A 72,089-nucleotide genomic window follows, 5' to 3' on the forward strand; every position below is an offset into this window, starting at 1 on the left:
CAGCTTGAAACATCACTGAAGACGGCAGAACAAAAAACCTTTGAAGCAAGGCGAGATATTTATAAAGAGAATCTTTTATATCTGCCACCCTCCCCTCCCCTCGCCACACCCCACCCCCGCCCCATGACGGCGCCGCCTCAGCGCGGCCGGAAGCGAGGGCAGGAGGAGAAGGGGGGCGGCGCCGTGCGGCGGTGGGGCCGCCGCCATTTTGTCAGCGCCGCCGGGCCGCGGGGCAGGGGCCGGGGCCGGGGCCGGGGCTCGGCTGGGCTCAGGCGGCTCCTCCCCTCCCCTGCCCTCCTTTGCCGGGGCGGAGCGGCGGGGCCGTGCCGGGTGAGGGGTGAGGGTGGTGGTGGTGGTGGTGGTGGTTCCCGGCATGTCGGCGTTCTCGGAGGCGGCGCTGGAGCGGAAGCTGTCGGAGCTGAGCAACTCTCAGCAGAGCGTGCAGACGCTGAGCCTCTGGCTCATCCACCACCGCAAGCACTCGGCGCTCATCGTCAGCGTGTGGGAGCGGGAGCTGCGCAAAGGTGAGCAATAAAATCCTCACGATTTTATTTTATTTTATTTTATTATTTTTTTTTTTTTTACCGGCTCCCCTCTGGGCCCTCGGTGAGGGGCTGGGGGCCTGGCGTGGCCCTCTCCGCTGTGGGAAGGGGAGGGAGGCAGCAAGCACGGGGTTTTTGTCTCTGATATTAATAAGGGTGGGCAGGGTTCCTCAGAGAGCTGCTTTTAGGCAGTGCCTCTCCTCTCGCCAGCTGTAGTGTTGGTGGCTGCTGCCTGGCATTGGCTTTGTCCATTTGTGCAGGCTGCTGAGGGTGGGCATGCTTCAGGGGATGAGCAATTAAACGCATCCCAAATGGTGTTTCCACAGTTCTTACCCAGTCACTAATACCAATAAGTCAGCACAATAAAGACTCATGTTCCTTCACCTGTCTTCAATATTTGATGTTGAGTGTGCATACTTAGATTCTTACGTGATTTTCCTTTTAACAGCACTGTTCTGGGGTTGAAAGGCAGAAATGGCCATGTGAAGGTTTATCTGACCTGACTGGAAAATAGCTTGATCACAAGTTGACACATTTAAGTATAAGTAAATAACCTGCTGGAGCTCCGCCTTGCTCTGGAACATATCACCAGAGCAGAGCTTCCAGTAGCTCCCTTTGGATCCCCATTACTATATGGTCCTTTAATGGGAAAAGTAGATAGGTTTCCAGGTGGAGAGGAAAAATAGAGCAGAGTCACTTCAGAACCTACAAAAGAGAAACCACAACTTTAGTTTTGAAGAACTGGAGTGGTTGACCTGCAGGAATGACATGTAGTAGAATGCAAAGGGTATGGCTGGATCATAATTACTTGTTTGGAGTGCATAAGTTCATAACAAACTGAACCACCCTTAAAATAAAAATCTTGTGTGTGAAACAATACTGAACTTTAGAGTATGTAATATGGAAATTGATTCCTATGTGCCCTGTAGCTTTTCAGCTGACTATTGTATTTGTATTTAAAATAGGCTTTTTGCACAAAATGATTTTTTTTTTATTTGCAGACCCAAGTTAAATGTTTTTTGTTCTCTAGAAGAAGGAATGTCATGTTAAGGGATATATTAATCCACAAATAGAATTATTTAAATCCGTTACAGATGAATTCCTCAAAAGGAATACATATTTGGTAGCATATTTGGTCTTACGAAATAAACTTTTTTCAGTATATGGTTGTTAGCAAGTTTTTTTGTTTTGTTTTTTTTTTTTTTTTTTCCCCAGTGTTCTGAGAGCATTGAATGTGTCTGCCATGTAAACCTCTGGTATTCCTGGGGGTTCAAGACAAACAGTTTGATGATCCGGGGTTCTGAATTATATCAGAAAGGTGTTTTAAACTAATTGGCACTCAGCTAGAGGTTTGGTTGCTTGTATTGATAACATGCACAATTCTCGTTCATAATAATCTATAATATCAGCTCTCAGTTCTGAACTTCTGAACTAGTATTGGCATAATTTGAATAATCGGAGAAATGAATTGCTCAAAACACGGGCTAAATGTTTGGAGGTGGCATTAAGAGACAGCGATAATGATCATCTTAAAGAAGAGCATTCCCATGAGTTCATTTCTCAGCTTTCAATGTCTGGCTTCCACTTTTACGCCTGTTCAGAGGCTTAAAAACTTAAAACTGAGGATGTAGTTCAGGAGCTGTAAATAAGCATAGATGCTGTAATTGTCTTTGTCTTCCATTTGTTGAACTGTCTTCCAGCTTTTGCTGCTTCAAGGTACAGTTTTTCTGGTGACCTCTTTGGAAGTCGGCCTTCAAGGGTGTGTGGAGAGCATGTGATAATCCAGCTCTGGTAGGAGAAAGTTAGCTGCTTTCAAGGTTCTGATGGGCTTTTGTGCTTTTAGGCCAGGTGCCTAAAGCATTTTTTTCATATGTTCCTCTACCACATCATCTGAAGCTGGCATGGCTAGGATACATGAAATATATTTTAATTTTCCACCTCTGACAGTAGCATCTAAGCTTCATAAATGTTAGCTTACACGTACCCAGTGCTAATCTTTGCAAATTGCAGCACAGAATTTTAAGAGTCTCAAGTCACTGTGTTTGTATGCTAAGCAGACGGCAGGTGGAAGGTGAGAAGGAAAACCAGCATGTTGTGCTGAAGTGACTTGCATGTAACACCACGAAGTAGAGTGCTGGCAGTGAGGCCGTAAGTAGACTAAGTTTAATGCTCTTGACTTGTCTATTCTGGGGAATACGGACAGAAAAATTTTTAGTTTTGTCCGCTGCTATTGCTACCGAGTGTTGTTCTGGAACTGTATGTTGCCTTTCTGGAGTTTTAGTTTGATCACCTTTTTTTGTTACTCCCTTCTCTGGACCTTCCTTTCAGGCTAGTGGAAGATTTTGCTGCCACATGACCTAGTTGACTGAGTTGAACAGAATACAGCATGATACTAAGTATTTCTGGATGCTTTCATTTTTGGTAAAAGTTCTCTTGTTTCAGATCAGATTGCAGGAACTTTCTAAGATGGCTTTAGATGTTGATGAAAACAAGCGCTAGGATCACAATTCTTTTGTTCCTAAGTGTATGGTTCTGATTCTTCCACTTTTAAAACAGTCATTGCCTTTATGTCATCTTGTATTAGAGACAAAGAAAGAGGTAGCGTACCTAAAGTGCACACGATACAGGCAACATAGATGTTGGGCAGTGTAAAATCATAATCCCCGTCTGTCTGCCTGGATAATGGGTTGCCTTCAGGTCCCGTGTTAGGATGTTTATCTTTACAGATCATCAGTTGTATGTGCCTTCACGTACAGGTTTCACACAGCTGAACTTAGAGTGATTCTCTTGGTAAAATCATGTACTTTGATGTAAACTCAGATTATGGGCAAAGCTTTCACATCTTTGGCGTAACTCAGAGGAGTTGGGGAACACTGGATTTGGGTAACTGAATTGCAGCGTTGCTCTGGTTGAGACAGTTGATGCAACTGATTGCTGAGTATGCATTACATGCATCTTCCCTGATACTGCTATAACTTTTATATGAAGTTCTTCTTTAAAATACTGGCAAGTATAATTCATAGGGTCATTCTTAAAAAATAAATAAATAAAGGAGTGATGTATTCTAGAATCAACTGTTTTGCCAAAATATTGAGAGCTCTGGATTGCTGAGAGACTCCTAGTAATCTTCACAAAAAAAAAAAAAAAGGGTAAGGAAGGGATATCATCATCAAATTACAGATTATAGAAATCATTTGCTTTTAGGGCCTGAGTGTAGAGAAGGGCATGCTGTTTAATGACTGACCTCAAATATGTGCTAATGAAAGATCTACTTAGGAACTGCACTGCTGAAGCTCAGTGCCTTTGCCTGAGATAATAAGTATTCCCAGCTCTACCTCTGTGCAAAACCACTCGGGTGTCACCCCAGGTACTCCATGTTTTGCTGTATGTAGTTGTGTTTGTTTGCTTTCATTTCTGCAAGGTACTGACTGTCTGTTGCTGTGATTAATGGAGAATAGATCCTGTAGTTCATCGATCTTTTGTTTGTTGTGGAATGATGATAAAAGATGCACCGAATGCATTTAACTTAAATTACTACTATAGTGATATAACAAAGATTTTTCCTGTTTTGACAGATTAGCAGAGGCCTTCAGTGACAAGAGAACAGCTTGTTTTCTGCTCTGATGGTGGTTAAATATTTGTTGCTTTTTTGCTGACAGTTTTGTGTGTGGTGCGAGTGCTGGAAATCTAACAAACCCAGTAATTAGTTTCTAAATAGATGCTTTCCCTGATGGAAAGCAGTGCTGGCGCAAAGGAGACTGAGGACAGTGTTGCAAGCTTAGGCCACTGCCTGTGTTAGTACTGGTGTATGCTGATCGTGAGTCTGCATTATTTTGAATTTCATAATTGATTTATGAAGTAAATATTTTGGTGAGGAGGATGCTCTTCCAGTACCGCATTTGTACTATGTCTTGCTAGCGTAATCTGTCATTGCAGGTTGAATTTCTGTTCTAGAAGAAGTGGGAGACTTTTTTTCTGGTACTTGGCAGTTGCGTGATTGTTTCACTGTAATGGGTGTGGGTTAACTTGAGTGATATTGTTGCCACATCATCTAATTATTTTTATGGAGACTATTTGATTAGGGGCTAGGGAGAATTTTGTAAAGGCTTGGAAGGTGTGTCCACTGAGGGAAAAGATCCTGCTTCAGCTGTATTTCAGATGAAATGTAACAGTTGAAGTAACATACTTAATTACTTAACTAATCAGTAAGCTTATAGCTTCTAAGTGGTACTAATTAATTAACCAAAATGTGAATACTACAGTCAATCTCAAAATGCAAATGGTGGGCCTGTTAAAACCTTTTCATGTTGTGTCCATAAAGAGATTGTCTTGCAGGGAGTTTCTTAACAAGGTAGTGCATTTATACAGTTGTTTTAAGCCTGCAGCAACTGAGTGGCTGCAAAAAACAAACAAACAAAACAAAAAAAAGAAACAACCACACCACACTTATGAACAACAAATAAGAGTCTCTTCTGAGATGGAGACTGACTTTTTTTGTATTTGCAAATTAGGTATGTTCTCTCGCATCCATCTGTTGCTCCTGGATTTCAGGATTCTTTGCACCTGCAGGTTTTGTTTTGTCTATTTTTGTGGTGTTTTATTTTTGGGCTTGTGGTTTTTTTTTTTTTTTTTTTTAATGAAAACGTCAATCCCAAAATTCAAAGCATCAGCCTTCCAGGAGGCTCCATCTGATACTCATTGTGATGGGTTTAAAATATGTTCTGTTTAAAGTGGGGGAAATTAAGCGTTTGATTTCTATGAACAGTAATATGGTGCTTTTTATTTCAGGCTCCAGTTAGTTGTACTTCGTACCTCTTTTACCTGTTAACTCTTTTTCTGTTAGGTTTTCCGTGTCCAGTTATCATTTGGAATTTACATGCTAGTGATTTCTTAATAGACCTGTCGTGTGGCGTCTTTAATTTCACATTCAGGTACCTGTTTCCTGAGAGCTTTACATAGCATCTTAGGGATAAATCAGTCTCAGAAACTGGTGCATAAACCCCATGTAAACACCTGATTTCTTGTTTTGGCTGTCACCTCTGTCACCACCTGTGTCACACCATTCTTTGTCTTCACTGCAAAGCTTACCCAGGTTTGCAGAGTCAGTGTATATCATCTTTGAGACAGCTACAATAATGTGAGTACACTTGTGCCAGTACATGGGGATATATTTTTAGCACTTGACTGCCATTTAACCTGCTGTTCCAGCTTACTCTGCTCAAAGCTCTTTTCTTGGTATGAGTTGAAGCCATTCAGTGGTAGAAGCAGCAAGTATTTTTGCTTATTTGTAATTTTTTGTTTTTCTGTTTGTCTGTAGTGTTTGGGCCCTCACTCGTTCTAGCTGTTGGCATTGATGCAGTGCATTTTTCTCATCCTTGTGGTTGTGGCAGTTGCTTGATGCTACAGAAAATCGTAAGATAAAAGATCTTGGTAGGCAGATTGAGAGGGCCTGGCGATACTGAAACTGCATTTGAAAGTTGTGCTGAATTGCTCAGAGTCAGCTGCTTTGGTGCCAGGCCACAGCCGAAAGTGATGGAAATACTTTGCCCTGCAGATGTGAAGTGTATTTCAGGAAACAGTTTGCTGATTTTAAAGTGGTTGTTTTCAGTAGTAGGTAGTGTAGTTTTTCTTCCAAGAGAGGGGATCTTTCACTACAGATGGTTTTAAGGTTGCTTTACCTAATGGTGGCATTGTATCAGTGGTTAATGTGGTAGACTTAAGAAAATAAATGGATTTTTGCTTTCTTTTATTAAAAAAAAAGAAAGATTTTTGATCATAGTGTACTGATTTTCACTGGTTAGTAGGTGATACTGAGGAGGTAAATAAGGTACTTAAGATGGTGTTGCTTGTGGGAATCCAAATGAAGCTTCCCTTTGCAAAAAGGTTCAGAGATCAACCAGAAGCAAATGTTCAAGATGAATACAGGTTGTTGAATTAGAAAATTATATTTGTAACATGTGCTTTATAAGATGGCCTGTGTTCGTGAGCAACAGGTTGCCAATGTAAGAAGCTTTTGCACATTTGGATGTGTAATACAACCTGTATTACTAATTAATAATTACTAATGTAAGTGTCTGTATGCTGTGTTCCCTTCCACTGATAGCTTCCAAACCCAAAGTCAGGGTGCCTGGACCATCAAACCTTGAGCATATTGTGTAAGGTAATCTCCTTGCCCTCTTTGATAAAGAAGCACAGGAGTTCTCAAACCTTGGTAAAATTCAACAGGAGAATTAGGTTATTGTGCGATGTTGAATACATGACCTAACTTTTCCATGACAGAAGGTTAATGAATTTTCGGATTGTACTTTTATGGGAAATCTTATCTCTGAATTGTCTTTGGATGATAGCCTCAAGTTACTTTTTACAGATGTGCTTGCAGTCATGTCACCAGAAATCACGCACCTAATCAGCTTGCATAAATGCTTGGTTAGTGTGAAGGGTCAGATGTAATGCACTTAAGTTTCAGTGCTGCTTTGCTTAGATAACACTGGGATTTGTAACGAAAAGCTTGAAAGCTTGCCAGGTTTGTACAAGATGTCACGTAACTTACAGGTATGAAGCATGTTACGGCACAGGAGGTATCTCATGGGTTTTGGGAGAAGTGCTGACGCTCATACTCTGCTCTTTGTAGACTAACGTAATTCCAAAAAAAACCTGAATCAAATTCTTACCTAAATCCATATTAGGGAACTTAACTTAAAAAACCACCACCACCAACAACAAAAAAAAACAGAGCTGGTAACCAATGCAGGGTTTTAAGCTATTGATGCTCATTTTCACAAAACCTCTTGTTCAGTGTTACTTGTGTTTGAGGTCTGTTGATGCAGCAGAGCCAGCCTGTAGATATTTAAAGCCTGACTTGATGTTTTTCAGGTGTGTCAATGGTCTATTCACTTGTAGCGGGATGTAAGTGAAATCCCTTGTTGCCTGCCTGTTTTCTGAAGTTTCTTGCAAATAGTCATGGATGCACTGGAAAGAGTCCAATGGAGGGCCACCAAGATGATCACAGGACTGGACCAGCTCTCCTGTGAGGAAAGGCTGAGAGAGGTGAGACTGCTCAGCCTGGAGAAGAGGAGGCTCAGAGAGGATTGTGTCAGTGTGCACACGTTCCTGAAATGCTGCCAAGAAGACAGAGTCAGGCTAGGCTTCCTTCAGTGGTGCCCACAAAATGCAGTGGGCACAAACTGGAACACAGGAGGTTCATTTTGAGTATCAGGAAGCTCTTCTGTACTGAGCAGTGTTACAGGTAGCCGAGAGGCTGTGGAGTCTCCTTCTCTGGAGATACTCAAAAGCCACTTGCACACAGTCCTAAGCAGTCTGCTTTAGGAGGCCCTGCTTGAGCAGGGGGTTGGACCAGACGGCCTCCAGAGCTCACTGCCAACCTCAGCCATTCTGTGTGTGTGTGAAACATCCATCACTCCTGGGGAAGAGGTGTGCAACTGCATGACACTAAAAGGCCTGTTTCTGGTAACCTCCATGGGAGCTCAGTTTCTGGTGCCAAGGTAACTTGGAGAAGAAGAACCTGGGTGATGATGCTTGCCAGAGTTAACCTCAGTGAAATAACAAGCTTCCTGCATTACCAAGAAGTCCTTCCCAGGCTGCTAGAGTTTCTTGCACTAAAGTGGTGGTGACTCTTGGGCATTAGAGTTCTCTAAGTACTGTGAACTCAAGCACGCAATTTCAGGGTATCTGTGTTGGACTGGAAGAGAACCAGCAATACCCAGGTCAGGTTAAAATGTGCTTGCAAGAGGCATAAATTTCCGAAAGCTGCAACTTGGTAGTGAGGATGCTAAGTTGGGTACAGTAGATGCCTGACTGTCCTAGCTGCAGGTGAAATACCATGAATAACTGCGAAGTATTCAGAGCAATTGAAATGTCAGATGCATTTGTGGAACAGACTTGGTTTCAGTTTGTCAGGTGCTGACCCCAGTTAGTGTCATTATGGATGCTTTAAGGGGAATCTTCTTATTATGGCCCTTAGACCAGCCAGCGCTGTGGACCTGGTAAAACGTTTCAGAATCCGGTGTTTCTGGGAGCTGCTTTGGCGACTGTGGAAGCAGATTAATGATAAATTTGAGACAAGCAGAAAAGTTGTGTGAGCACTGCACAGAGCTTTCGAAAACCTGAGTTAGTCCAACAGGGATACTGAGCAATTTCATGTTTGCAGCCTGCACTGTTAGTGTACCGGTGACGCTACCAGCTAGCTACTTCTAACAGCGCTCTGGCAGTACCTGCACCTTTCAGATCCTCCTTTAGCCTAAGATCAGACATACTTTGCTTTCAGTTTCTTTTGATGGTGCGTTTCTAATAACCTTGCCCAGCACTGAGGACACTTCTTTTTGCTTAATTTGTCTGACTGCCGTGTGATCCATCTTGGTGTTCTGACGTGTATCAAAGCCCAGGGCTGGAAAGTTAGTGCCACTGCTGCTAGAGACAGATGCTTGAAACAGAATTTTTCAGAACAGGTCTGGAATTGAGCTTTGTATTTCAGGTTCAGTAGTTAATTTGCAGTTCTAGTGGCAGTAGGACACCTTAGGATTCTTTGTCAGTTCAGAGTTGCCAGCCTCATTTGCTAAAGGTTACGTTGCTCTGGAGGCTTATGCGTAAGGTGGGATGGTAGGAGGCCAGTGTGTGACTCCTGAAGACTTGTGAAGTGGAAAGGAACGCTTCTTGAAGGTAGGCAGAATATTTAACTTCTGAATTTTGTGCAGAGCATTCTTAAAGCAGGAAGAATTTAAATGTACCTTGCAATATTTTTATGAACATAAAGGCAGTATGTTAGTTGAATTTCTTACCAAAGCCAGAGATGACTGAAGTGCTTTAAGGATTTTTTTTGTTCATTAAATGCATCTTCAGTACTGTTAAGTAGCAGAAGGAGGCTGAAAAGGTAATGTTAGTGGAAACAAGGTCAAAAGTGACTGAGTTTTAGCATGCTTTTTCTAAATGTTATTTGTTGATCTCTTTATTGTAGTGAACAGACAAAAATCTGGGCTTTGTGGGAATTGCTATCACCTGACTTGGTGGCACTGCATACGTCTCCAGATTTTGTGACTCAGTTGATTCGTTTCGTTGCTGGAAGCATGAAAGTTGAGATCCATCACATTCACTGGAACTGGAGTCCTAATTTGGGGCTCCTTTGAGAAACTGGGGGCAGCGGGGTCAGGTCTGCTGAGAGGCCTGGTCTGGTTCATTTTGGTGCAGCCATAAGACAAACTGTTTTTTCAGATTGCCGTTCTTTAATAATTCAAACCTTTCTGTGTTAGAACTAAGTTACCTGAAGCATGGGTAGGAGATGTGTTGCTATATTAACAACCAGTTTTTAATACAGAAATAAGGTAGCATACATCTATAAAAATCTACATTTTTTACTTTAAGGAGATTTTGACCTAAATAAATTAATGTGCTGGGTGCTGATGTGTAGTGACTTGCCTGACTGGGGGAAACCTTTAATAGATCCACCTGTGTCTAGCACTTCCAAACTAGCTTCTCTTTGCCACTTGTTAGTTTCCTTCATTTCCGAAAGACGGGTGCATTTTTACTTTTAATACAGGTGTTTTTCACTTTGTTCAGACTTGTGTTAACTTCTTGGGTATGTCTGTCCAAGATGAATTCAGTATTCAAAGTAGAAGTTCTTTAGAGGATTTCTTCTGTAGCGCAAAATTCATATTCAGAAACACTACATTAGAGTGGAAATACCTCAACACTGAGTGTGTGTGTGTGTGTAAAGGGGGGTCACCCTCTGGCATGTTTAAGAGATGGGAGTGGAAGTGAACAAAATGAAATCATTTGGGGAACTGAGTACAAGTTTGGGATGATAATAATACAAATGCCTAGACTGGATTTACCACGGTACTCCTTTCTCTGAGAGGACAGAAAATAATAAGTCTTTTCATTCAAGAGGAACTTATTTTTCAAGTGAGAGCATACACACTGAGGCTGTGTGGCTGTTGCAGATACTGAAGATTTTTCTGGTATTAACGCAAGATTAGAAGAGTTACAATAAGAGCTGCAGCTCTGAAATTCATAGACTAATAAAGACTAGGTGAAGTGTGAATGGCAATTTAAAATTGCTGAGTAACAATGCGGGATACAATTTCAAAAATAACCTCTAAGGTGGAAACTTTAATTATATTGCAAATTGATGGGATTGGGGTAAAATGCTTAAGATGCTTGGAGAACTACAGCAGACAAAGTGATTTTTGAAAATGTGTTTCATGAGATGCCAGGTGCAGGCACATGAATGTTTTAGTGATTTGGCAATGAGGGGTGTAACAAATTGGTGTGGAGAGGTTGATTAGGAATTGACCATTTGGTTTGCTCAAATCTGAGGAGTTAGGTCAGAGTGAAATTCAAACCGAAAGAATGAGGTTCTTCATGTGAATGATAGCAGACCCGTGAAGCTCCTTGTTAGAGGACTTGGTGGGAGTAAAGAACTTTTGTAGACTCAAGGAGATGCTGAAATACTTGGAACAAATCCATGAAGGTTTCCAAATAAGTCAGTCACATCAGGCTCAGAAAAACACCTGAAAGTATGAAGAACATTTGGGGATATCATGTTTTTATATAATTGCTTTCAAAGATGGGGCTAGAGGGAACTTGTCAGCTTATGAAGGAGGAAGAATGTGAGCAAAGAGTTACAGCAGAAGAGAGGGAAAAGCCACTGTACAGCTTTAAATACAAAATTAAAACAAAATATAAGTGGTAATGAAAATAAGAAAAACATGTAATTTGTCTTTTGCATTTACCGTAGATATGGAAAACTGTGTTAGTTGGAAGAACTTACATTTCTAATTATTCTGGTTTGTTCTTTTTTATTAGCAAAACCAAATAGGAAGCTGACATTCCTGTACTTGGCCAATGATGTCATACAGAACAGCAAAAGGAAAGGACCAGAATTTACAAAAGACTTTGCTCCAGTAATAGTGGAGGCTTTTAAGCATGTTTCAAGGTACAGTAACTGTTACATGCAGTGTCCTTCATCACACTTGATTTGAGGGGGATTTAGAGCAGCCTTCAGCTCATCCCTTCTGGTGTGGCTAGTCCTTGTGAGCTAATTCTGTGTCTGAAGTCATGTTAATTTATTTAGTGTTCATCTGATCTTGGAGAGTGTCGTGGTTTAACCCGGCCGGCAGCTAAACACCACGCAGCCGTTCGCTCACCCTCCCCCCTCCCTCTCTGGGACGGGGGAGAGAGATGGAAAGTGAAGCCTGTGAGTTGAGATAAAGACAGTTTAATAAGACAGGAAAATAATAATAATAATAATACAATGATGATAATAGTACTCCTACTAATAATGTGTACAAACAAGTGATGCACAATGCAATTGCTCACCACCCGCTGACCGATGCCCAGCCTAACCCCGAGCAGTCCGGCCCCCTCCCCCGGCTAGCCACCCCTATATATTGTTTAGCATGACGTCAGATGGTATGGAATACCCCTCTGGCTAGTTTGGGTCACCTGTCCTGGGTCTGTCCCCTCCCAGCTCTTACTGCACCCCCCAGCCTGCCTGTTGGCAGGACAGAGCAAAAGGCTGAGATGTCCTTGGCTTGGTATAAGCACTGCTCTGCAACAATTAAAACATCGGGGTGTTATCAGCACTCTTCTCATCCCAAGCCAAAACACAGCATTCCACCAGCTACTAGGAAGAAAATTAACTCTGTTCTAACTGAAACCAGGACAGAGAGTCTTAATGCTATTAGATGAAGTTACGCTGTAAATTCATCTGTATTCAATCATTTTTGCCTTCAAGTGTTAGCCCTGCCTTAAATTAGGTCTTACTTTTCAGTCTGCATTTATATGCTACAGCAGTTTGATATGTCTCGTTACTAGTATTCATGATTTGTTTTTCCCCAGCAGATATCCCTCTTGTTGTATGACAAGGACGCCCAGGTCTTGATGCAGAATTGTTTTCATATAAAGCTTTAGAGCTGTTAAAGCAATGCAAAACTATTTACAGTGTTTATATAATAAGGGTACAGGCCTAGTATGGATTGAACAAACAAATAGAAGCAAGGGATTGGGAGCTGACTTTTTGCTTAGTTGTGCTTGCGAAGACATCTTGAACTGGTCTCTTCTCTGTAAAATGTAGTTCTGTTATTTTCTGAGGTTATTAAACTTCTCTTACTTTGATGTTGATAAAGTATGCCGACATCCTTCAGTGAAAGATAGTCATGCTGTAGTAGTCTGATTGTGCTGTATTTTTACTTGGTGCTGATTTCTGCTTTTTTCCTTGTAACAGTGAGTCTGATGAAAGTTGTAAAAAGCACCTTGGCCGAGTGCTGTCTATCTGGGAAGAAAGGTCTGTTTATGAAAACGATGTGTTAGAACAACTTAGGCAAGCATTGTGTAAGTATTTTGTGTGTGTATGAAAACTCAGCCTCTTGTTTGAGGAGCCAGAGAAATAACATTTCAGTTTGTTTTCATTTAGATGGAGACAGAAAGGTGAGGAAGCGTACATATGAACAGATAAAAGTTGATGAAAATAACTGTTCACCTCGAAGTTCTCCCACTGACCCTCCACAGGTAAAATAACATCTATAGAACTCTGTATTTGCAAATGTTTTGATACAAATTATTCAGCTGCTCTTGTTTTTCAGTGGGTCTCTGCTTTTCTTTTTAATTAGTTACTTTTTATGAGCAAAGGTGACTAGACCCCTTTCTTTAGTCCAAGTGACTGAACTTTGCCCCAGTAGGATGCAAGATTATCCCAGTATTGTGCTCAGTTATATTTTATGACCTGTATTAGCTTTGTAAGGAGAGACTGCTGTGCTTTTTTACCTGTCCCTACAACCTTCTCATACCAAGGTAAGATGAATCTTATTGGCTACATAAGTTTATTTCCTAAAGATACCTCATGCTGGGAATCTTCATTCTTCTATGAAAAGGTAGTTTAACATTACATTGATTTTTTTTTTCTGGACTACAAAGGATCTGTTGGCATTGCAACACTTTCTAGTTACAGTTTCTGAACAATAGTTAGAAAACTATCCTGTCATTTACTACCCGTTTGTGAGGTGTAATCCACCAAAGAGTTGTAGACAGTATTCATCTTCAGCCCTTGTCAAACTTTTCTTTGAAGTATTTCAGGCTAGAAGTTGGAGTTCAGACATTGAGCATGCTGTAGTAGTCAGTTTGACACTAAAGCAGAATATATGTACTGTATCTTGCTTTGTTTGTCTGTCTTTTAGCATTAGTTCTGATTGGTTCTCATTTTAGGTTGTCATTTGGTTTCCAGGGTGGGAACAAAGATAAGTAGAACTTCAATGAAAAGTCTATTTTAGGAAAGTGGTCTTTAAAACTAGGAAGACTGAAACATTCTTCTGAGAACTTGTATTTTTTTGTCTGAGAGGGGATAGATGTCAATATGATGCTGATGCCATAAATGTTTTTAAAAATGCCATCAGATTGATTCAATAAGCTTGTGATACACTGTTTTTTTACTAGAATTTGTTTACTTAAACTAGTTCTTGATCTTCCATGCTTTTTTCAGACCACAGATCTCATTAGAGCGTTACAAGAACTAGAAAATGCTGCCTCTGGGGATGCAGCAGTTCATCAGAGAATAGCCTCTTTGCCTCTAGAGGTCCAAGATGTGTCCCTATTAGACAGGATAACAGGTGAGGGTTGGGGATCTAGTAAATGAAATGCTGTTATGCAAACTCAACAACATAGAATGAAATCATGCTTTACCTCTTTCTCTCTGCTTGCTTTTTAGATAAGGAATCTGGAGAGCAACTTTCCAAAATGGTAGATGATGCATGTATGTTGCTGGCGGATTACAATGGCAGGTTGGCAGCTGAAATAGATGATAGAAAACAGCTAACTCGAATGTTGTCAGACTTCCTGCGATGTCAAAAAGAATTCCTTGCAGAGAAAGAACATAAGCTGGAAGTGCGTAATGTTTTGTTTTAGTCCATTCTTTGCTCTAGCTTGATCTTGCAAATGTTTTCAGTTTGCCTAAACAGCTTTTTTTCTCCAAAGGTAAATATTTAATTGCCAGTTAGGTCTTTGTATCCAGCATGTTATTAATGAGACTTATTTGGTTCTAGGATTCTAAATCTATTAAACCAGCTCAACTTTAGGTAATATTACCGCTTCAATCACTTCAGTGTTCGTCTTTTTGTGTTTTAGGATGTTTGGTCTGCGCAGTATGTAAAGGCTTAATTTTACTTGTGCAGGTAGAAAATCTTACCCTTAATGGTACAAACTTTACTCCATGCAGAATTAACTTTTTCTTGTTCTTTTTATTTATTGTTGTAAGTCTTAACTATGTATTACATGGTATAATATCCTTTGTGTGAAAGGGCTTGATCTTTCTGGTAGTCAAAGGTTTGTGAAGTCACGTAAAGGATAAGAATTCAATTACTGGCTTCTACATAACTTTTTAACCTGACTTGGGTATCTATTAATCTTAGTAAAACATAACTTTAGGTTCTTTAGCCTCTAATACAACTGATTACCAGCATTTTTAGCACTGGGACCAGTAGGATAGGACAAATTGTTGGTAAAAGAGGGAAGCCAAGTGAACAGCTCACTGTGAGTGGGTGATCTACTGAGTTACCCCATTCCTCACTATTACCAGTCACTTGTTTTGTTTTCCTATTGAGTAATACTGCCAAAACCCCTGGTGAACATTCTGCCTTTCTTAAACAGTTCTATAATTTCACATCCATTGCTTCCCAAATCCCTTCTCTAAACTATGAGACATAAATTCAAGCCCTGACTTGGGTAATAGAGCAATAAAATTGAAGCTGCCTTGTTTTGCAAGGGGGAAAATAGCTGTACATTTGCAGTGCCCTGTAACTGCAGCATATGTGCATAATCTTTATGTTCACGAATTAATTGCTTTTCAGGTTTCATGTAATACAGGCTTATCATGAAAACTTTTTTCACTTCGGTTTCTTTATGCTTTTGTAACCTCATAACTTGAGTTCAGTCAGGTCCTGTGTCCTGGCTTGGGAAAATGCTGTTCATGATGCATCTGAAGTTATGTTATTTCTAGGCTGCTCTTGTTTCCTGACTTCCTTTGCTCTGTGCCTCACAGAAAAGGAATTGATGAAGCTTTTTCCTGCTAACTTCACTGTATTTATCTTCACCCAAGGGGGAAGAATATCAACCAACTTCACATAAGATAGATGGCACTCATGGTAGCGTTGATCGCACTAGCAACTGATCCAACTGCACAAAGGAACCTGAAAGAACAGGAAACCTTAAATGATTACATTCTTAGTGAAACTGAGAGATGTTACCTACTGTTGACCTGGTTTAATAGGATTTGAATTTCCAGAGAATTCTTGGTGTCTTTAAACTCTAGACTGGAGCTTTAGACCTAAATTTGCAGGTCTCTTTTCTTGTGAGGAAAGTTTACAGGTGAGTGACTTGGAATAACCAATCTTTGCATTAGTACTTTTTTTTAATAGTTGTTGCTATAATAGTTATTTCTAAACAGAACTTAATGATTCCCACCAAAATCAAGGTAACATATGCATTAGCATTGAACCTTGACAGGAAATTTTGGCAACAGATAAATAATATGAGCTATTATGTCTACACCAGGAGCTAACCGTACTGCTTAGTAGGTGACTTTCATAACTCTGCTCTGGGTAAGTAGTGTCGTTTTTAACTCTTAAATTATGTTTTCTTTAACATCTGTCTAGCTTCTGTTGCAGGTGGTGGACATGGACCTATCTCCTAATGATGTCACCATCCATTAGTACACACATCCTGCTAAAAATAAATTTAAGAATCAAAATCTTGTATTGTCTGTTGTTTTTGAAAACTGAAGGGGAGGAATCCTGTAACTACTCATACTAGACCTCTGCTATTGTCATCTATCTTCTCACAAACATGACTGAATTTATGCCTGAGATGGATGAGCGTTTATCCAGTGCCATTCCTTTTTCTTCAAAAGTAAAACTTTCACGTGGTTGTTCTTAAAATTCACAAGTCCTTTTGGTTAAATCATTCCAAGATCCAAATGCAGGAATCTGGGTGTCACTTGCATTGAAGTTGCCATAACCAAAAGCAAAGAACTGTGAAAACAAGACTTTGTCAGACTTCAGCTATTTAACTTACACTGTAGTTAATGGGCTTATATGAACATCAGAAATGATGGGTGGTGGATGTAGAAGTTGTCCTTCACAAGTGCAGTAAAGAACTTTATTGAGGTAAATCTATGCAGGTAACAGAGGAGAGGTATATTTTATAATTGCTCTTATGCCCCTTCAGGAACCCCCTCAAATTTAGGATTGCCCTAAAGGGCATTTTCCCTTCACCTTTGTAAGTTTTAAAGAAGTATAAATATTTGAGATTTAGCGTACTGCAGTTGTATTTGGAAACTTATCTGGCATTTATAGCTAGGCATATTTCTGTCTTAGAGAAGACGGACACTTTTGCAGAAAGATTTTGTAGGAACATATTTTTTCCAGAACCTCGAGGATTAATATTTTCTATTTTCTACTTCGATTCATTCCTTTCTATCTGCCTCCTTGTTGCACCCCTGTCCTGCCCCTTTGCCCATTTTTTAGTTTTTGTTGGTTAATCTGTCGGTCTCACTGAAGGCTGGGGAAGAGATATTTATGTTGTGCAGGAACAGAGAACTAGCTATACACAAATCAAGGTGCCCTTATGTCTGTGTGATAAAGACCGTGCTGTAGGTTTTCTAGAATGAACATGACCTTAAAAATACAGGGATGGCATAAACAAGAGAAGTACTTGATTTACTATTGCTTTGCTTTTGCTACTTCCACAGTCTTATTGTAGGCTCTTACTAAATTTCAAGTAAAGGCTTTGGTAGTGTGGAATCTTACATGACTTACAAGCGTGGGCGGGAGGTAATACTACCTTTTTTTCCTAGAAAAATGCTTCAAGACAGCCTGCTCTCAACTGTGTTTGTTAGAAAAAACATAGCATTGCTACACTTAGCATATGCTGGGTGACTCAATTTCTTGCATAAGGTTTATAACTACTTACCACCTTAAATTTGGCAATATTATTCTCACAAAATCTGAGTTTTTATGGAGGAAATGCTATGCTAGGAGGCCTGCTGTGTTTCAGCAGCTTGCATTTAATTAAGATGTTTGATGTTTTCTTGCATTCCTTATTTTATACAGCTATATAAACAATATTCACATCCCTGCACTCTCACATCTGGTTATAATTGTGGTTTCTTAGCATGTTGAGAGAATAGAATATGTTCAATGCACTTTTATTTAATGGTTGAGCTTTATGGCTCAATATAACTTAACTTGTCTTCCTAAAAGTTTTAATTCTGTTGTTGAATTTTACGGGTAAACAGCAAGCAGTTTCTCATCCCAGCCTGCAGCCCTGGAGTTGAAGGCTCTTTGCTTTGTTCAGTTAGTTCCAGCTTAATGGTTTCAAATATGTGAAGGAAGTCAGGGGTGGTAGTGGTATATTATAACAGGCCTTTGATGTTCAGGTTTTGTTTCTTAGTGCAAGACTGGACTGATGCTACAGTCTACTGTTTTCATCATGGTCTTGGCTAACAGTAAAGGCATCACAGGTAGTTTAGTGCTTTCATTGCAGTTTTTTCTTTAGACCCCTTATACTCACCTAATACATTTTTGCCAGCTTGTTTCATGCAGTGCCACGTGAACTTAGGGTGATAGATTCAGTCATTAACTTCTTAAGTCCACTTGAAGTAATTGGAATTAATTTGTAACTTTGCAGCTGAACAGCTGAAGTCTTTTGCTGTGTTTTGCTCAAAGTTGAGGAAGATTAACTTGTAGTATGAATCCTACGCTGCTTTATGGTTTAGGATGGAGTTTGCTGTGCAGCATTGTAGGAGATCTGCAAATCCCTATGCGTGGCAGAACCACAGGTTAATCTTGAATTGGAACCAAGCTGTACTGTAACTGTTGTTAGCAGTGCAATGATGACAAAATGGTTAGTTGGGAAATAGCAGGGTGTTTTCAAGAAGGCTTATCCATGCTGGATCAGGACTGTTCTGGGGATTTAAGGTCCTCTGATACTATGTTGGCAATGGAAGTCTCTCTAAGTAAGGATACCAAATATTTGTTCTATACTGTGGTTTCTTTTGACGTTGTGAATCATCACATTTATTTCTATTCAGGATTAAAGCTGAGGGAATTGAATCTGGATCGAGAATGCTTTCAGTTCAGGGTAGTGTGACTTCTCCAGAAAGAGGTGGTCAATTCAGATACTCATGGGCTGAGGAGAGCATGAATTTGGATCACTAAAAGGAAAAAAAAGGAGGAGACGCTTCACTAGGACTCTCTTGTGGGCCAATGTCAAGTCATCTTCACTGTTTTTCTTTGAGAAATGTATGTTACTGTTATCCATCAGGAGAGGATTGTAGACTACGGATCTCTGGTGAATAGATTCACTTCACTGTAGTTACCATACCCTGTACAAAACGAAATAGGACTCAGAAACAGACCCCTGTGCTTAGAGATTGGTGTAGACCTGTTCAGAGCCCTTCCTCGTACTGACCACTTGAGATCTGTCATGTGGTGTAAATGTCTTGAGGCTCTATTCCTCTTGAGTTGCACAGCGCAAGTCCTTTACTGAATTTATAATCACTGAGGTTCAGTGATCTTCAAAAAAGATACAATATCAAGATCAGTGAGTTTGCATTATCTATCTGAAGGCGATTGGGCAGAATTCAGCCATCACAGCTGTACTCATCTCTTTTTAAGCTTTAATAGATTAGAAGTTAAAAGAACAGGAGGGAAACGATCTCTTATCTGCACTAGAATTAGGCTTGCTTAGCATGTTTACAGATTGATAATCTGTTTTTCAAATGTAGCTGTTCGTATGTTTCCTTTCTATAGGGAGAAATGGCAGGACATCCAGTTGTAAAGGTTAACTTTTGTAGAAGTAATTTGCTGGACTAGAATGGAGGACTGCAACTCTTATGTCAAATGCAGCAAAGTCAAGCCATCAGTGAATTTTGTCCTTCTGTGCTGTGCCTGTTTTATGAGAATAATATTTCTTAGCTCCATTTCTCATAACCACCTTACAACCCCTCTTCGCTTGACCAATAAAAAATGTTTTTATATTAACCAACGACTGGAGTCTGAGGTACCATGATGCATAGTTTGTCAATTTGTAGCCGAAAGTGTTAGGCTTCAGAGTTCTGTCACTCAGCACAACAGACATTTGCAGACTTCTACTTTTTAAATTGAATTACCAGTAATTTTGAGTATAAATCCTTGGCTTTTTTTTTTTTTAACAGATTGGACAGGTTGTAGGTTGTACTTTTGCTCATCCTTGTAAAATAAGAATAATCTTTTGATTATTAGGGTGGTTTTCTAGAACTTCACTCTTTAGCTTACATTTTATTTAAAACAAACAAAAACCAACCACCACCAACAAAAAAACAAGTACAGGTACTTATACTCTGAGGTGCTTCTTGAATTCCACACTATAAACATACAGGGGGAAGATAATGGTCATACCTAGGTAGGACTTGCTGTTTACAAGTCCTTTAGACAATGTTCCTGGCTGTTGTAAGCCAAAACCTTGATCCTGTTAACCAAAATGAATGGATCTATTTGTCATCTTCAGAAGAACAATTTTGCAGGTATGTAATGGATTCCTTTTTTTGTGCAAATAAACACCTGAGAGGATGGGAAAGTGAAAATGGAATAATCAGTGCAGTGTGTTCCAGCTAGAACTTCTCCTTCAGTGTCGAAGGACAGCTGGAGACTGGACAATTCTGGGTGCTTTCTTCAGCAGATGTTTTGTGTTAACCAGCTGCTTATTTGCTGGAAGAAAAAAAAAACAAAACAAAACAAAAACATTTAAAGATTGAAACTGTAGTGCATATTTCTTTCAGTGCTGGCCATGTAGTTCTTGTAGAAAACGTGTAGTCTTAACTACAAGTTTTAATTCCCCACAATAATACCGTTTAAACTAGATTTTTTCAGATGCTTTTCTCAATAGGGCTGAAACTTTTTTAGGAGCCATTTTTTTCTTTATTGTAAATATGAAGTGAACAGAACTATAAACCCTGCTTGCACACCCCTCCCCTCCCTGTCCCTGTCCTCAAGTGTCTATATGCTGCAGTTGAAAAGGAAGCACTGTACTCGAGTTGCTCTTGACTGTGACCTCATGTTTCACTGCACTTCTGATAAAGATCTGCTTGGCTGTAAGGGCTGATGAGAAGTGCTACTAGGTATCTCTGACAGAAGAAAGAAGATAAATGGCTAGAACATCAGCTTCCTTTCTCTGTCAGCCTTGCTGAGACAACATAAAGCAGATTTCGTTCCATCTTAGATCCAAACTTGAGATGTTTCCACTTAAAAGCAGTGTGGTGTTAGGTACAAAAAGTGTTTTGCCTAAAATCTGATGCAGAGCTTAACAGCACTCACGTTTGTGGACGGGGCTAGTAACTCTTTGAAGAATTGTGCCCAGCAAGGAAACAGTCTACAGTCTGTGCTTGAGATGGCATTTTAAAGAAAACTTGCATCCACTTTAGATCTTGGGCAGGGTGGTAATATTTATGTGTCTTCACATACACATAGAAGCAAATGGATTATTTTCCTGTGAGAGCCAGAGATGGCAAATAGCAAATATTTTCAAAGCCTATAATGAAATAGGGAATTACCTCATGTTATTGGGCACATCTCCATGTCTGCGTAATGGGAACTAATTGTGTTCTTGTTCTAGAATACTTCGTTATGTTGTGGTGTCAATGGACAATATAGTTTCCCTGTGTTGTTTTTTTTTTTTTGTTTTTTTTTAAATGCAGGGCATCAATTGAAATTAGTCTGTCACTCAGTCCATCAGTTATGTGCAAACTCACCAAAAATAAAAATTTCAAAGAGCTCATTTGAATCTTGCATGACAGAGATAAGGATCACATTTAATCTTAATAATTCTGATGTCAAATTATTTTGAACTCATGGTTGACCTGTTTTAATTGGGTACCAAAACTTTTGTTTTCCTGGTTCAAATTCATGACTAAACTACTGAACTAGTCATGAGGTTTCTTGTGACCATTTCATACATCTTTTATGGTCTGTATGTGCTTTTCAAATAGCTACTCATTTTCTGAATAACACCTTCAACTTTGCCATCACTAACTAAAAAACCTAACAGGTAGTTTAAGACATAATGGTACTGGGATCATCTTCTTAGACCAGTAGCTCTCCAGAGGGCTTTTGTTTAGGAACAAATTCCTCTGCTAATTCCTTTAGTAGCAGATTGTGGAAGTTAGTACCTTCTGTATCCTTTCAGCTGAAGTTCAACGTAGAGGGCAGAAATACTGTTTAGTAGGATTCAAAGTGACTTTTTATAAATAAAAACCATCACATTTACACCAATGGCTAAGTCACTGTTACCCCCGAGACATTTTACTTAAGTAAAACCCATGCGTGTAATAAAATAATCTCCTGGTGCTTAAGGAGAGTTCAAAGAATAGTGCTGATGAAGTGGGTCAGTTCATGAAGCAGTAGGCTGAGGGTGCCAGCTGTGAAGATGAGAACTGTTAGGGCATATGGTGGTTCCCCTAGCTGGGCTCTTGCTGATAAATCCAACTCTTAAAATCTGCTGTTATCTTTCTGTTAAAGCATGCAGATGAAATGGTTTTGAAGAATCTCTCTTTTCAGCTTGTTGGTAGCAACTGGAGTTTAAGACCGACCTGATTTTGAAAATCAAATTCCAAGAATGATAGTCTTTTTATCCTCTAGAAAAGTCCATCTGGAAGTCTTACCTTCTTACTGGAAGTGCACACGACATGTATTCTGAATCAATGCTGGAGGAGATGGCCTAGCGAGGAAGAGAACTGCAGGGCTTTCAGTGTTGCTGCAACTACCTGGACCAAATGTTCATTTTTGCCTTGATTGCAATTGGAAGCTGAGATTTTTATCATAATATGTATGTTTGTCCATACAAGCATTTTTTCCTAGCATCTTACTTCAAAACGTGTTCTTAGAAGGTGAATTATTTTCTCCATACCTTCGTTTGTATGGTTGGACTTGATGATCTAAGAGATCTTTTTCAACCTAAATGATTCTATGAGTTTCCTGATCAAGAGGAGGGTACCATACAGGAGGGAGAGTGGGGAGAACAACTTGGAGGCTATGAATTGAAATGTGGTTGAGGACAATTTAAAAATACCAGCACTCATTACTCTTGAATAGAGTAAAACTCCTACTCTACTCATTAGTTATCTCTTGAAGCTGTATGTATCTAGCGGATGTAATGAACAAGCAAGGCAATTTCAGCAGCAATGAGAAAGCAATATATTCCACAAGAACTCTTGCTAAGTTAGTTTCACAGCCTGGCTGCTTTGTAAAGGGAGATATTGGAGCCTTTTTTCATAGGAGTGCTCCCCATCACCTGGTAAGGGCATAAAACGGTCCTTAGGCTTGCCTTAAAATTTAATTTTCAACCAAAAGAAAGGCCAGAGTGCATTTGCTTCTGCTAAAACAGTTGCGATGTGTTTCAATTTTGCTAAAAGAAAGCTGACTTAGTCTAATTCTGAGTTGTTAAAGCTTTTCCACTGTCAGAATCTGGAATGCTGTGGACTAATGGTAGAATAGAATAAGGCAAAACAGAGTACAGGGAAACAACGCAGGATGACATACGAATTCTGTGCATTGTCTTGAGTTTTTTTCTGCTATATAGTATGAAGAAGTATTTCCCAGATAAAAAGTATGTGAAGTTGACTTGGTTAGAGAGTACAAAGCATTTTTCTAGCACATTCCAGCTGGTGTTGGCAGTGAATGGTGGACAAGGGAAGTGTGTACTGTTATTATAGTAGGCTTGTAAGTGGTGATTTCTCAGGAGACTAGACCAGAGCAGTCATGTGGACAGTCCATCAATTCTTCTTTCATTTGACAGGGAAACAAAAATAGTTTAGTTCCTTACGTTTGGCAAATTTAGTTTTGTGAGTAGTAGAGAGGCCCAAAGGAGTATCTCAGTAGCATTTCTCTCTTAGTTTCCTCTCCAGGCATTGTGTGTAGCTTGGAACCAGCTGTAGTCTCTGGTGCTTTTTGCCAAAACAATCCTTGTGGGATGTAGAAGACATCAAGAGGTTGGGTTGAGGAGGTTGGGTTGAGGATGGGGCACACTGGCTGGGAGTAACGGTGGGATGGAGAGCTGAGCTAACTTGTGTGGGATTAGGAGGGTTACCTGTTTGTTTATAGGAATCAAAAAACATCATCAGTCACTAAACATCCTTTTACCACTGTGCACTGTACACTTTTCATCTTGAAAAGGTAGTGCTATTGAGGGTGAAAGTGTTTGCATGCAATAGGATGGAAGCAGTATTCCTCTGACAACATTAGTCTGAAGAGATGGTGTTTTGAGCTGCTTTCTCCAACTTGGCTAGCTGCTTTCTCATGCCTGTTTTCAGTATTAGCTGAAATCTTGTTGTTGTTCTTGTTTTTGTTTAGTTTAGTCTTTATCTTAGTGTATTTTCACAAAAACACCTTTCTGATTAATTTTCATTGTGAAGTTGACCTCACAGCGTGCTCTCAGTGCTATGGTACTTTAGAAATACATCATGAATTCAAATCGACTTGGAGAAACTTTCAAACAGCTATCAAATCAATTCCACTGGTCTATCAAGAAAATGAAGGAAAATAAGTTGTAGCTTTTTCTAAATGAAGAAAAACTTCGTTATGTGAAGTGGGATAGTACATATTTAAATGGAAACATCCAGGGGACACTTGAATGTCTAAGTGTTACACAGGAGATTTTAATGACTTGGGTTTTGCACTTGTACACACAAACAAAAACCAACACGAACAACAAACAAAAAGAAAAGCACTTCTTAGGCCAGTGAGAAGGGTATTTTTGAGGTGCATAGGCAGAAGAAGAAGGTAATGTGACTTTTTAGACAGAAAATTACATTTTTGATAGCAGTCATAATAAGTACTCTGAAATATAAATGACTGTTTAGAAACATTATCTGGTTCCAGATTCGGAGTAGTTTCTTGGTTCAAAAGTGATCATCAGTTCTCTCTACGTAGCTGGGCATGCTTGCCACAGCATTTTTAATCTCATTTTTAAGTGGGGGTGAGGGGGGAAACAAAGAAAGCAGAAGAATGCACATACTTTTAAAAGAAATGTTAGAAGTTGCAGTAGATGCACGTTGGAGGGCTGGAATATTAATCAGTATCATTAGCACAAGTCCTGAAGTCTTGAAGGTAGTCCATGAGTCCTCGATTTAGATGTAGACAACTGATGACTAATAGAAATCATTGTAAAATTAAGCCTTTGATCTGCTGCAACTTGAATGTTTCCTCTTTTTTCTTTTCTTTTTCTTTTTTTTTTTTTTTCTTGTATTTTTATTTACATATATAAATAAAAGCTTGTGTTCAGCTCTATCTTCAAGGCCCTGCAAACTGCATGGGGAGACCTAGTTTTGCAAACAGCACATGCAGTGGTTTAAAGCTTTGCTGCACACAGAGTTTGAATGTGGGAGATGTGTAGTGGCTGCTTCATCAGTTATTACATGGCAAGGGGATGTTCAGCTGTCAACGATGCAGAGCTGAAAGTTTGGTAGGAAATGTTTGAGCTTTGAGTTCACCACTCAAAATACTTCTATTTTGAAGTCGCTTCTGAAAATAACACATTAACAGCATGTCAAAAATAGCAGTAGAACAAAATGAAGAAGGTTGGAGAAGAAAGATGGTTGGAGAAACAAGATTTACATCTAACTACAGTCTTAGGGGTCAAGTAGATGCTTCCTTTGCTCTAGTTCCTCAAATGGTAGGCACTTATTATCCCTTTTCACTCGTAATAACATTTTTTATTTCACCCTTTGTTTCTCTTAAGTCAATAGTATTCAGATAAGGTTCATTTTATTCCAGCCCAAATACTTATAGAGAGCATGAGACAGCAAAGGAGGTAGAAGGCTAATGGATTTGGGGGTTCAAGAGTTCTGCCTGTAAATGAGTTCCTTAATTCTGTGTGCAGTGTTGAGCTAATTGCACCTTCTTTAAAATGAGCCTTTGAGCTGTCCTGATCTGAGTAAACGTAAGCTCTTCTGATTACGAGGACAGCAGAACTGCAAGATTAACGCTTTGTAATGTTTCAAACACAACATTTTAATGTAACTTATATCTAGGTTGCTAGTGACTACCGGAGCAGGAGGAATGATTCTGCGAGGGCAGAAGATAGGAATTCAGTTGTTTTCTGCATCACATCCTAATTCACTATTTGTAATTTGTACCATTGTGATATTTTTCTTCTATCACTTATTCTGCTTTTTCCTCGTGCTGCGGCCAGTACGGAAATGCTGGGAATGTTGCATTCTTAGAGAATTTCCTCTTCCACCCCCCTCTCCACCTTGTTTTTGGTTGCCATCCTACATATCAAGACAATAGTGAAGCTGAATCGGGTGCTGTTTGTTGCCTAAGAGACCGCAGCATCAAGATAAAACCTGGTTAAATTCTGGAGGTGTTCTAGAAATGTAAAATCTCCCATTTAAAGCTGCTGTTATCTTATGGAGATAATTAATGTCTGTCAGCCGTAGTGAACCATGGTCAGAAAGTGGTGGTTCATCCCTAAGGTCAGTATATTTGATAGATAAGCAAGCTGTGCTATCGTTGTGCTTAACTTCCTGCAGGGTTGCTTTGCCTACCAGATTCTGATAATCATTTAACATCCAGGAAAAAAAAAAATGCAACAACAACAGGGTTTTAGTTAAACTGATAGTTGATGAGTAGCTTCCAGCCGTATCTTTTCAGTCTTTCTCTCATTTATGATTCCATACTAACAAATCTAAGCAACAAGTGCATGACAGCCAGTAAAATGTTTTCTTCTTTCCCCATTTTCTGCCTTCTGTCCTAGGAAAACTTTGTTGTTGGGGCTGGTGGTGGCAGCGACATTTATTTATTTATTTTTATTTTTAAACCAGTGATAACTTAAGCAACCTTTCGTTTTAAACAGCTTAGGTATGAATATCGTGCCACTCTCATTAGCATTGCATACACTGCCTACTTAACAAAGCAGTTTAGCATACAGTCTCGAAAGCCAGGTATTTCTTGTGCTTGCTGTCACATGTAGTGAAATGAGTGCCGTTACCAGTAGAGAAACCCATCATTTGGCATAGAAAGATAGTGGGTATGACCTCTGCGGAGAGAATTAAATTCTGTCTATGTACATACCCATTAATTTGCTCTCTCAATCACAACACAGTTACTGAGCTTAGCTATGGCATTATCTGAAGATGCAGGAGTGACAAGGCCTTATTTATAATGTCTGTGGAAGAAACCAGGTGATCTTGCTAAGACATGTTATCTCAAAGCCTTTTTACCCCCAGGCTGAAAGACTGTAGAATAAAGCACAAAATGCTGTTGCAGGTACAAACCCAAAGCACAGTCACTGTGCACACTGGTTTGTGGCAGGGGAACCTGCGCAAACTGGCCGTGCTCCACCATCAGAGAAGCTGGCTGCATTCTACTGCAGTTTCTTCCAGTGCTCATCCACTTCCTTTTCAGACGTGTTCCTCTCAAGAATATGCTGTCTTCTGGATTTCTTACTGTGCCATCGTGCTGTCTCAAAATATGGATTGCAGCAAGACATTTGGTGTGGCCAGGCTACCCTCCAGAAAGTAACCTTTAAATCACTGCTCCTTTTGTTTTCTGACTCATCTGTGATTTATATGGACTGTTAATGTTTTTTCTTGCTGCAATGGCTGTAAGAGAAAGTCATTCCTGTGCTATTGAAAATGGAACAGGCTCTTTCTTCTACAATTTTGGACCCCTTGTTCTCAGCATTTCCAGAAAGAAAGCAGCACCTATATATATTTTATCCTCCTGGCTGACTAGTCTCTTCTGCCACATCCCGAGAAGCGTCCAAGTCATTTTTGTGAAACGCAGAGATCTTCCTTTATTCACAAGCCCACAGTCCAGTAGATTTGTTATGCTTAATGCTAATTCTTGAGTCATAGAGGAATCCTTCTTTAATATCAGGCTAATCAGTGCTAGTAGGATTGGACTCCGCAGGATCATGCAACTGCTTTCGAGCCAAGTAGTTTTTATATATATGCAAAAAAAAAAAAAAAAGTGTTTTTTTTTTTCTTTCTTTCTTTTTTTTTTTTTTTTTTTTCCCAAATCTTAAGATTCGATATGAAGAAGCTTCCTGTCGCTGTGCTGACTGGGAGCATCTCATTTATTCCATTTCTGTCCTCTGTACGCTGCTTACACTTCTACAACTTGGCAAATATCCTAGCCCCAAATCCTTGAAGCCATGCTGGATAACAGCCACTGTAGTCAGCTGAGGAATAATGTGCTTTTCATGCAACATGCTCAGGGAAACTGTGCTGCATGATAGCAGCTGTAGATTGTAACTTTACTCTTCTGTTCAACAGTAAAGATTAATTCTTAGGGCGATGAAGGTATTTCTATGTCTGGGCTGTAAAACAATCTTGATGACTTGAACTTCAATTTTGGAGTTGTCTGTAAGTATTTACAGTAGCTGCTCTTAAAAAGCAAAAGTAATAAAGATTGAGATATGTGATCTAGGTTTTAGCTATCTTTAGTTTTAAAATGCTGAGCACAAGCTCCAAATTTGCTTCATTAGATATAAGTGGTAAACGCTTAGCATTTAAATACGTCTTTTTATTATTACTTTTAGAAAACATAATTATGTGACTTAAGGTTTAGAGCAAGTGTATCTTCTGATGTGAGCAAGTGCCTATGTATCAGTAGGAGGAAGTTGCTTAAAAATACTGAACGTAATTAGAGCTCCAATAAAAACAGCAATCAGTAGAAATGTAAATGCGAAGATGAGCTGCAGTGAGGGACAGCGGGCAGGCTCACAGTCCAGCAGTGGGTGGGAGCAGTGCTGTACTCATCTGACAGCTATGCGAGGTCTGAACTTGCATTAAAACCTTGTCCATGGGAGGTACCACCTCCGCGTGCAACATGTGCAGCAGCAGCAAAGATTTCTCCCAAGCTGTTGCATACAGAATCATCTGCTAAACTGTGTTGCCGGATTTTTCAAGGCACGTGTGTGTTCAACAATACTTTTTCTTCCAATAATCAAGTACCCAGCAGAATTTTAGGCTACGTTACACAGCTTTTGCCATATTGCATGACAAACTTTCTCCTCCACGGTTCAGTTTGTTGGACTTGTTATGAAGTATGCCCTGCACTGTTGCAACTTTCAGCGTAGGTTTTAAAGACTGTTGTGAAGGGGATTTTTTATTTCAGCGTGTCTTTGCAATACCAAGAATGTGCCAGAGCTCCCCGGTGTGACCAAGGGCCTCATCCAGCCTGCACAGCCCCTTCAGCTTGCTGTGCCTGGATAACTTGGTTTTCCACTCAGGTGGCCTTGCAAGGTGCGAGTAGAGAGATTACCTTTTGCTTTACAAGGTGAGGCCTTCCAAAAAAAAAAAAAAATATATATATATATGTATTTTTTGATTACATAGTGACTTCTACAGTTGCTCTTGAAGCCTGCATCTCAAGATTTGGTGCAAGTCTTTGTTTTATCATAGATCATGGTTAAATCATTTACCATAACCGTACCTTGGATTTAGAGCTCTTTGTTATCACGTTTCCCCTTTTACACAGGGCCCTTTGCGTGAGAGTTGCACTGCAGAGTGAAAGCAAAGTGACATACCCATGCCTGACACTCAAGCCCCTTACCTCAGAGCAAGTCAGAAACACGTACCACATACCCATGTATACATTAGTCATAAACTGGTCGTGTCCAGCAGACCACAAATCTTAAAACATGCACTGGCAGGTTGGTTTGGCTGTGCCCTAGAGCTTCCCAAGGCAGCATGCTGGCAGAGAAACCAACCCTGTTAACTCTTGCCTGAAATTTAGACTTGCTGGTTTTCTTCCCCTTGATGAAAGTCCCAGAAGACCCAGTCATCAGATCCTAGGCTTAGTTTATTTTTGTCTTTTTGTTTCAAACTCAATGTTTGTGAGACGTATGAGACATTGTGAGACATAAGGATGTGGGGTCTTAGGGACTGAATAAGTAGAGAAGAGATGAATAAGTATTTTTAAAATTCTTAAATGGTCCTAGATGACTTGTAGATTTGTCTTCAACTTGCCAAAAATTGAAGGGTAACCCCCTTATTCAGCAAGAGTCAAGCCTACGTTGCTACTTCAGTTCTTGTTTTCTCCTCAGGGAATTTAAAGCTTTCCTCAGCAGAGGAATGAGGCAAATGTAATTATTTATTTTGTAGTGTGGACCTCAAATCTGATTAAGAAACAAAAACAAAACAAAGCAAAGAACCTCTTTTCTACTTCCCTAAGGGATAGTAAGGAAAAGCACAGTTTAGAGGATTGTAATTTTTTATTTGAGTTTGTAGAAATGAAAGTAGAGATGGAGTTGTTCTGGAGCCTTTGGTAGAAATTTAAAATAGCATCAAGCTTCTGAGAGTGGATTTTGTATGAATAAGAAATTTGGAATGTCTGCCATAAAAAAGAAGAAAACAGGAAACTAGGTAGTGTACTACGTGACTTGCATACTGATATGCAAGAAACACACGGCAAAACAAGGAATTTAAGCTATTTACTACTTTGTATAATTCAATTTTTTTCAACACCATGAAAACCAAAGAATTAGTTTAGGAAATGCAGTAAGGGAACCAATGAAAAATAATACCAGAGTCTACTACATAATCAGAAATCTCAGTCCTTGGAATCTTTAACAGAAAGATCTGAAACTTGAAACTTTGCAATGACTCTTCCCTGTCTTTCCCTCCATTCCAAAATGACTCATTTTTTTAAAAAACAGGATGTGAATGGAAAGAACTAAATAATCTTTTCCATTACTTGCAGTTTAACTCTGCAACATGTCTATTGAATTACTCCGATTTTTTTAGAGACACCTTAGTGATTAATTATTTAGTTATTTTAACAACATTTAACGGTTTTATCCTAATGACCTGATCTTCAAAGGTCATTTACCCATGACTGGATAGAAATCCAGACCTACAACACAAACAAACAAACAGAAAACCCACAGGTGACTTGAGCTTTTACATAAACAAGGGCAATCATTTTAAAGACCTTTTTAACAAAGTACAGGTGGCTTGAATGGATGAAAGATGCTTTAAAGAGCTAACGCATTTTAGATAGAAATGACTGCTAACCTTTGATACATGTTTTCTTTCATCAGTGGATCACAGAAAGATGTGCATTAGTGGGGTTATTGCTAGCTGTAGGCTTTTGGAAGGAAAATAGTTCATAATGGGAAAGAAAACTTCAGGAAAAACACTGTAAATGTCTTTTTAAAAAATGTTCTTTATTTCTTCTTTGTCCTACTTTCTGATGTTACTTTTTCTTCTGTTTCTTTATTTTTTATTTTTTTTTACCCTGGCAATCTCTTTTTGTGTCCTTTTAGTTTTAAAATACAACTAGTTACATGAGCAATTCGGAGTTGAGGAAAACATGTAAAAAAAAAAAAAATAAATGGGTGGGTATGCCAAATTTGCTGCCTAGAATTGTCTTTTTTTTTTTTTTTTTTTTTTTTCTTTTTTTCTTGCAGCTCCTCCACGCTCTTAACTGATTTTAGTTCCCTTACACACAACTTTCTCATTAATTTAATACTAAAGCACCGTTGTTTGTTTGTTTGTTTGTTAAATGATGGAATTTTATACCGGTTGTTAGGAAAGATTTTTCTCCTTTCTTGTTGACTGTGAATTGCAGTTGCATTTTTGCCTCATATGTAGTAGAGTTTGCATTACATGTTCCCAAAGGACATTAGAGGGGCAGTTTCAAGAATACCTACTGCTGCTGTGTAGTATTTCCATTCCACCCAGTCCTACCTTTCACACACTCCCATACCCATCACTGAGCTGTGCATTTGAAGCATCTTTTTCACACTCATGAAAGGAGAGAAAAACAAAATTACTATGCAGTCTGTTTTACACATGCCATTATTAGTCACATAAACTTCAGTTTCATTTCTCAAGTGATGCTGAGCTCTTTCAACTGCCATTAAAGTAAATCAGACTCCTGAGCGCTCATCTTTCAGCTGCCACTAAATCTTTAGAACCCACGTCTATAAAATGGATGTATCAGCCTACTTAATGAAATTGTGCGATGAATTGACATGTATAATAAGATGTCTGGCTGATCAAATTTACTGATAAACACACATTGGATGACCCCCTGGCATTTCTTGGCTTATTTTGAGAAGCACTCTTTAAAATCTGTTAAGAAATAGCCATATGCTCTTCAGGTAAGACTTTTCTGGAGTCGTATGGTGGTTGTCCTTCACAGCAGTTTCTTCAGGTTTGATAGAAGTAGTTTATAAAATGGGAAATTAAGAAGGAAGTCAAAAAAAAAATAGTTTGAAGAGCTTGTTGAAGATGTCTTAAGATCAGTTTTGTACAGATAGTCCCGCACTGGTAGGCCAACAGTATTTGGTTCAATTGTAGCAGAAAGTCAAGGTCCTCCATCTATATTACTGATGTTTATTCCACTTGAAATACAGTGAATACCCAATCTCAGGTCAGCAGAACGCTTCTAATTCACATACTTCTCATTGATTTTTTATTTTATTATATATTTTTTTTTGCCTTGCTCACAGGTTAATATTTAGTGGCTTTATAGTGCAGTTGCAAAAACTGTGTATATTACCTTGCTTTAAATTTGCTGCTGCTTAGATTAGACTGCTACTATTACTTACCATTGCTGCAATAAACCTAGGTCTCACTACTTCTACTTTATATATATATGCCTCTGATAAAAGAAGAGATAAGGACCTGAAACATTTGTCTTTTGGCCAGCTACAGATAAAACCCCTACTTAGGAAGGTGAACTGCTGCTTTTGTTTTCAGATTTACTTTTTGTATCAAAACCAAAACCAGTTACTTGTAGTTTTGGCTTCACAGAAATTTCATACGCTCAGATGTCCATTTGTCTCCATTAAATAATGAACATCAAAGTCCCCGTTTTTGCAGTTGGACACCCACAGCATTGGCTTTAGAAAGATGAATTGCACATATGGAATTTGAAACTGAGACCTTTGTAATGACCTGCACATAATGGTTACATGAAAAGAGGAATGTGTGTGATACACAATTTGTACAGTTCAGCTACTTGGTACAGTAAATACTTGAGCCTGAGGACTTTACACAGCTGTTCCTAAATATATTGTGAAGGACATGTTTTTTCCAATAGACCACAAAAAACTGTCAACAAAAAATCAATTTGAAGTGGAACCGTGATATCCTTTAATTTGGATTTCTTTCAGATTTGTTTTTGAGTAGGTGAAACTTTAAGAAGCTATCTTGAAGCCTGAGGCCATTTCATTTTTATTTTCAAAACTATTCTATTTTAACCCATGTGTGTCTTAATCTGTAGAGTATCTGCTTGAATATTTGAGCTCAGTTGTGTAAAATTTTACAGAAGTGCCTGATTCCTTGTCATCAGAAATTCTGCAGAACCTCGTGCTATTAGCCAACATTTGAAATGTAAGAATTTAGTGTAATTTAAGCATCTCTTGGAAGTAGGTACTTTCAAGTTTATTATAATGTCTAAGTTTTGAGAGAGATAAAAGTCTCATATTGGATGATAAAACACCAAGACCAAATTTAACTTCAAGTAGGCATTGTGAGGAACTGCAACTCCTATCTGTCATCTTCAAATGCTTTCAGTTAAATTACTGTCCTGTAACAGATTCTCTAATTAAATCAGTATCTTTAAATAGTAATTTATTTTATAAATTAATATATGTTACTTTGGACCTTATCTGATAGAGTGAAGGTAAATATAAACTAAGTAAGCCTGGTGATACAGCCTGTAATTAAGCCTACATGTCCCTGTTTGGACCAACTTTTTTCCAACACAATTAATCTTCAAGAATAAAGTTTATGTAATAAAACAATGTTAAAAACAACAACAACAAGAACTTTAAACCTTTTATTTGAGATGACATTAATGTTATTTCTCAAAGCATTGTGGTGTGGGGAAGCTATTCTTTCTGTCAGGGGCATGGATTTTGTTATACTAATGGAAATCAACCTGAATTTAATGAAATTACAAGGCTTTAGGGAAAAAAAAAAAAAAAAGAAAAAAAAAAGTCTTTTAGTATGCACATCAGAGGCTTCTTAGACGTCACTGACTTCCATGAAGAGCTTTCCTGCCAGAGTTTCTTTTCCAGCTTGGGCTAAAGAAGACTTCTGTGATTGCAGCTATAGATGGCTACAATCTGCATGAGCTGACCATGGGCCAAGTGCCTGGTGTGAGAGCTGAACACTTCTGTGGGTGGGTTGTCCTTGGTTCCCGTGAGTCTAAGTAATGTGGAGGTGAAGCCAATGGGTTTGAGTGTGCAGAACTTGGACAAGTGTCTGTAAACGTGGTACCAGAGGCCACAGAGGTTAGGAAGGAGTCTAGGACTAAATGTTACAGTAAGGAATGGAGTAGGGGACAGGGCCTGGCCATGGGAGGAAAAGAGATCAGCTGGCTGAGAAGTAAGGGAGTGACGGGTCAGAAAAATGTAACGTCATGTAGGATTGAAATGGGAGGAACTGAAATTTATTTGGACAAAGAGAATGGGAGCAAAAGGTGGTATGAGGTGAGAGAGAAATGGAGATACAGTGTAGGCAGAGAACAGGGACAGGCTGAGTAAAAAGGACTGGGGAGAAATAGGTGGAACTGGAACCAGGAGCAGCTAAACCTATAGACAAAGTAATAATTGTAGACTGGGATTAGAGGGAGGAATTCAGACATGGAGCCAGAAAGGAAGGAAATCAGAACAGTTAGGCAAAAAACAATTGTGAGTGTATTGGGTGAGAATACAGGCATGACGGTGGGGTGAGAGGCACCAAACAGCCTTGCTGGACAAATACATTGGTTCTGGGAACAGTATTTGAGGAATAGAGTCGGAGACCAAGGGTCAAGACTAGGGTGAGTGAGGTTTGAGACCCAAGTTTATGTTGGAAGGAGCTGGACAAAGATGACTAGATTGGGACCACTGTGAAGGATTTTGCATTTCTGTCGTTCACCCTTCAGATGGGAAATGTTCTGGTAAAGTACTTTGTTCCCATTTACTACTGCTGCAATCAGAAACACACAGTTTGAAGATCTGCAGTGGTACCAGTTAATGGTACCATCTATGACAAAGTCATTTAAATCCCGAGATGGTCACAAATTTAGTTTGTGGGTTTCAAAATTCTGAGTTCATTGTTTCCTGTTGCTTCATTAGCACACAAGCTGAGGAGTCTACGATAGTTTAAGTTAATTTTAAAAAATGTGATTTGAAGTGTTACGTTCTTGGTAATTTTCAGCACTGGGAAAAATCCAATATTCAAAATTAGAGGATGCATTTGACTTTGATTTCTCATTTCCTGCCCAAAGAAGTTTCCTGAAGAATTAGTTATGTTTACGAATGGTGAAGTATGCCATCAGCAAACCTGTAAGGATATTGGTAGATCTGTGTACAGAGCAGAGTCTGAATAGCATGCAGTAAGCAATGCCTGAGGCAATGCGTAGAACAAGAAATGAACAAAGCAGTCAGAGGCTAGCTTGTAGGGCCATTTACGCCAGTTGTGGTAAGGCCTAATGACAAACTGACGTAAGGTTCTGACGTATGGCTAAGTTGCAGAAAATAGAAAACTCATTTCAAGTAAAAAGGGCAAAATTATAATGGAAGGTTATCCAAGTCACTCCTTCCCTAAGCTTGTCACGACTGTCCTCGATTTTTCAAAATTTTTTTTGTTTTGTTTTGTTTTCTTTTTTTTTTTCTTGTGTGTGTGTGATGCACATAAATGTATTCAGACTCTGTTTAGTGCTTTAAATGCTAAGCTGTTCTGGGATTTCATTCAACCTTAGCACTGACAAATAACATGAGTCCTTAATCATGTGGGTGAAGGATGTGAGCCATGGCAGGTTTTTAAAGACAGCACAAAATTTAGCCCAGCTATTACATTTTCTGGATCGATAGAGAGGCTTGCCTGGCTCCTATCGTTCTAGCTGCCAGTCTTCCATGCACAAATACCCAGGCTGGGTGAGGCGTTATATTTTAATAAGGAGGAGCGTATAAATAAATTCTGTGTGTCTGAACTTTTAAAATGTCGATATCACATGCTGCTTGCCTTCGTCTGAGCCTTTGAAGATTGCTAGCAATGCCTGTGCTGTTCAGACAGCCTGTGAGAAGCATTTGCTCTGAGACACAGCACCCGTGTCGGCACCTGAGCCTGAAAGGTTGGAACTGGCCTGGAAAGTCAGGGATCTCAGTTCTAAATCTGATCTTACCAGCCACAGATGCCTCTGTATACTCATGCCCTGAACATTTGAAAAGCCTTTTTATCTTTTTCTTTATATTTTTTTCCTTTGTGTAATGAGAGTGTTGCTTTCCACCTTACCTTTTTTCTATGGCTGATGAGTGCAGATTAAATATTTGTGTTTTCTGTGTATCTTCTATTCTTGCTTTGCAATCAAGCCTTTTTTTCTCTCCCTTTGCTATGCATTAGTATTTTGATGCTTGCCATAGTGTTAGTGATCAGATGAGAGACCAAAGTCATCTTAATGCTGAAAAGGGAAGGCGTACTCATTAAGTTCCAAGTGGTTTTAGCTGTAGCCCATCTGTAAGATAATTGTAGAAACTCTCTATCAAAATCTGTTTCAACCTATTTCAGTTGAAAGGGAAAATATGATATGCAGGGCACAGCCTGTTTGGGCTTCCCACGTTTTTACTATTCATGATGAGTGTGGTATCTGTTCAATCAAAAATTATTTGGCTTTTTTTGCCTGGCACTTACTTGATAGAGAAATGCTGTTGATCTAGATGTGGAATCTGTAGATTTTAGCATTAGTTTCACAAAATATTACATTTGACGCTGGCAAGTAATGAAAACTGTAGTAATCAGTGGGATTCTAATTAGCAAAATAAGTTGTTCTAATCATCTCATAAACCTGCTCTTATGACTGGTAGTGCCAAAAATTATTGCTTGAAAGTAGTCTTATCTTAGGCCACTGAAGGAATTAAAGTGAATTTAATTCTGTACGTCAAGTTGCCCACATATCCCAGGAGTGAGGTTCTCCATAGGCAGCCAGCAACGCAAATTATGCTCCCTGTGGCAGGAGAAAACAACATGCTTCTGCTTGTCCTTGTCTGTCTGAAGTAAATAGCTTGAATCTAGCCTTGTTTACACAGGGGTAATTTGAAGTGTATGTTAAAATCAACATAATGAAAGTGAAATTGAAGTTCTCCAGCAGGATTTCTGTAGTTAGGAGCCTCAGCGGTGTGGGTAAATGGTTGCTCAGTTGCACAGCATCCAGCATTTCCAATGGAGCAAAAATACCAGAAGCGAAGCCGAGATATCCCCATTCCCAGTCTTCTGTTTTAATTGCTGAGTCACACCCCCAGCATATAAGTTGGACAAAAAGGATATATATACATGTGCACAGTATTATGATAAAAGAATAAAGGCTGTACATATAAATATTGTTTCTCTTGAATTCCTGATGTCTGCCTTCCAGCAGTCAAGGACTACTTAGGTAATGACAGGACTATATCAGCAGCCATCAAAATATATAAGCAAACCCTTTCAGAACTGACCTTTTCAGAATGATTTTACATGGAATTAAACTCTAAAAAAAAAAAAAACAAACAAAAACAAAAAAAAAACAGCTTTGAAATACCTCAAAACTGCTCAATCCCTATGTTTTTAAAACCCTTTCGGACATGCTCATCAGTCATGAAAACTGATCATCTTCAGTGATTTCTAGAATGGTTTTGAGAGGGGCAGGGAAATTATGGTGCTCTGGAGGAGGTGAATCTCCATACCCAAGGGGGAGAAATGTCATGGAAAAGCAATCTCTACAATTACCAAAATTGTATAAAAATTACACTCTGTAGCTTTTAGTGAATTCTAAAGCCCTATATAATTTTTGATATATTCTAGTCTTGTAGTAATACTAAAACCTTGACCCGATTTTTTCAGTGGTCTCCATTTCTAACAAGGTACAAGGACTAAGCTTTGACTGCCCGTGAGTGTGCGTTGTGCTGTAAAGGTGTTGGTCAGGGCAAAAAGGCAATGCTGGTATATGGGAGACCAAATTTCTCAGAGCATGCGCCTTGATGAGAAAAGGAGACACACTGTCAGTAATATTGATCGAGCTGATATTCACTAGGCAACAAGTCCCAGCTGAAATTTGTATGGAAAATGCTGGATGTGAGAAATGTGATGTTACTATGGAAATGATTTATTATCAGCAAAAGGGAAGCTTAATGGAGCCAAGCAACTGATAATCTCATTTAAGGCACATTTCTGGTTCTGGAGTAAAGTCTTGAGAAAATGTAGCTGGTAATGTGCATGTTTGCCTAGCATCACACTTCGAACCTATGAAGGGGTGCTGATTTGCTGCTTCACAGTTCTTCGTGGACAGAGAATGTATTTGGCTAGGATTCAGCTGATTCACCACTCAAGAATTAACTGCTGAAATGAGATTTTAGTATTTTTTATGTTGGTTGGTTGGTTGGAGGTTTTTTGTTTGTTTTGTTGTGTTTTCTGCACTAATATTGGGTTTAATACCAAATACCTGCGAATGGTCAGCTTGGTAGGACATATGCAGCTGACCATTTGTTAGGACATGTGTTAAGTGCAGTAAAAAAGGGGATGGTATTTATTTCATGATGAATCCTTCTCCCTTACAGGAATACAAACGCAAGCTCGCCAGAGTGTCCCAAGTACGGAAAGAACTCAGGTCACGCATCCAGAACCTGCCTGATCTCTCTCGACTTCCCAACGTCACGGGCAGCCACGTACACCTGCCGTTTGCAGGAGACATCTACAGTGATGATTGATTAGAAGAACGCCCTTCCATAACCTCTACTTTTCTGTGAAATGAGGGGTAGGTCAGACTGATTGGTACTCTTGTAGTATTATTTTTGTATATTGTTGGAGAGTGTCAGTAAAATACTCTAATAATTTATAAAAAAAAAAGGTTTAAAAAGTTGATTTGTTTACTATTTTATTGGCGAGTGAACATAAGGGTACATTTATAAAAAGTGTCGTCTGCATCTAATACATTAAAGAATGGGTAATTATCTTTTGTACAGATTTTGGTTGGGTGCGCTGTAAAAAACATGCTAAGATTTTTCCTATGTACCCTATATTTAATGTAGATCAACATGTAATCAAAGCATACTTCTAACTTGAGACATTTCAGTTGCTAGTGAGGGAATGAAACATGGAAATCAGAAGTTTATGTCTGCAAGAAAGTTAAGACTATTTAATGCGAAGTTAAAAGTAATCCTACTGTCCATTACATTTAAAATACCCAATCTCAAAGCAAGTCAGGTGGTTTATTTTGAAGTAAATGTTAGAAACCAGTTTTGTATTGGAAAACATAAATCATGTTACACAGACTACATCTTTGAATGACTCAAAATGTTGCAATATGTTAGTGTAATTTAAAAGTCAGTGTAAGAAACTATACAATTGACCATTTTAATTAGGCTTCAAAATTGGAACTTTTCTTGTTACAGCTGCTTAGTTTCTAAATTGAGGGACCATTCATTTGTACTCTAATCCGTTTCTGGAACATCCATCTCCATCTAAAAAGGTTAATCCCAGAAATGCAAAGCCATTTTACAGCTTTAATTAAATTGAAAGGTCATTCTCTGAATGATCCCAATTGTTAAATGTCCATTACTAAATCCGACAACCCTATACACAATCTATACATGCAGTAGCATGGTTCAGCCAGGTTGTAAACAGTATAGAAGCTTTGGGCCAAGCCACCCCCCTCCACTGAGAAACCCCAGAGGCCAGTATAGGCTTCCAGCCCCCCTAGCTCCAGCAAACATTTCTAGATCTTGATGGTCTTCTATCATGAGGAAAGGAGGAGACAGTTCAGGACTGTGTATAAGTTAAACCGTGGAAATTTATTGCTGAGTGGTTTTTTTTGTTTGTTTGTTTGTTTGTTTTTTTTTAACAACCCTTTGCATGGCATGAATGTGATATTTGTTTCAAGGTAGCCAAACCTGTGAAAATTCCTTGTTTCTATACTATGCACCAGCTTTTAATTTCACTTAAAAACCTAAAGATATAGACAGGCACCTAAAGGATTGCCAGAAAGCTGAGGCTTTTTGGTCAATTGAAATTAGGCACTCAGTTGTTGAGGAGTGATTTAAAAATGTCTACCTGTACCCTTTGGCATTTAGATAACCTTAAAAACCTAGTCAGCAAGTGTGTTGAGTTGGATGGATCATCTGAGTATTTAATGATAACATTTTGTTCATGGGTTTGCACTTGTCAGACATGGTTTTGCGTCATTTAAGTTCAGAGGTTATGGGTCTAACACTCCTTTTCACATGAAAGCAAACTTTTAAAAATAATCTATACTTGTTTTCAAAAACTGCAATCATTCAGAATAGTCCTGGAGTGAAATTGTTGAAGCTAGGTAGTAATTTGTCACTTGTGTTTGACCTCTATAGGGGCAGTCCCTAGAATACTTGCTGTATTCTACGTGAAGAAAGCTCTGTCTCTTTAAAATAGTCACACTTACATGTAAGCACCCCAGTCCAATTAGCTTTTCTCACAGAAGACATGAATGAGACCTCAGTTAAGTAGAGGAAAATAAGTACAAGCTTTGGCCTAGCATTCCGTAGTATGCAATGTAGAATATTAACGTCATCAAAAATTCTGACTGTCGGGTAGGAATGCTGAAAATATCTTACCTGAGCTCACTGACTGTCTAAAATTTGTAACTATAATTAATTCAGAGGAGTGTTTCTTTAGTTCAGATTTAATATGTAAAAATAAGTAACACTTATGGCCATCTTTTCCTCTTGCATTTATGCTAAGAAAATGAACATCCAGATGCAGTTTACATATTAAATATTTCTGTTCTAATGTGTTAAAACTCAGCTCATAAATTTAGAAATACATATATGTGCATTACTGCTGCAGCTAAAGTTCAGCTTTGCTAAAGAATAGCATCAAATTAGTTATAACAGTGCAATCCATTAAGAACTATAAAACAAATCATAAACCAAGAAGGAATAATAGTGCATTTATTGTTGAATCTCATTCAGGGATTTCTGAATTTGTTACCCAGACATGATTCTAAGTGCAGTGGCATGGCTTGCTTAGAGTCCATTGAAGGATCTAAGTCATGGATACTCAAAGCTGTAGGGAATGTATTAAGCTTAAATAGCTTTTTGCTACCATAATTAAGAACAATTATAAAAAATAAAGCTGAGTGCTGGATTTCCTTGATCTCTCAAGAGAATTAAAAAAGACACAACACTTACTTCACTAGGCTCGTTTTTCCTATTCATACCATTATCTTTGTCATAATGTTGCTTATCTACAGATAATGTAGAGCTGATGAAAGAATGAGGAAAAATCTCAACGTTTTCTTGGTGTATATAAGTTTTAATTTTGAGAGAGTGCTATTTTCTGGATGTATTTTTTCTTTATTGCGATAATTGTTTACTTCAAGGAGTATTTCATAGCTGGGTTTTTGGAAATTGTCTCTCAAAATTCGTTTGGAAAAGAGGACTTGCTGAAGGGAAATGTCACTCTTATAGCAAGTGTTATATATTAGTGGCTGAAGGGTACTTTTTTTTTTTTTTTTTCTATGGGAAATGCATCATGTATCAACTAGTTAGAAGATTTATATTGTAGCTGTAGTAGTATAGCAAGAGGTAACATGGTACGATACAAATGCAGCCCTGTAGTGTCAAAAGATACCTCCAAATTCTCAGGTTCCAAAGCTTATTGCATATACGTCTGACATCTCAGGAAGAAAAGAGTCTGGGTGGGGAAAGAGTGAGTGCTTGGGAGCTAAAAGGGGGAGAAAATGTCTGAGTGGAAACGAGAAGCAAAACAAATGTCAATGCTTGTCAAAACAGAAATCACAGTGTGAAACTGTGAGCAGCACAGTAATTACCTGTAGCTGGGGTGATACAACAGAACTGCTTTGGGGTGTTGCAACACTGGGGAACTGTGTGTGTGTACCCTGCCCATCTCTTCTAACATGGTCTGACTGTACCCAAACCGGAATGCCCACCTTACAAATTACATAAATAGCATCTGAACATTTTGCAGCAAATAATAATAAGCATAATAATCCGATTATTCGCTTCACTATATTGCACTTTTATTGAGCATTCTTTGGAAAAAAAATAAAAAAAGACAATCCTGCAGCTCTTTGCCATATGAGAATGCTTACCTTGGAGGTCACTGGGACTGCTTGTATACTCTGGGGGCTGCAGGATCAAGCTGTATTTTTGCAAACTGTTTTGAAAACTACCCAGATCATTACCCCACTTCTCCAGTTTCAAAAATAAACGTGGAGCCCTTAGTTACAAAAATAGTCGTTCTTAGAAATTGTGTTTCATTGCTCCTTTTGAAAATTAAAGCATACACTGCAGTAACGTTAGTTTGTCTGTCTCACTCAGGTAACGTTTGTAGTAATACATTGAAGCACCTCAGCTAATCCCTAGGAACACAACCCAGACTACATGCTTAATATGTATTTTATCTGAGTAGTCTTCTGAATGTCAAACTGAGAGCTTTCATTATAATAAAATTACATTCCTCTATTCCTGAAGTTTAAAAAGACATTGTTTTAGTATTTTCGACAGGCTAATATTCCTCTCCTGAGCCAGTGGCAGCTCAGTCTGGTAATTTAGTGATTACCCAAAATACATACTTGGGATGCGGTAGTCCCCTGCACAGATGAACATGGAGATCATGCGTAGGCTTGATTGGCCCTCTACACAAGAGCTGGGTTTTGAAACGTGAACAAACTGATTCCTGGCTTTTCTACTGTGGAAAGGTTAGTGAAATAGCAAACCAGCATGTCTAAAGTGTGACTGTTACACTGATAAATATTTAGGGCCAGTTCTGCTTATTGCTCATGCATATAATCACACTGAATATTCCTGCAAGTAAAGAAAGCAGATTCAAATGTACTGTCTGGAGTGGATTTTTATTTTTTTTTTTCATTTTAATGAATGACCAATTTTGTCTCAGCTCCTATTTCAGTGTGTCATTTATCTTGATTAAGTAGTAAATCTCTTCCATCGTGTTATTTAGAAACCTAATTCTGATTTCATCTTTACAACATTTAAAGTATCCTACTAAGCATGATGTTTTTGTGGGAATTTGCAGAAGTTCAATAGCACTCTTGTTACTTGTTTGCAACAGAAATAGACTCATTTGTTAAAAGCTAACAAGAAAAGTTTGAAATGTAAAGATGTTTCATTATTGTGCTCTTCTGACAGATTGTGTAATCCTTGTGTAATTTATGTCCTTAAAATAACACCTGTATGTATGCTCTTTCATATTTAATAGAATAAAACATTGTTGTAAAAACATCCATGAAATCACTGTTTATTGCTTGCATATTCGATCTCATTTTGTGCATTGGTCTTAATGTAAGCTGCTCCCTATACCTAAGAGGAAACCAAAATCACAGAGCGACGCTGAGGAAATGATCAATACTAATTTTGAAGTTTGTTACTCTCTGTATTTGTATTTTGTACAATAAACTGAAATTTTTCAATGAGGAAGCAGTGCATTAAGAAGTCTGGGGTCATATCTCTAAAGCTGCAATTTTTTAAAAAAGAAATATTGCTGATATACCATCAGGTTTGGCCAAGTTTTTTGTCACTTTGGGAGGGAGGAAGGGTTGGGTTTGAGGTACCGTTTGTACTGTTCCAGTCCAAGGTTCCCAATATACAAAAATGTGAAAATGTCTCAAAATGGTTTCAAAATAAATAAGCTTTCACTGAGGTGGTTATTTTAATCTAATTTTTTGTAACATTTTCAGCATGGTGTTATCATCCTATTAGTATCAAAGGTAATGCAGTATAATTGCATGAGTAGAATTATATGAGCTGGGAAATACTAACTCTCAATCCATAATTAAATACTTGTACCCAGAGGTGCGTGCCTAATAGTGAAACTTCCTGGGTTTGCTTTACAAAGTCTTGATAAAATTCTGGCCTCACTGGTATCGGTGCCTTTTCTTCTTGACACAGAGAGATGTTCTAGCTCTTCACACGTAAATGAGTAACGCTGCATGGCAGGTGTTTGGCAGGGGGGCTCAGTGACAGTCTGCTGTTGCTGCCAGCAAAGCCTTGTACAGGGATGTAATCTACTCTGAAGCGTGCATCAGATTATGTATATGTGTCTATGTATGTATATATACACAACTGATGTGTTTGTGTATACATACACACGCATATGCATGTAGTCCAGACACAGAAATATATATATTTATATGTATATTATATATACACACATTCTTAGAGGCTTAAGAATAACATAAAAGCACTTCAGATGATAAAAAAAATATCAAAACTACTTCTGCCTGGCATTTGGAAGTAGATTTGTAAACCAAGGAATGGCACATACTTACTTTTCCCCATGGCAATGTAAATTTAATATCTTGCAACAGTGATTCTTTATAAGAATGCATCTGAACTTCTCTGACAACTCCTGCTGTCAGTCTACACAGAAGATGTGGTCTGGAGCATTAACAAATACCATGTTGCAGCAGAATTACATCTGGCATGCAAAATACCTGAAGCTCAGTGCCTGCCATCCACAAGACCCTTTTTGGGGCATGTGAACTTCAGATTAACTCGTGGGTTTGTGGACAGATCACCCATTAGTGGCTGGACCACATCAGTTGTGCCCCCAGAGCATGTCTTACCTGCTTTTATCCATAATCTGTTGTTTTATCCCAAAGAAATGTCATTGACATACTCTGAGACCATTCAGTGTTGAATAAAAAGCACAGTGAAAAGGGGCGGTTGGGGAGATAAGCTTCAAAACCATACTCTTGATTTGACCTGAAACATTTACGTTGGTGCACCTTGCACTAGCATATAGATACCCATGCTGTTTTTGCATGAGCCTCACAGGAAGCAGAACAGGAGACTACCTAATGCACATGCTTTAAATATAAAAAATTATTCTAAAATGTTTTACAAATACATTTTTGTAATACAAATTCTCCATCACCAAGATGGCATTATTTTTACGCAGGACTAGATCATAAACATTGTAACAGATGGCTTAATACAAAGTTCTACACCAAAATGGTTTAACTAACTCCAAGGTTCACATTTCGATCCAAGAATGACAGTTAATTAGATCGTACCTGCATGTAAGAAACCAACTGGTGAACCTTTGAAACCTATTGTGTAAGTCTATAGGAAATATAAAAAGGTTACATGCTGGCCTTTAACACATTTGCCAGACATTGCAACAAACTATTCTCTCCTGCCTCCAATTGTTTTTAAGTCTGTCAGCTTGCTGGTCCTGTTTCCTAAATGGTGCTCACTGAAGCTGAACATGCTTATTAAAATAAACTGAATGTGCTATTTATCAAGAGGGAAAAAAAATGTTAAAAGAGGGAAAACAGATCTTTAAGAACAAGAATTTAAATGTTTTTTACTGGTAGATTCTCTTTTCAGAGGGGAAACCATACGCATGCTTTGCAGAACTTTCACTGCAGACTCCACGCAGAACATAAACCCAGCCCTGAACAGCAACTTTCTGCTGTCCTATCTCCCCTCTGTGCAAACTGAACACACAAAATCTGACACTAGAGACCGCTTTAACCTTAACAATCTACCTCGCACCAAAGTGTTTTGTCTGCAACAAGTTGACTACTGGGCAGTGCAAGCACAGCTTTCCAGACCAAAGTTCAGGAAGGAAGGAATTGTGGAGCCTGGTGCCTGACAAGGCTGAAAGACAGCTCAGACAGACAGTGTCTCTTTAGCTATTTCTGAAAGAGACAAAAGTGACCCATTTCGATAGCTCCAGAGCAATTAGAAAAGAAATAGCCTGCGTTCTTTATGGCCCTGAAATTCTCATAGCAGTAACAAACCAGGGCACTGACAGTGATCTAGTGCGGATCTGTGAGTAGGTATTGAGAGCACCCACAGCACTGTGCAGCCTTAAAAGGCTCTGCGTTACCTTGGGATCAGTCCAAATCACAGGGAACATTCATTAGAAAATGAAGATACTTAATCTGGTGATAAACTGTTTTATCTTTCTTTGTATGCGAGTGCTGTCTACAAGGTTAAGTTATTCCGGAGCCTTCGTAAGGGCTGTGTAATACACTTAAATTACCACATGTCAAAAGACAGTGACACTCCTGGACAGTACATTAGACCCTTGAAAATATTGTACCTGCAAACAGTGCTGGTGAAAGCATCTTTGTTTTAAACGTGGGAAACAGGGCTGAGATCTTTGAGATCTTCTAAATTCTATCGTTATGCATTGTCTTAGAAATAGTGGAATAAGTGGAAAAAACCACACAGAACTCTATTCCCTCCCCCAGTCCTGGTCTGCCAACTTGTCTGTTGGTCCTACTGGACCACCTGATGTATCCAGTATTACCAGCTTCCACAAAGGACAGATCCTAACTTAATTCTTGGGCCACCAGTGACTGCAAAACACATTCCAGATTCCCAACCACATTAGTCTATTTCCTCATTTCCCTCCTGTGTACAATCAGTCTTCACAGGGAGCTGGATTCTTAAATACATGGTCTACTCTTACACAAGGTACACGCTGTTAGCTTGAGTTTTAACAAAATCACCGGTTGTGTTTATTTACCAAAATCAGAACAGTGCTTACTGCTCTAATCATTATTACTTTGAAACAGTGAATAATTAAAGTAAAGTCAAGAAGGTTTTCAAATCTGCCTTCTGGCTTTTCTCTTTTTCTTCTAGGTTGAGCATCCGTTTTAGCTTAGAAAAGTGAAACTTGGATTTTCGGGGGGTCTTGGAACCAGAACTCGTTGTCACCTGTCCGGATGCAGGCGTTCTGAAAAACAAAAGACTCAAATATCTTAAAGGTGAGAAATCGTAATTAATATCAACTGACTATGACAGTGGACACACGTAGTTTAAGCAAAAATTTTAAATGTACATAGTGTGTTTTCATATACAGGTGAGCAGTTGGAAGTAGAATTTTTTAATGCAAATTTTAAGCTATATATTTCACATTAATGGCAAAAACATTATTGTGCATTCTTGGCACATGGTCACATTTCACTGACATCTTTTAAAAGTTAGGCAGTCAAAATGGATCTCCTTAACCAGTCCACTAAGGAAAAACATTTTGTTATTAATTACAGGTTTACTAAGTGACTGATCTGCAATCAGCACGCCTCCCCTTCCCAACAAGATCCATTATGGTCTACTCAGACCAGTGCCTCTTTAAACAGGAGAGAAACAGATACCTGGGAAGAGATGAGGGAGTGTTCCCTTTGGATCCCAGCCTACTGCAGCTTACAGGTGTCATTTTTTTTGCAGACTGAGTTTTTACATCTGGTGTCCTGAGGCTAGATTTAACAGTTGGAGTGCCAGAATTTTGTGTCTTGGTAGCCAGAAAATACCTGCTTTTACCAAAATGTCTTGTTGTTTTGTTGCATGAGGTGCAAGTAATCAGCTACGGAGAGAATAAAGAAATTATTAACCACTCTATCAGTCCTTCCCCTGTTATTTTTTAAAGCTATTGTAAGAATTATCTAAACCATTCTATCCTAAGAATTATCCAAACTCTTTATTAATATCAGTTAAATATTTACCTAAGAGAAACACAGAGGTTTCAAAAAGCAGTATTTACTTTACACCTAGCGCAAGCATTTCAAGCTTCTTAAACCAAACACGTCCCGTGGATTTATCTAGAAATGACTCCAGTCCTAGCAACTGATTTCAGGAGACCCTCAACCCTGCCCTTAATATAGTTCACTGAAATACAGAAAACAACCCTGTCAAAACCAGAAGGTGAAACAGCACCTGAACTAGATGCATGGTATCTGTGAATATATAGTAGTGGTATTCATATTTTGCTAAAAAAATGTGATGCACTAAGTGATCAAAACTCATAAAGTGTACGCTAACCCCAGTGAAGTTATACTACAAATTTTCAGAGTCTTGAGATAAATATATAAATTGCCAAACTCTCAAGAAACACCCATCCCTAACTAGTAACACCAAGTCTTGGTGAACAAAGAAGGGTCTTGTTAATAGCACTAAAATATTTACTACAGTACAGAGGAGGTTCTATTCTCTACCTGTCTGTTTACTTCTGGTCTGCAGGGAACCTCCAGCAGCACAGTACGTTACAGAGGTGCAGCACAACAGGTAACATGGGAGAGGCACAGAGACTGTCAGATACTCCTAATATCCCTTACTACCATGGCAACTACTGTTATTAAGACACACGGGAATAATACAGTCAGACAAGTTTTGAGGCACACAATTACACCGACTGAAAAACACAGTTACGTGATGTTTCTGGTTAAAAACATACTCAAAAGGATGTCACAAAGAAGTCCGAGGGGTTTTGAAAACATCTATAGCACATCATTCATTTCAAAGTGCATAAATTTACCTAAGTTCAGAGTGCTTAGAAAGAATTCAATTTAAAAATGCTTAAATGAAGTGTTTTCAGGTGTTTTGACTATGTCTAGACATTATTTTGTCAGACTAACAAACTAAAAGAGAGAGAGATCATTAACTGACACAGCCTAGGTATTGATGTATTTTTAGCTCTTCTGAAAATCAGATGGGGAAAAAACACAGCACCACATGACTGTTTAGCACTCCACGGAATATAAATGGAGGCCAACGCTTTACAGTGCAGGAATCAGTGGAGTAAACATAGCAGTGCACTGCTGGTTTTCGCTCCCTGGACAGCATACACACTTAACTCCAGAAAGGCATCACAGGCACAACCTGTCATATTGCTGTTGCTTAGTTTAATTCTCAACCACACTTGAATTCTCATTTTCACAAAGCTCAGTTATTAGCTTACAGGGATCTACATTGCTAATTTTGAAAGCTGACAGTTCCTGACAGTATTTTAAATACTTAATACCAGAAATATTTAAATCGTAATCCACAGCACAAATGCAAACAGAACTGAGCAGAACACAAGTGCAGCAAACTGTAACTACATCCCAAGATTAGAGTATTATCCAGAGTTTAAACTGGCCCTGTTTAAAACTGAATCTTAAACGACTCGTATAAATGCACAACACATCCTAAGAATCTCTCTAGCTACAAAACTAAGAGCCCATCATAATTCTCCAGGACACTGTTCACCAATCGTCAAAAGAGACAGTTCTTAATGCATGCTAAATGTTTGTGATCCTACAGCAGAAAAATAAAGCAAAGCATCCAGCTTCCCAGATAGTCTTTATCTTGCTCTTTTTTGCTGGTCATTTATGATCCAGAATTTGGAAAGAGTAATAACATGGATGCCTATCGGGAATGTCTTTTTTTTTTTTTGCCGTGAGATTTGATAACGTCTATGGCATTTCCTCAGTTTGTGTCACTGACTCCTTAATAATTTTTGGTTGAGCAAATTTTACTCCCAAACGTGCAGGCTCTGATCTGAGAAAATGCCAAGAGAACCAGGAACTGCTGGGCACAGTACGGTGCTGTCACACTTTTAAGATATCCATTTACAGAACCTGTTTTCATAGTAGTGCATACCTTTGCAACACTAGATTAAACACATGCTATTGTTCTTCACGGCATTAAATCTTATATTCTTCAGTAACTCTAGGAAAAAACATTAGCTTGTTTAAATTTCAGAAGTGGTTTAGTTCTGAAAGACCTCCTATAAACACTGATACTCAGCCAAACATAAAAAATTCAGCATGTTCAGAAGGTAACGATAATCTGTTGTAGTCATGATGGTCTGCTGAGGTAAATGATGACAAACTTGTGCATTGAGCAAAAACTTTTTTAGATGGCTAGTAAAACTTAAAAAAAAAAAAAAAAAAAAAGACAATCCATCAGTCACTCAAGCCCTTCTTCAAAGCTGAAACAAAAGCAGTAAACATGAAGCTATGCACACTGGCAAAAACTGCCTGACTTCAGTCTATGGAATGTTTTTCTTCTTAGGTATATTTTGGGGGATTCTTAGCAATGGATTCCTACAAATTGTAATGGATTCTTAGGATCTACGCTGTTGTATTAAAGCTTTACATCTAATAGAGTTGTCTGGTCCCAGTTTTGCCACATTCACATGAATAGGGAAAGAAAAAAAAAATAAAAAGCAGGCAAAAATCTGCCTCTCCTGCCAGTTTGACAAAGTTATGCAAATGATACAGTAGTTGACAGTGGAAATGCTGGAGCTTCCTGGCAGGAAGAAATGACTAAATTTTCAGCAAGATCTCAGACATCTGCACAGTTTACTCAGATTGGTGCTAAACAGATCACAGCAAGAGCCAAGCTGTTTCCTCTGACGTGAGGGTTTTTTATTGGCGGGGGTGGAGAGGGGGAGGAAGGTGGGAGAGAGGCAAAAATATAAGATATCTGTTCTTGAAATTGCACTCTTGATCTCTTTATTGCAGAAGTTTCTAAAACTTTTGATTGTAAATGTAAGTAAAAGTTGTACCAAAAGGAAAAAAGAACTATATGCTCATGAAAAAAAGAAATATGCAGGAGTGAGCTCCACTTCTAAGAGAAATATTTCATTATTTATTTTTTTCTTTTTATGGCACTGAAAGGCTTCAGGGAAACATCTAATATTTGGCAGTCCAAAGTGAACACCCTTACCAGGACACTTTTGGAGTCCCTGTACTTTTTCAAAAGCTTTGTCTGTCTCATGTTGAGCTTGTAACTCTTTGCCTCTCGCTTAAGGATCTTCTCTATCTGCGGCGTCACCTTCATCTTTGGCCTGAGACGCACCCGGCGGCTATCGGGCAGCAGGAACTGGAAGCAGTGAGGACATATCCTCTCCTTCCCGAATTCATCATCTACGGGTTAACAGAGAGTAAAACTTCAGTAATTATGACCTATGGGCAAAAGAGTAAAACTTCAGTAATCATGACCTATAGACAAAAGAGTAAAACAAATGAAATAATCACGATCTATAGGCAAAAGAGCAAGACTTAGGTAATCACGATCCGTAGCTAAGTGTTATAAAGCACGGCTCTATAAAGCATTAGCAATGTTTTGCCTCGCGTGGTTCAGGTGCAGCCACAACCCCTCACTCGCCTCGGCGCCTGCCCAGCGTCCACCTGCAGGGGGAGAGAAAACAGAGGGGCACTAAGTCACCGGAGGGAGAAGCCCCCAGCCCCATTCCGCCCCTTTTTTTCTCCCCTGTCCCCTTGTCCCCTCTCCCCTCGTCCCCCCCGTGTCCCCGCTCACAGCAGGAACCGCGCCTGTCCCGGGCAGGCGGCCGCCATCTCCCTGGCCGCCGCCTCCAAGAAGCGGCCGTGCACCCCCATGGCCGCCCTGCCGGAAGGGCTGCGCCTGCCTCTGTGTCTGTCTCTGTGTGCAGGGGGTGGCTCCCCGCGCCCAGCGCCATGGTTCCGGGCTCTGACGGGACCCGCTGCCTCTCTCCCGGCGATGAGATCCGGGAGGACGGCGGCGGGGCGGCCCCGGGATGCCGCCGGGGTGCCGGTCCCGCTGGGCGGCAGCCGCCCGGGGAACCGTTGGGGCAGCGGCCGCCATTGGGGCCGCTGAGGGGAGGCGGCGGGGGCAGCACCTCGCCCCTTGGCGCCTCCGAGTTTCCCTGAGGGAAAGGGAACTTTACCTGAAGAGAAATATATATATATATACACACATATATACATATATATATACATATACACATATATATATTTCTGCCAGTTGTTGCCACCTGGAAGATTTCAACCAGCAACCCCACTTACTGTTCGGAAGTGCCCCTGCGACGCGTCCGTCCAGATTGTAGCAACGGCATACTTGGCCTCGTCATTCCACAAATGTGCTCCTATCAAAAATAATAATAATAAAAAAAATACAAACAACTCGGCTTTTCATCGTTTGATGTGTGTTTTATTAATTCCCCCGGCCCCATTCATTTGCTAGGCGTTCCTCTGCTTTGATCTGTTGGTAATGGTGTTCATTTAGGAGAGGTATTCATCTGAGCAGGCTTCAATATTCTATTAAGGAATGTGAATAAATATAATTATTTCTTATTTTCTAACACAGAGGAGCCGAGGGCTTTAGAAGTGGACAAGAATTGCATTGCTGGGCTTTCTTTAACAGGAGACCTTGATGGTACAGTCAGTAACTCTGAAGGCGTTAATAAAATGCTCGTAATGGCTACAATTAGAGCTTCTGCTGGCTTTATTTTGGAATTAGAATACATTTTTCAATGGGCTCTTTCCCCCCCCCCTCAGTCTCTTTCAGTCTCACTGAAGCACACATAAATTTTATTCTTCTGCTCCTGCAGCTAGGCTCAGCCGTTCCCCTTTTTCCACTAGTTCACTTTTTCCACTGGTTTCTCCTTGTGTTATAGATCCTATCGTAAAAGCAGTGCAAACAGCACCTCCCAGTGCCTTTCAGGTATAGCGTTTCGTGTCCCACTACATGCCTCACGAGACACAAACTGCTCCGCATGCTAGGAGCAGTAGGTGTGGTGCTACACAAATAAAACTCTGGAAGCAGAGGGGAAAATGACCACCAAGCCTCGGCCTGCAATTTCGGGCTCTCTCGGGGTCTTGTTCTGCAGAGATCCCACCAAAAGCCTGGATTTCTGCACATCCAGTGCTGCCAGGACTAGACCCTTAAAATCAGTTGATGCTCAGCTCCCTGCTGCCGTATTTGTGGCATCACGGGGGATAAATCCACCTGCATTTCAAAGCAGAATACATTTGTCTCTACTTTTTCCTGGTTTCTGCTCACACAAAGCACATTAGCAGACCCAAGTTACTAACTGCTTCCTGCTTCTGCTCGTATTCAGTGTTTTGTAGTTACCACGGCTGACCAACAAGCTGTAAATCTTGCCTGGTGTTTTGTAACGGAGGGAAAACCAGGATGATTTGTGTCGACTTTTGGGCATCGTGCATCATTATTGATTCGAGGGAGGGCGGTGGGAAGAGCGTAGCGCGGAGCTGCTGCTTGCAGACCGTCCCAGAAGGTGGTGGTAGCTAGCAGTCAGCAGAGGGCAATAGAGAAATACGGTTTGTGATACCTACAGGGTTTGAAGCACTGATTATGTGTTTACAAAAAAAAAAAAAAAAAAAAAAAAAAAAAAAAAAAAAAAAAAAAAAAAAAGGAAAGAAAAAGAAGAAAAGAAGAGCCAGGAGGATAGGCTGCTCAGTTTACTACTGAAGACCTGACTGTGACAGACCACCGGGAAAACAACATTTTCAGAGAGAGGAAAGAGGACCTTCTGTAGCATCTCTCCGAGTCTCTCGTTTTTTCTTCAGAGTTACATAGGATAACTTAGCCAGAACTTACTGATGACTGCACGCTCGGCGCACTCCGGGATGGACGGGGAGATGCAGGGGAGCACTCTTTGCAAGGAGCAGAAGAGGAGGCATTTCAAAGATCCTGCAGGTGACCGAGGTGAGCAAACTCAGCTTCTCTTCCGAGTGAGATCATAGCTGTTCAGTCAGCTGTATCAAAGTCAGGAGGAAACGGAGTGATTGAAATTATGAGGGAATTTTGCTTTTTTTTCAGGCATGCTGGTGCACGACTAATTTTATCTTGGGAAAAAACAGCTAGTGATGCTACAGGGATAAGCACTTCTAAGTATACGTTATTTTGGAGACGAGCTGAAACTGGTGATTGTTTTATGTGCAATATTTTATATTAGCACTGTTTGAAACATGCTCATCATTTCATGGTGGTTGGGACTCTAGTTTACAGGGATATGTGTAAAGAATATGAGGCTACTGTTGTTCCTTTCAGAGGGGATTTTTTCTAAGCTTTTGGAAAAATGTGACTTGGAGATTTGGAGAAATTTACTAAGAGATTTCAGATGCATGGTGAGAACCCCCTCAGGTTTTCCAAAGGCTTTATTATCAGAAAGATACTGAGAACTGATAACAATGACTCTAACAATAGCAGAAAGAGTTAAGCCACAGAAATAAACGGGCTGACAGGGTTTGAAAAGCAGGGAAAAAAAAAAAAAAAAAAAGAGATAGAGAGAGACTAAGTTAGGAAATAAGCATACGAAACACTTTTCTATTGCCAAGATCTCAGCTGGTGTCACCATAACACTTGGAAAATATCCTCAGGATGCTAGGAGCCATTAAAGCAGTAGAGATTATCAGAGGATAAACTTCCACTTCAGCTGCCACTGATACCAGAAGTGACCAATAAGAAACATTTGGGAAATGAAAGATGAAGAACTGAACATTGACATTCTGGGTATATCACAGAGCAAGTGCAAGGGTATCTAGAGGTCAGTCAGACTGTACCCATCTGAAACAAGCCAGGCTGATAAATAAGAGGGATAAATCATATTCTAAAAATTACTATCAGCTTCAAAAAGCTAATCAAAGGAAATGCTATCTACTGTTCTTCATGAGCCAGGATTTATTTTGTAAGTGGTGTGATAGGTAACGAAATGGCACAGTGATTTGTCTGTGCTTTGTGTGCCAAAACGTGTAGAAGATTACTGTGATGATTGTTTGTTTATTCATTGTTTAGGACACAGCTTCCTTGCAGCATGTGCCTGAGGGAGGTGAAAGATAACATATATAGAGCTTGTCACTATTTTCCATGGGTTGGCAACATCCATCTGACAGGGAAAGGACTCGATGAATGTCAGAATCCCCCTGATCTTGAAACCTACAAGTTCCAGTTCCAGTCTCCAATTTTTTCTTTCTTCATTCTTTTTTTAATCCAGTGCTCTAGGTTTTCTTGTGTACCTGCATATCCCCCAACAAGATAACAGAAATCTTAACAGATGGTCTTAAGCAAAAACCCCAGAGAGCAAGGTAACTGCAGTTTGAGGAAATCCTCACTTACGTACTAACACCTCTTTAAAGCTGTCTCTGGTGGGAGTGATTAGTTCTTGATCTAAAATGTGAAGCTCTGGGACCATAAACATTCTCTTATAGCTGGTACCTACTTTCAGTGAAATTAATGTGACTGCTTGCTGTTGTTTGCTGAGGAGTTTTCCCTTGGCTCCTATCACAACACATCTGATCAAAGGGGCTCTTGTAGTGGGGAGCCACGTGGGTCAGTGGCTGAGAAATGGGACTGACTGCTTTTTGTGTGACTTTGGTACTTTTGGCTTCCTTATGGACAGTCTGTGAAGTGGCAGAACTGGCACCTTGCTATATACCCCTTGTATATAAGTTATGGGAAAGTCCGTGGATGCCAAAGGTCTGGATGTAGTGTCCTTCAGGATGTTGACAAAGATGCTCCTGTGCCTATTCTGGACAAAAGTCCTTGTTACTTTGAGTCATAAGAAATTATTTCTTCATCTTCACTCACAAAACAGTTGTATAAAAATGTTGAAATCTCAAGCCCAAGTTCCCCTTGCAAAAAAAAGGTGCTACTAGTTAATGTGCTAATTGTCATGTAAACCTGTTTGGTTAATGGGATGTGAAATGGTCCCTACTGTTAGGAACATCAGCGAGCACAGGAGTTCGTCCCAAGCACTCGGGGTCATCTATTGCTGTGCTGCATGCAGCACAACCCGGAGCTGCTATTTCAGCCTTTTGCCAAAATAGGAACATTTTACTTTCTGATGAGTCATCTGGGTTTCACTCAGATCTCATAAGATTCCCCCACCCTGTTCTTTGCTGTGCAGTCCAGCCCCTGCCCCAGAGGCCTTGCTTTCCCAGCTGAGAGCTGGCTGTACCCTCTTCAGCAGCCCTGGGCTCCCATCCTTAATTAACTTGGAGGGGGCTGCCTGTGAACGATGTGGAGCATTTTCTCTGTCACTGGAGCAGAACATGCAGCATTCCTGGCCTTTTCTGGCCCCGAGTGTGGCAGAGAAGTGCTGGCAACTGAGCTGGAGTTCGCCACACACTGGGCTAAGTGCTACCTGCATCAAGGCAGATAGGGAACTAGGTCAACCAAAGGGGGCGGCTGTACACTTGTTCCATATCGGTCATATTTACTTATGAACAGCACAGAAGAGCTGTATGTTTCAGGAAAAAGTGCCTTTCTTTTTTTTTTTTTTAAATAAAAAATGTTTATTCTTTCTAATGCAGAAGGGAAACTAGGGGAGTCTTCATTTTTTAATTTCTTTTTGCTTTGAACTCTTTTCTTGTCCTTCTAATTCTGAGCGACCTGCCCTAAGGTGGCACAGGTTTGAGCAGGAGGCTGGCCGGATCTGAAGACCAGAGGTTTCCATCCTCAACCTGTAATTTTCAACACTCTTGCTGTTCTTTTTGGTTCTTCCTCACTACAAATTATCTGGGAGAAAAAAAAGAAAAAAGACAAAAAAAAAAAAAGACAAAAAAAAAGTATTTTAAAATCTTTTCCCTAAGTATGGAGCAAAGAGAACAAACCCCAGGTGCTTCCCATTGCTAACAGTGCCATAGGGTAGTTATTTGCAGTTTCTGGCCTGGGTGTTTGTGGGTTTTGTCAGAAAGCTCTCCTGTTTAGGCTGCTTAACAGAATTGCTATTATGCAGAAATGTAGTCAGCTGAGGGATAAACAGTTTGAAGGCTGTACTCCCTGCTGCAATAGAAAAGTGGCTTCTCACACCTATTTATAGTATCCAAAGTTGGTTGTGTATCTGAGAAGCTGCCTCCAGTGCTGATTCTTCCGGTTTTATTCTTGGTGAGTCAGATGGCAGGAAGGGATGGAATATTTACTGCTAAATATGTGAAATAATCTGAACTTGAAAGATTTCTATCAGTTTGTCGGTAATTCGTTTGGGCTGAATTCATTCAGAATTAAACTGTTTGCCCAGCTGATATCTTTGATTCATGTCCTAGCTGAGACAGATCTTCAGAACCATTTACAAAATCTAGACAAACACATCTTCCGCCAGCCCCGACCATAAAGCTGGTAAATACGCAGCAAATCTGACTCTTTAGAGGTGACAATGATGGATATAATTTAGACACAAGGGAGGTAACAGAGAGAATCAGGCTGCTGCTCGGAGCGAACTTAAACCCAGAGTTTCACAGCTGAACGTGGGTGGGTGGTGTAGCGCTCCTCATTTCCTTCAAAACTGTTGCTGAGGCACAGTGGTAGCACAGCATATTTTATCCGCATCGGGAAAAGAGCTCGCAAGTCTTCACTGCTATTAATGTGGCATTGCCACCAAAACTTGTTCCTGTTTTGAAGGAAAAACTGGAAAGGGGAGGGTGCTCAGGGGCACGGTTTATGGGTGGACTTGGCAGTGCTAATGGCTGGACTTGATTTTAGAGGTCTTTTCCAACCTGGATGATCCTATGAGTCATGAGCCTGAAGCAGCTGTAGTAAGGAGGAAAAGCTCCACATGAGAGTAATTTAATCAGACTGCAGAATTAGTGTCCTGACTGGTCACAGAAAACAGAAAACATCTTCGGTGAGGTCTGTACTGTAGCTGCAAAGTCCTCCAGGGCTGGAGGGAGCTGGCCTTTCCGAAGGTGGCCTGTGTGCAAGGCTGTGCTCCTCGGAGAGTTTGCACAGAAAGCAGAACAGCAAGGGGTAGATGATTCAATAGCATCATTTTGCCTGACGCCCCAGAGGTCCCTGCCTCAGCATCCCAAGTCAGACAAAGCTCAAAGCAGTTGCACGCACATCTGTTAAACACAAGCCGACATCAAAATTGTCATTCACTCATTGCTTATTTGAAGCATGAGGAGGGGCTGATGCAACCTCCAGATTTTATTATTATTTTATTTTTTCAGAAGGCTCATAGCCACATGTTTTTATATGATCTTTTCATTATTATTAGACAATGTTAACAGCAGTGCTCACATATGGCCTGCATCAGGCTCCCGAAAGGTCATTTCGGCCCTCAGCGAGGGAAAGATTTGTTTTCCCTCTTTGGAAAAGCCATTTTAAAGTGGCCATGCTGATGGCATGGTAGGCATAACAAATTTTGTTGATTCATTATGGGCTTAGTGCAAAAGAAAACATTTTTTCCCTTAGTGTGTCCTTACGAAACGTTTTCCCGATGTAAATATTTGTTATATTAGTCCCACCCTTCCTCCTGAGCTGCTCTGAGATCTCTGCATCCCTTAGCACTGTTTGGAGAACAGAGCTGCTTATCACGGGAGCGTGGGGGAAAGATAGGACGGTGAAAAGCCCGAAGGGGTAAAGGTCCGGGCAGAGATATACCGGCAGGTCCATAAAGAGCTTGTCACAGTGCCTGGTGGCTCTCTGCTTGCTTCATTTGCTCTGCTGGTTAATCATTCATTTATTGGAGTGCCCAGGTACCATGGTGATGGACACACTACCAGTGCCACAGGCAGCATATCCCGTGCAGCATATCCATTAAAGAACTATTTTTGAAAGGAAACATGAAAATAAACACAACTTTTGAAAATGCTCAGCATAGCTAACACTGCAGTTTACTTTCCTCTCAATACGCATTAGCATGTCAGGATATAGGCTTCTTGCTCCTGCTTTATGTTTTTCTTTCTGCTGTCGATATCCGCAGCTCTCCCATGAAAATGTGAGCACTCTGAACGGCTGCAAATTCCTTCCATATGTCAAGTGTTGCACAGTTGCGTAGCATCCCCCTTTCTGTGTAGCTATGGCGGTGTTTGTTCCGTTGTCATCGTTATTAGGGTCGGAGAAAGAGCCCTGGAATGAGAGCCAAGTGCATCTTGGATCTATCAAGCCCCAACAGTTTGCTCGCGTGACCTTTGTGAAGCGAGGGGTATAAAGTGCAACGCTGGCTTAGCTGGCCAGCAGCTAAGCGTGCTGACTGCTGGAAGGCCGGCTGGCCAGCTCTTCTGCCTCCTCCTCCAAATGTGAAGCCCTCTGCCCGAGTAGCTGCTGTGGAGCATCTCTCCTGGAGCGTCACATTCGCAGGTCCGATCCTCACGCAGGCCACTGTTGCTGCTTTTTATTGTGCTGTGCTCTTTATTTATGGCTCTGTTTGAATATTTATTGTGGCCGCCACTGGAAAGTTTGCACTGAGGGCAATTCTTCCGCAGAGGGCATTACTGCGCTCGCATCCCTCCAAGATAACTGCATCAAATATAAAAACAAACGTCACATCTTTATCAGGACTACCTTATGAGTTTGCTCCTGCTTTTGGCATCTTGAATTGCTTCACAGTGCTTCTCTCTGAACGCTGGTGCCTGGAGCAGATTGAGCTGGCAGTCTGTGAGCGCCCAGCACATGACATGCCCAGGAGACAGACAGAGCCACCGAGGAGGAAAGCAGAGCCCGATGTGAGGTATGCACTCACTGGAGCTGGATAATTGTTCCTCAAACTCCATTGATCATAGAAACTACTTTTAACTTTTGTTACAGCCCTCAGGAAGTGGAAAAAAACCACACGCACACATCCTTTCTCTCCTATATTTCCCTCACATGATAAAAAAACAACCAAATATTTTTTCAGGCCCATCTTACCATCTGCTCTGTCAGCAATTAGCTCACCCATTGGTGTGGGCTGAGTTCCATGAATATATAGTAAAAGCGTGCAGAAAAGCTCAAACCTCAGACAGTGAGGCGGAGAGGCTGTGCTGTTTATGTCTCCCTGGCACGGGGCAGGAAGGGCCTGCGGTGCGCTGCTTGCTGAGGGCTGGAGACAACGAGCAGTAAGAAGACAAAGCAGCACCATTCGAATCGACCATCATACCAATACCACCACCACCAACAACAAAAAGTGTAGTAATGGCACCAATAGGACAATCCTGTTAACATTTCAGAGGAATACCTCAGCAGTTCTGGTGCCTGAGATGACAAACAGCTACAGTGCCGAAGTTTCCCTTCAAAAACCTTTTCCTGCTGTGTTGTGTCCAGCCATGCTGGTGATTCTTCTTGCCAGTCACTTCTTCTTTTCCATTATTCTGCTGTAGTTTCTTTGGTGTTTATTTGCATTAGACCTGGGGGATATTCAATGACATTCACAGGTACGGTTCAATCAGTTCCCTCATCCTTCCCTTCCCAAGGGAGCTCCATTTTTGACAACCACCCTAGGAACACACACGCAAGTTGAGCCTGGATAGAGGCATCTCCTCCTGCCAGCAGATCTATGCACTTGTTTTTTCCATGGGCTATTGTCTGGAACTTGGCAGGCCTTTGCAATCTTTCCTGGATGAACAATTCTGGTTTAATCACTTTTTTTTTCTTTTTCTTTTTCTTTTTCTTTCTTTTTTTTTTTTGCATGAGCTGAAGTGAAAATAAACATGAACGTTGGATGCTGAGCTCAAACTCAAATCCAGTCTTTCCAGTCTCCAAATCTTCCAGTCTCCCAGTGTGAGACCAGAACTGATGGTTTCAATTTGGCCCTTTATGGATGATGAGCCAGCTACAGAATTAGGTGTTGAATCTGAATGGCATCCAGGTTCTGGGTTACTCATGTAAATATGCTGGCCTAGTGTCTGTAGTGTGTTTACAGCCTGTTATTTATCTCTAACTAGTGGCATTTTCCTTTTTAGCTACAGAGGGAGAAGCTGTGCTTTTACCATTGGTATTAGGTTGGATACCAGCTGACAGCAACAAAATCTGAAGATGTAGAAGCACCATAAACATTCAGATATGACAATCAGGTGTGAGTCTATTTCTAATCAAACTTAAATCTGCTGGAATGAACAGAGAAAGAGTGTTTGTAGTTTGCACAAGCTCAACCATTCATTATTCACTTTTCTGTCCTCAGACACTTAGCAGTTTCAGCTCAAGACAGTAGGCCCACATTCAAGCTGAGTTCAAGTTTTCCAGTTGCCCAGTTAACAACAGGCATTTGTACGCCTGAAATTAAATGCACATGAGGAAAGGAAAGCAATAACCAAGTCTAGTGCTGAAAAGGTCAATAAGGAATTAAGCAAAATAAAAAGCTGCTGAAGTTGTATTCAATTTTCCAGTCTCTTTGCTGTCTGCCAGTCCTTTAAAAGAGTGAAAAAAAAAATAATTAAGAAATTAAAAATATATTTTAAAGACCAATTTAAGAAACAGAACATGTAATACCAGCTTTGGAAAACAGTGACTCTCTTTTCTGACATCATTTTCCAATTTTAGTTAAGGTAAAAGTCCATTATTTCTGTGGATTTCTGGAGAAGTGGATGTGAATCTCACTTGATCCATTCTCATCCTGACAGGTTGACTTGGAAACCTTTAGTTTCAAAGAATATACGGGTGTCCAAGTGAGTTCACATGGAACAGATGGGTTTTCTGGAAAAGGTCTCCAATTTGACAGACTTTCAGAAAAAAATCACAGTACTAGCAGGAGACAAAGTGCCTTTGTTGTGGATGTTTGCTGGTCCCACTGAAGCTGATGCTACTTTGGGAATTGACTTCAGCTGAGATTATGGCTTTGGTTATAAACTCATGTGAGTGTTGCAGATGAAGGCACTGATCATTAAAGCTGTGTCAGCTTCTCAGCAGTGAACTGATGCTCTTTTTGGCTTAAGTTCAGTGCTCTTTGAATGAGAAGTCTTGATTTACGTTAAGTGTTTCTCAACTATTCTTGTGGGGATATTAAGCTGATGTCTTGTACTGTTTGTGGAGCCACCAAAGAAACAAGAAAAAAGGAAAGGAAGAAAAATAAGCCCAAACTAGAAAATATTGATTTAAGTCTGGTGGTTGCTGTTGAATGTGCTTGTCCTTCCCTCTTGCAGCTGCAAAACATACTGACACTGCAGGTGGGTCATCCGACAGCTCCCTTTCAGACTGTTGCCAATCTTGCTTCATGGATCAGCCAACAACTACGTCCTGAATTGTGCTTGCACCTGTTTCCTCTTCTGGGATAAACAGTTTTGTCTGAAAAGGGCATTGACAAAGGCCAAAGTTGCACACCCAGCCTTGCCCAGTGATATGAAGGAAATCACATTTTCTTGATGCTTGTGGAATGGAAGTGGCAGCTGTTACCATGGAAATAGTCAATTTCTGAAGGAAGAAGTTTTGAGGAGGCTGAATATCACCACTAATCTAAGAGACTGCAGTCAAGACTAAAGGTTAAAGTTGGAGATGCACTAATTAGGAGGTTGTTGCCTCTCTGGTAATGTGAGGATGGATACAAAGGTATTCTATTTGGTAAAATGCTGTTGTCCTGCCTGATCCCATGAACCTATTATTTTGGATACAGAACGCTGATTAATCTCTGATGTAAAACCGGTAATTTGTGTTAAAATAGGTTCAGATAGGTACTATGTCCTGGGAAGATTCTTTTGAATACTTTGTTAAGAAACATTTTAAGGGTTAAGTGTTCACATTCCCCTTTTGAACACATTTTCCAGGGTTTTGTTTTGTATTTTGCAAGTATTGATGTCTTCTCTGTCCTTTTCTGTGTGCTCAATGTATTTTCTGAGGTGCTGCAATTACTGTGGTTCTTCAGATTTCTCCTTAAATGTGCTAAAAATGTTATCAGCAAACAGAAAAAAGGCTTTGTTATTTCCGCTGCACTTCCTCTGTTGATTGACTGTGCCAAGACAAAGTGAATAATACAGCAAAGTCATCATCTGCAAACAGGAATTTTGGGGCGAGATTCTCTCAGCTGTTACCAAGCGCCAAATCTTTACTGACTTCAGGAGGGTTACATCTCTCTGCAAGAGCTGAAAATATGGCAACGTACTATTTCTGTTAAATATCTCAGCTTCAGAGCACAGAAAGACCATCTGACAAACTCTGTTCAAGCATCTAGTAACAATTTTAAAACAATTCCACAGTTTTCCCTGGATTATTTCGCATAAGGCTTAATTTTTCTTAATTAAAACTCCTGTTGATTAAATTCGTGTGAGCTCTAGCTGTTCAAATAATCTTGGGCCCTACGTTCTTCAATTTATTTATTTGCTCTTACAAGTAGCCTGCATTATCGCAAAAGCCTTTATCTGTGTAATTAGTTTTACATGGATTTTGTAATGAAGCCAGTACGTGAAAAATGGAATAGTAAATGTTGTTGGATGTGTCCCCCAGAATGACACCAGCAGCATCTCAAGGTGGTAAAAAATATCACCACCACGCTATGCTTGGAAGAGCTGAGGGATGTTCTGTGACCTGTGCACATAAGCAATGCCTCTGGACGGCTGTAAAGGGTGTCATATAACGTGATACTTCCAACTGTATATCAAGGTCCAACTTGGAGGCTGTAATTTTGCCCTGACTCTTCTAGCTTGGAGGCTGTTGGAGAAAGTCACAGCCTTATTGCTAGGTCCCTTCTTTACAGCCTAAATGAATTTGTGGTGTGAATACTGTTTTTGGTTTTTTGTTTGTTTGTTTTTTCCACTTCTCTCTCTTTTTCTTTTTCTTTTCTCTCCCATTCTATTGCTGCTCTTTAAATTAAACAGCACTTATCCCACCCAGAGGTCTCCTCCTCAAGGCATGCCTAGGCAGCAATTATACCCTTACTTAGTTCTTGCATTGCAAGACTAAACAGCTTAGCTCTGTTAGCATGCTTGGATGGAGGACCTCAGAATCACACTGAATAGCTGAGGTTGGAAAGGACCTCTGGAGAGCATCAAGTCCAACCTCCCTGCTCGAGCAGGGTCCCCTAGAGCACATTTACCCAGGATTGTGTCCAGGTGGGTTTTGAAGATCTCCATGGAAGGAGACTCTACAACCTCCCCGTGCAACCTGTGCAACTGCTCTGTCACCCTCACAGTACAGAAGTGCTGCCTGGTGTTCAGATGGGACTTCCCGTGTTTTAGTTTGTGCCCATTGCCTCTCATCCTGTCACTGGACACCACTAAGAAGAGTGGACTCCAGGTGAGGTATGACCATGCTTTGGACACTACCACTGATGTCTCCTAGGACTTCTGGAAATCTCCCTGCTCATGTCGTAGAGGCCCACTTGCCTTTTTCTCTGAAGCATCACTGTCACAGATTTAATCTCATTGCCAACTGCAGTCCTCATTTGGCTCTGCCCTGTTATCTCCTCACTTACCTTTGAACCTTCTGCACGTGACCTTGCTGATTACCCCCTTTCTATGGCTCTCATCTTCAAGCAGCTCTGTTTGTGTAGTTTCACTGATTGTCTGCATTGACACCAGAAGAGTAGCCAGGTACAAGAGTACCTGGATCATGATGATCAAGAGCTGTGAAAGGGCACCAGAGAAGCCCCAGAATGAATCCCGAAGACCCTCACTGCTAGACCCTTGCTTAATGGACTCTATAAAACCCTTTTTAATATCACTTACCTGTATTTTCTCCTACTTTCGCTGTTTCTTAACCACCAAGTAAGTCTCTTCCTTAGTCCTCAAATTCCTTAATAATGTATAACACTGTGTCAAATGCATTCCTAAAGTTCTGAAGGATGAGATCTATTACACTGCCTATATTTAGAAAATCATTTACCTCATCGAAGAAAACAACATGGCTAGTTTCTGTGGTGTCCCTTTGGTGAGTTTCTGTTGCATTTTATCCCCTTTTTCATTTATCTCTGTGTCTTTATGTATTGTTTCCCTCAAAATGTGTTTTAAGGCCTTTCATACTAATGAGGTCAAATGAAATAGTTTGTCATTTCCCAACTGCCACCTTGCCTTATTTTTCTCATGAGTTCTTCTTTAACGTAGAGACATTTTATTTCCATTTTTTTTTTTTTTTAGCTTCAATCCCAACTTGATGGTGCAATTAAAAACACTTGCCAGTGGATCAGTACTACGTGTCAGAATTTTTTAGAACCTGTAGACAGCAATTAGCCAGACTTCAAACTTGATGTGTTTTAGTTTTTGAGTTAAGTTTTCATGTTATCTGTGGTAGTTTCTATTTGCACACCCACATTCTCCTTGTTCACCCTATTTTTGTCTTTAAACACAACTTGATCCTTCCTATTGAAAACTATGGCAAAGTGCTTATTCAATGCCTTTTCTTACCTTGTCTTTAATTTCTGCTCCACAGTGGCACAGCATATTCCTTGTCTTTTCAATCTGTGTTGCTGAGGAGCAATTCTCAGTATTTGTTTCATATCTTTTGCCAGACATAACTCAGTTGGGTTCTTGACAGTTGAAACTTTATCTTTGTACTTCCTGACCTCTCAGATGCTTTTAGTTTGTGGACGGTACTTTTGGTGTTCTTCGCGGACTCTGCTTATTTCCAGCACCTTCTTTTCTACGTGGTTATTCGTTTAAGTTAGGCCTGGAATCTCTAAAAGATCCTGCTGGTTGCACCTTCGTACACGCTGCTTGTTCAATTTACTGACCCTTTTCTGTGCTACAGAATAGACATAACGAGAGAACTTAAATGGCCTTTTTATTGCCATTTTACAATGTTTTGCTATGTCAGTGTGATTCCTAAGTTCCTATGCCAACCTTGCTTCTCTCTGACATAAATAATCCTACTAATGTCATAATCAAAACTATGAAGGTTATTTGTGTGAGAAAAGTGTTACAGATCAGGTTGTACGTTCCTTAAAGCACTTTCACCAGGTGCAGTATTTTCTCACAGTGATGACTTTTTTAGCTGAACTGCAAAAGCTGTTTAAGAGATCCACATGCAGTATTAATAGAAGAGCAGAATATTTTGAAAGGTGAGACTGCTTGGAAATGGTTCCACCGAAGGATGCAGAGACTCATTTAGGTGTCTAGTATTTCACTAATAACCTTTTTGCCACTTGACTCGGGTTTATTTCCGTCTTTTAACCATATTGTTAGATTTTCTTTTGTCACCCTGGTGATTTGCAAATGTACAAGTACTGTACTCAGTGCTCAGGAAAATGGTCTTTAACAGAACTAAATTGTTATATGGAAGAAGATCACAGACTCACAGAATGGCTGAGGTTGCCAGGGCCCTCTCGAGGCCATCTGGTCCAACCCCCTGCTCCAGCAGGGACACGCAGAGCAGGGTGCCCAGGACCACATCCATACAGCTTTTGGAAATCCCCAAAGGCTCCACAACCCCTCTGGGCAACCTGTGCCAGTGCTCAGTCACCCACACAGCATAGGAGTGCTGCCTGGTGTTCGTACAGAGCCTCCTGTGCTCCAGCCGTGCCTATTGCCTCTTGTTCTGGCACTGGGCACCACAGAAAAGAGGCTGGCTCCATCCTTTTTTGCACCTTCCCTTCAGGTATTTAAATACATTGATAAATATTAAATACTTGGAGTTTTTTCAGGTCTCAAGATATGTCATAGCAGTGTTGCATGAACACTGGAAAAGCATGTTCAATCTCTGCCCCAGAGACCTTGCAGTTAAAATACATAAAATACATTCAGAGGCAAAGGAAGCAAAATTTTTACAGTCACTGTGAAATGTGAGAAATAAGCTGGAGTCTAGCTCGGGTACGACCAGTAGCTCACCCAGTCTCCTTGACTTCTCCGTCTCTCTCTTAATTGCAGAAAGTTTTTTCTAAGTTTCATCTACTACAGTCATTAGTAGGAGTAGGAAATTTCAGCATAATTCCGGGAATGAAAAGAGACAAATATTCATTTTTTCCCCTGCTGTTTCACTTACTTTAATAATCTGTCACCGCATGACAAAGTAGTTGGTAGAAGGAGAAAGCATGGTATGTTCTTTACCGATGATACATTGCACTTTTTAGCCAATCCAGTCGAGGAGTATATATTATCTACTAATCAGTTACCGAGAGAAAGCAGCAGATGGGTAAAAACCTGATTTGGCTGTTAATTTACAAATTTTGAACAATAGGTATAAAGTGAACAAAGAAGGAGATGACAATGCAGAAAATATTTTTTGCTGTATAAAAAGCTTCCCTTTATTAGATTGAGTCTATTCATAAGTAATGTTGCACACCATTTTGAGTAGATATTAAGAAGTCTCAGTACATTTAGATTTTCAGATTAGCTGGTGAGCTCCAGAAATGTGACCTGAATTATGACTCTCCTGTGGTTTCTATTTATAAATCCTTCTTTCCACTACAAATAAATTATGAAATACTTTTAAAAGTCATGAGTTAATGAAAAAAGAATACAAAAAATCTAATGGGCACAGCTGCTTGGAACAGTGTCATTTTTTGCTGTCAGGATAATAATAATAATAAAAGAGCAAACCTCTAAATCTCTGCCTTATATAAATATACCCATTTGCTTCATCAATCAGCATCTCAGTGAATGTACATTTGACCAATAAAATTTATCTGCAATGCCACTTCTGTGTGTATCAGTAAGATTCAGGAAAGATTAGTGAGGAATCTATATGTGATTCAATACATAACAGTGTGTCAGCTTCACAGGAAAACAACATCCTGGGTCATAGGAAAGAAATGGAAACAGAGTTTTGAAGAGTGTCATCTCCTGTACAAACAATGCTGTTACTTCTCTCTCTGGCAGCAAAACTACCAGTCGCACTGTAAAAAGATTTACATATTGCGTTTACCAGAAGAACAGTAACAAATCTGATAGAAGTAACTCACATAAATGTAGCATTTAAGGAATTTCTAAGAAATTTTGGTATTTAGGCTACAAGTACCTACATAATTGTCAGATACCAGCTCTGTGTTGTAAAAAGTGTTAGAATGGGGCTCCCACTGGCACTGGTGTTGTGGCTACTCACACAACAAATCTTGTCCTCAGTAATTCCTCTCAACAGAAAAAAAAAAAATCCAAATAATTTTACCACTGGAAATCATAGAACCAAAGAATCATCTACGATGGAAAACACATTCAAGATCACCATGTCCAACCACCAACATGACCTACTGACTGTCACTAAGCCACATCCCTTTGTGCCACATCTACATGCCTATTAAATACCTCCAGGCGTGGGTACTCCACTGCTTCCCTGGGCAGACCATTCCAATGCTTGACCACCCTCTGTGTAAAGAAATTCTTCCTAAATTCCAGTCTAAACCTCCCCTAGCACAACTTGAGTCCTATCACTTGTTACCTGAGAAAAGAGACTGACACCCTCCTTGCTGCAAGCTCCTTTAAGATAGTTGTAGAGAGCGATGAGGTCTCCCTTCAGCCTCCTTTTCTCCAGACTAATCAATCCCAGTTCCCTCAGTAGCTCCTCATAATTCTTGTTTTCTAGTCCCATGGCCAGCTTCATTGCTCATTTCTGAACACACTCGAGCAACTCAATATCCTTCTTGTCGTGAGAGGCCCAAAACTGAACACAATACTTGAGGTGAGGTTTCAGCAGGGACACCTACAAGGGTATAATCGTTTCCCGTCTCCTTCCTTGTACTTCTGCGTTGAGCTTTTCAGCAAAACAATTCTACCATATCAAGTACACACCCTCTGTTAGCAGCCTGTTAGAGATGTGTATTGATTAAAAATCCAGAGAACGAAAAATAACTGGTTTAATTTTCAGAAATGTAAAATGTACAGATCACTAGTCGAAAAAACATATAATTTATTTCAATGCTTATTTGTTCCAAATAATGAATATTTTTGACTTGGCTTATATGCCTATGTTGATTTTTCTTCACCGTGGAGAAAAAACTACAGTACAAATAATGTGGCACGGATATTTACTCAGCAGTCTATCCAAACAAAGTGACCTGATTAAGGTGAAAATTTTTCATTGCAGCAGTTTTCTATTGGTGCATTAGGGGATTTATAGTGAAAAACATGTTCTTTTGGCAGGTTTCTTTTAATAAGAAACAAAAATACCTTCCAAAACCAAATATTCAACCATGAAATCATACTATTTTTAATTTCAAAAGGACTGCATAATACCTTCTGAATAGTACGATTTAGATGCTTCTTGCTCCTGTCCTATTCAGGAGCCTGCTTTCCTGCCTGGACCTAATCTCCCATGACGTGCCACTATCTCAGCTTTATGCCCATGGACATAGCCTCTGCTCTGATGAATTGAGGAAAATACAGTCTAATAATGTAGCCACACAAGGGAATGAGAATATGAGTCACTCAAACTTTAATATCCATGAGGGCCAAATGCTTGTATTTAAAGCTCCCCTGGAAAGTTGAATTCTTCTCTGCAAAGAAAAAGAAAATCACAAATATTTTTAATTAGCTCTAGACACCTAGATCTCATTTACTTTTGAATAAATATGGTGACTTCAGTAAAATTAGCTTGTAATTTCAGCTGTGCAAAACCTAGCGATGCATGTGAATGGCTTGATCCAAAGGTTGTATACAATTGGCTTCATCTGATAAGAGAAAGAGAGGGGCAGTGGTGTGATGAGACTGAACTGGGGCTATTGGTATGCTTAGCCCATACCGTATTTGTATGGAGAACGTTATTTTTGATGGATCTATTAATCCTTTCAGTTGGTAGCATTTGAGACGAAGAGCATTTTTTACACCAGAGTTGTGCGTGTGGCATGGCCCGTACAACTGAAATCCATCTGTGAACTACAGTGTCAGCCTGACATCAATTACTGCCTGTGCTTCCAGGATAGGTATCTTTAAGCATCAAACACCAAGCAGAAGTTGTATTTCAAAGCCTCGAAACCAGCTGCCTGTCTGAAAGCTCTCCAATTTGGATAGAATATTCTCAGCTTGGATCACTTAATCAATGCTCTGTCTTCACTTCATTGGTGTAAAATAATATAAAAATAAAGCTTCTCCATTAAAAATTTTCTTGTCATTTCCAAGCTGGCTGCAGAGGTCTGTGCACACGTCTGCTGAACTGCAAAATCTTTATGCCTCCTCCTCTTTGGAGAGTCATTAAGCTTAGAAGCCTAAGCCTCTACAGGGCTGATAGGATGGCTTGTTTTAAAACATGTCAAAACTGTTGGACGGCAGCTTGTTAAAAATTTCCACATTATTCCAATCATTCTGACTGACTGGCCATAAATTAATGCCAGTTCTCTTGTTATTATTTTTAACGCACATGACAAAGATACTTATACATCATAACCGAGTCTTTAAGTGTGGGCTGGCACAGGTATTTAATGCATCTCAGCTTCTATATGATCTGTGTATTAATTAGAAATCTGAGCAACTCTTCTTTCATGTAACTGCAAGACATCGAGAGCCTGATTTTCGGAAAGGCTGTTCACCTGTGTCTTCATTGGCTTTAGCTCAACTCAGCAGTGTCACTGCTCTTTGCATTTAGATTTGTACAGGGGAAGCCACAGCTCTGCAGTCAACTTATAGCCCTGCGAGGAACTGTTAACTACAAACCAGCTGTGGTGGTTTTGCCTTGCTGGGCAGCTGAGCTCCACCACAGCCGCTCTCTCACTCCCCCTCCTCAGAAGAGGGGGGGGGAGAAGAAAAGGAAAAAAACAACTCATGGGTTGAGATAAGGATAATTTAATTAAAGGAAAAATAATTACTAAGGGAAAATTATTATTAATTAAATAATTTAACTAAAGGGAAAAAAAGAAAGGGAAAAAAAAAAAAAAAACAAGCAAACAAACGAACAAAAAAAAAACAAGTCGAGGCTGTGCAGAGGAAAGAAATTACTCTCTACTTCCCACCAATGAGCGATGCTTGCCATGTCCTTGAAGCAGGACCTCGATACACATAGGAGTTGTTTGGGAGGACAGATGTTTTCACAACAAGAGCCCATGCCTCCTCTCTCCTTCCTTTTCCCACCTCGTATTGCTGAGTGTGACAGCACGTGGCATGGGCCCATTGAAAACCACAGTGCCAGGATTCATCTGAGTTCATTCATGTGAACCCCTCAGGCTTTTGGTGAGGATGGGGAGAGCAGGGATGAAGGAGAGGGGAGTTACCATCCTCCCTTCTGCCCCTGTATTTCAGGAGCAGTAGTCCTTGTCATGGAGAAAAGAGGGAATAGTCCTTGTCCACAGCAAGAACTTTTTGCTCTCTGCCTTTGCATGCACTGTGTGAGGGTGTGAGCCATGTCTTTCCTCTCGTCCCCTTCCTGTCATAGCTCCAAGACAGACTGTCCACATATAAGTAGCTTGTCAGAGCTCAGGAGCAAAGGTGCAGAGCCAAGTTCTGCCAGAATACGACTTAGTATTTAATTGGTGTCAGAGAGAATTGGACCCTAGTGCCCAAGGGCAGGTTTTAGGTCTTTTGGTCTTTTTTTTTTTTTTTTTTTTTTGAAGGCTGTGGTCCAAGTTAAACCATTTTATGATCTGACCAATTCATAGAGAAGAATGACATATCTATTTCCTGTCTTGTATGTTGGAAATATATGGTTCCAGTGTATTATATGATTTGAGTGCATTATATTTATTATACTTTGAACTTTAAGTATTTCCTGCAATTTTCAGGAAGCCATCATTTAAAAAAGAAATACTCTACTGACCAAGAATTATATGTAGAAATGATTTGGCAATTTGTTTTGAGTAATGGAGAAAGTCCAAGGAAAAAAAATCATGGTCTACTTGGGACGATTTATAAGGAAGAAAAAATAGGAGGAAAATCATCAGATAAATGACATCATATAATTCACCCTGATATAATTTGGGACTTAAAGATTTTGAGCATTTCTTAATCTGATTTTCAGGTGATGATCTGCTGCCAGAATAAATAAATCTTAGGAAGTGCCAAGACTCAGCCATTTGCTGTGATACCACTCCCACATAAGGAGCCTGTATCATCACCTTTTTTCAAGCAGCTTCTCCACTGTGGTAAGTTTTTCTTAGATGTGTGACCTTCTGTGTCAGTTGTTTTACAAAGAGTGAGGTGAGTTCTGGAAGGTCCAGCTCCAGTCCTAGATTTTGCTGGCAGGCCTGGAAGCTCGAGTCAGTAAACCCAGTCATCAGCATGTTAAACATATGAAAGATTTGGTAAGGCTGTGGAGTATAGTAAATAGCACAAAACTAAATTACGATTGTCACTAACTGTAGTTTGTATTTTCTTCATCCCTCTGAAGTGGGGATCCCCATTTGTGTTGTGTAAAATTTTATCTTATGATCTAAAAATATATTTTTTTAATATTCGCATCTGTATTTACACCTTTGGTCTTTCAAATTCAAGTCAGTCTCTTTTAATCACTCAAAAAAGAGCCCCTCATCCAATATCAAAAGCAAACAAAAATCCATAGATAATTCCAACAACTAGGTTTTGGAATAGAGACCTAATTAGCTCTTATTGAGCTTGATCCAAAGTTCACTGAAGTAATTTGGAGACTTTCCATTAAAGTTAATTAACTTTAGAACAAAGTTCTTTCTCAGATACACCAGTTTAGCAGTAGCAATTAGTCACCCCATCAGCAACAACACCCACTGTGTGTCAGGTGTTCTGTTTGACACTGTTTCTAGGAAAGGTGTTGCCTACATTGATGATGCCCCCCGGGCACGTAGAGGACATGGAAAAAACTTTATGTCCTGAGGACCCATCTATTTGGCAGTCACCAAAGCCTGTAGGTTTCACTCATTCTGGCTTCACTGCGGTGCTTTCATCAGAAGTGTCAACATTAACAAGATTTTAAACTGCAGGCGAACATAGAACATCATTTGATCCTGGCAAAGAACTGTTTGCCTCAGCACTTGTGCGATAATGTAGAGTAAGCAGCAAGTCATTGATGAATCTGTAAAGCAACAGCAGTCCCAGGAGTGCTCAGGAAAAATTGCTGCAAAGAAGAAGGAAAGACACCAAAAGTGATTAAATGCAGCAGGAGGTTCAGACCTTGGGAGACCTCCAGGGAGATTTGGAAAAATAAAAAAAAAAAAAAAAAAGAAGAAGAAAAAGGAGAAAGATAAAGGGAAAAGAAAATGGGGTGCAGAATGATGTGTTTAACCCTTTGGTTCTGGCTCAATAAAAACCAAGAAGAGCCGACAGATGTTGTATGTTTATGGAACCTTATCTGGCCTGGAATCATCCTTGCAGTTACCCTGGTTTTACGTACACGGTAATGATGACTTCTGATCATTCTCTATGAGTTTTCAGTGAAATTTTCACACATTATTTCAGGCCATTAACTTTCACCAGTGTTAAATGCCTTATTTGCTTTTGCTGCCCATAGAGACAATTAACAAACATACGCTAAAATCTGTATAACATTCATAAAGTTAGGTGGTTAATCTTGCTTTAT

At 39.8% G+C, this 72,089-nt stretch overlaps 2 protein-coding genes across 2 annotated transcripts; one reads left to right on the forward strand and one right to left on the reverse strand.

Moving 5' to 3' along the window:
* The first annotated feature begins 348 nt into the window (after positions 1–348).
* RPRD1A (regulation of nuclear pre-mRNA domain containing 1A) lies at positions 349–43,183 on the forward strand. Its single transcript, XM_032180799.1, has 7 exons — positions 349–524; positions 11,361–11,490; positions 12,781–12,887; positions 12,970–13,064; positions 14,032–14,158; positions 14,257–14,432; positions 38,112–43,183. The coding sequence occupies exons 1-7, from the start codon at positions 374–376 to the stop codon at positions 38,259–38,261; spliced, it is 936 nt and encodes a 311-aa protein (XP_032036690.1). The 5' UTR covers positions 349–373; the 3' UTR covers positions 38,262–43,183.
* A 2,832-nt stretch (positions 43,184–46,015) lies between these two features.
* C2H18orf21 (chromosome 2 C18orf21 homolog) lies at positions 46,016–50,838 on the reverse strand. The gene is made up of 5 exons (XM_032183055.1): positions 50,604–50,838; positions 50,451–50,473; positions 50,010–50,209; positions 46,676–46,884; positions 46,016–46,257 (listed from the first exon to the last, which is right to left on the reverse strand). Exons 1-5 carry the CDS (start codon positions 50,681–50,683, stop codon positions 46,104–46,106), a joined length of 666 nt encoding a protein of 221 aa, XP_032038946.1. The 5' UTR covers positions 50,684–50,838; the 3' UTR covers positions 46,016–46,103.
* Positions 50,839–72,089: the final 21,251 nt, after the last annotated feature.

Source organism: Aythya fuligula, chromosome 2, assembly GCF_009819795.1.
Source record: "Aythya fuligula isolate bAytFul2 chromosome 2, bAytFul2.pri, whole genome shotgun sequence".
Lineage (NCBI taxonomy): Eukaryota > Metazoa > Chordata > Aves > Anseriformes > Anatidae > Aythya > Aythya fuligula.

Coding starts and splice junctions, on each gene's coding strand:
- RPRD1A (XM_032180799.1), top strand. CDS start 374: ATGTCGGCGTTCTCGGAGGCGGCGCTGGAGCGGAAGCTGTCGGAGCTG. Junction 12,888..12,969: donor ACAACTTAGGCAAGCATTGT/GTAAGTATTTTG, acceptor GTTTTCATTTAG/ATGGAGACAGAAAGGTGAGG. Junction 14,433..38,111: donor AGAAAGAACATAAGCTGGAA/GTGCGTAATGTT, acceptor TCTCCCTTACAG/GAATACAAACGCAAGCTCGC.
- C2H18orf21 (XM_032183055.1), bottom strand. CDS start 50,683: ATGGGGGTGCACGGCCGCTTCTTGGAGGCGGCGGCCAGGGAGATGGCG. Junction 50,210..50,450: donor GACGCTGGGCAGGCGCCGAG/GCGAGTGAGGGG, acceptor GTTAACCCGTAG/ATGATGAATTCGGGAAGGAG. Junction 46,885..50,009: donor GGGACTCCAAAAGTGTCCTG/GTAAGGGTGTTC, acceptor TTCTCTCCGTAG/CTGATTACTTGCACCTCATG.